The 60,834-nt window shown below is 35.5% G+C and overlaps 7 protein-coding genes across 7 annotated transcripts; 1 reads left to right on the top strand and 6 right to left on the bottom strand.

Moving 5' to 3' along the window:
• Positions 1-5,422: 5,422 nt before the first annotated feature.
• On the bottom strand, positions 5,423-6,391 carry LOC138834145 (olfactory receptor 5M11-like). The gene has a single exon (XM_070032903.1). The coding sequence runs from the start codon at positions 6,389-6,391 to the stop codon at positions 5,423-5,425; it is 969 nt and encodes a 322-aa protein (XP_069889004.1).
• Positions 6,392-12,654: 6,263 nt separating this feature from the next.
• LOC138833581 (olfactory receptor 5M5-like) lies at positions 12,655-13,578 on the bottom strand. Its single transcript, XM_070031861.1, has one exon. It carries the CDS (start codon positions 13,576-13,578, stop codon positions 12,655-12,657), a length of 924 nt encoding a protein of 307 aa, XP_069887962.1.
• An 11,879-nt stretch (positions 13,579-25,457) lies between these two features.
• Positions 25,458-26,396, bottom strand: LOC138833580 (olfactory receptor 5M5-like). Its single transcript, XM_070031860.1, has one exon. It carries the CDS (start codon positions 26,394-26,396, stop codon positions 25,458-25,460), a length of 939 nt encoding a protein of 312 aa, XP_069887961.1.
• A 6,701-nt stretch (positions 26,397-33,097) lies between these two features.
• Positions 33,098-34,045, bottom strand: LOC138833578 (olfactory receptor 5M10). Its single transcript, XM_070031859.1, has one exon. The coding sequence runs from the start codon at positions 34,043-34,045 to the stop codon at positions 33,098-33,100; it is 948 nt and encodes a 315-aa protein (XP_069887960.1).
• Positions 34,046-39,351: 5,306 nt separating this feature from the next.
• On the bottom strand, positions 39,352-40,308 carry LOC138834143 (olfactory receptor 5M10-like). Its single transcript, XM_070032902.1, has one exon. It carries the CDS (start codon positions 40,306-40,308, stop codon positions 39,352-39,354), a length of 957 nt encoding a protein of 318 aa, XP_069889003.1.
• An 8,319-nt stretch (positions 40,309-48,627) lies between these two features.
• LOC138833577 (olfactory receptor 5AP2) lies at positions 48,628-49,575 on the bottom strand. Its single transcript, XM_070031858.1, has one exon. The coding sequence runs from the start codon at positions 49,567-49,569 to the stop codon at positions 48,628-48,630; it is 942 nt and encodes a 313-aa protein (XP_069887959.1). The 5' UTR covers positions 49,570-49,575.
• Positions 49,576-58,556: 8,981 nt separating this feature from the next.
• On the top strand, positions 58,557-59,489 carry LOC138833576 (olfactory receptor 5AR1). The gene has a single exon (XM_070031857.1). It carries the CDS (start codon positions 58,557-58,559, stop codon positions 59,487-59,489), a length of 933 nt encoding a protein of 310 aa, XP_069887958.1.
• Positions 59,490-60,834: the final 1,345 nt, after the last annotated feature.

The raw sequence follows: 60,834 nt of genomic DNA, 5'->3' as shown, positions 1-60,834 counted from the left end.
AAATCAAAGTTATATAATTGGTGACACCACAGAGCTCATGCAAATACTGTTCTCCCAGGAAGGAGCTTTTTCCATGTGTGGAGTCCATGACAACAGAGTTCCACAGCTGCCTCTCTGTTTCCAATCCTATATGTCCCAGAGATAAAAGCGAGCAACAGATATTATTTGGTTCCAATGAATGAGCATTATGTTGAGGTCATGGAATAAATAATGATTTGATACTTTCCTGTGTTATCAGCAACAATTTCTTCGAGTCCTCATTTAGAAAAGACTCACTCCGGGATTTGCTGCTCTCATCTATTCAATATTAGATTACAACCAGTTTTTTGTTTGTTTGTTTGTTTGTTTAACATCTCTACCATTCTGGTTATTCACCTCTGTGTTTATCAATCCTATGCTGATTACTACTAATGAACCTCAAAGTTAATATTAAACTATGTTCCTAAGTTTATTTCTCCAATACTTTAAATAATTGTCTTGATATACTATAAGCATTTCAGTATTGTTAAAATGGGTACAATTCCAACTTAGTTCATCTCATTTATAAATTTTTCATAAATGAATTTTTGTCTATCAGGAGATTGTCATTTCAACAGAAACTATTCTAAAAATATTAGATGATCAGATGAAGTGTGTTTTCCTATTTGTCTGTTTAGTATTCATTTTCAATAAAGAAGAAATACTATTTATATAGTAAAATGATTATACTCAGGGCAATATTTCACTAACTTTTAAAATCTTACATTGATCTAAATAACACATATATAATACACACAGATTTATTTTTATTGTGTAAGGACTAGACTTGCTTTTATTGTCACCTGATTCTTACCAAGAAGATACATCAGAAAATGTGAGAATAGAAGTCAGAATTTTCACTCCTACCTGACACCAGAAAAAAATCTTCACAGAGACACTAGTGGTCCAAGGAAAGATCTATCAAGAATAATTTATACCCAATCTGTAATTTCAAGCTGATGTCCCTAAAGTATTTTTCAGTAAGCCCTAAAGAAATAATTACAATGTAACTACAAAGAATTACCCCAGGGAAAAGAAATAATTGGAATAGATTCATATTCACTAGAATCTTGGGATGTCAGCCACGTAACAGCATAATTTGTAATCACTTTGCATTTTTGTTTGAGATAATTGAGAGCTGATTCTCACAGGATTGTTTTTTTCATTAGAAACTATCAATTTTTCTCAGTTGGAGGACTAAAAACCACCTGGAAGTAAATCATTAAAAATCCATTATTTTATGTTTTCCAAATTACTTCAATCAGAGGAATTTGTAAATGGCTATTTTTTATAGCAGTTTTGTGAATGTGATGTGACACATAAAATTCAGACTGGAGAAGGAATCACAGAAATATCAACCTATATAAATTAGGTCATAATTTATATAAATATGGATTATTTTATTCCTTCAAATGGAAAGAATATGATATTGAAACCCTAAAAATATGTAATTTACCAAAGTATTATTTACTTGCCAACATATGCAATCGATTAAGATGATGGACAAGGAAAATATGGTCCACATACAAAATGAAATTGTACTCAACTATTTTTGTTGTCTTAAGGAGAATACATGGTGTTGAGTTCATCAAGAAAAATAAAATAAAACATTCTCTTCAAGAAAAGTGTCACATGGTTTTTCTAGATGTGGACTCTAGGATAGAATTAAAAGACACAAAAGCAAAAATGAGCCTTCAGGGATTTGGAGCAAAACTAGAGAATGACATAAAGGGGAATTAAAACCTCAATAATACAGTGACTGTGATCAAGTTATATTATATGCATAGTTAGAAGTGTCATAATGCTATTCCTTATATACATATAAGGAATATATATGTATATATATATATATATATATATATATTATGAACCAGATGCCCCTAAATGGTCCAACGGATCAAAAATATAGTATACATGGGGCTGGGAAGGTGGCTCAGTGGTAGAGCGCTTGCCCTGCATGCATGAGGCCCTGGGTTTGATTCCTCAGCACCACATAAGCAAAAAGAAATTTTTGCCAGAGTGGCGCTGTGGCTCAAGTGGTAGATCCATAGCCTTGAGCTGAAGAGCTGAGGGACAGCACCCAGGCCCAGAGTTCAGGACCCATGACTGGAGCCCCCCTCCCAAAAAAAATATATAGTATACATATACAATGTAATTTTGCTCATGCATTTGTAGAAACAATATTGTACCATTTATAAAGAAATGCATGTCCCTCCCACACAGTATAACCCCTGCTTTCACTATATTTGATGTCAGTATAACTTGTGGAGGAGATGGGGAAAAACAAGTCATTTAAGGATACAGGTAGACCTGTTGCAACAATGAAAAGTACAAGTTGTCATGTCGAAAACGAGTTTTACAATGTTGGTGCGGTGGGGGGGGGAGGATTGGGTGGTGGGGGGGGAGGAGGCTGCAATGCTTGGTAAGAAATGTACGCATTATCCTGCCCATGTAATTGTAACCCCTCTGTACAGTATGTTCACAAAAAAATAAAATTAAATTTAAAAAAAAGAAATGCAAAGACCTGGGAAAAAAGGTGGTAGTGAAGTAAGTTAGACAAAAGATGCATGCTTACCCTTCTATGTGGAAGCTAGATTTAGCTTACAAACTAATTAGACAATGCACTGAGTGGTATGAAAATGTATACTAATGTATTAACTGGAATAAAGTAGATTCAAGGGGAAACTCAAGTGTAATTTTTTGGGCAAAGTAACACCATAAAGCAGGTATCCAAAAGGGGCAGGGTGAGGAGAAGAGCCAGAGAATCCAATCAGAAAATTCAATGCATATATTTAAAAATTAACAAAATTGAGGGAAGTGTTTTATTGTTGGGAGGGAAAGATGTGACATTGCTCAAGATACATGGCATTCATAAACTGTTTTGTTAAATGAGAACCTCTTTGTACAATTACTTAAAGATAATTTTTAATTAAATGAAGAAGAATATGCAACTAGATACAAGATATAGTACATGTGGTTAAATAATTTTTAATTGTGAGGAGAATAGAGATACATACATTCTTCAGCAGAGAAGCATTCTCCAAAGGAAGTATCAGAAGCAAAGCCCTTACAGTGGTCTTTATCTTCATCCTTGTTCTTGGCCTTCCTCTCATTCACTTCCAATCTCATTCCAAGGTAAGTAGCTCCCTAAATACATAGCCACTGCTTTGAATTCTATTTCTCTTAAATTTCCTCCAATTATAGACTAGTTTTTAGACATCAGTATACATTTGAATACATCAAACTGACAGCTAAAATGTATATTCAGATGTGTTTATACATTACATCATACATAAACCACCTCAATTGTTTTTAATACTTCTGTTTTCTAATTTGCTCTGTATTGCCTTCCAAACTATTACCCAAGAAAGCATTCACTCCAGTCTGGAAAAGTGTAAATGTAAGTGATCCATAAAGACTTACTGAGTAAATTTATTGCAAACCAAAATGTGTTCATCCACAAATGTTGGAAATTTGTTCACAATATTTTTCAAAATTGACAATTAACACACTAATTATATCAGAAAAGCCTTACAAAATCAAAATGAATAAGTGCAATAAGCATGAAACGCAAATCTGATGTCTTTATATTTATGACAACTATTATATTGCTGCATCATTATTCATAATAGTATTATTATATACTTGACTCAGAATTATTCTAGTTACAAATGCTAAAAAAATGGTTTGAATCAGGACAATGTTACAGATCTCTGAAATAAAATGCTTGAACATTTTTAGGTAGTCTATGCTGACTACCTGAATTAAGTTCACATGAACTAATTTGTAATAAGATCTGAGTTTAAAAAGTGATGTCTATCCAAACATGGTGGTTCCAAGTCAGCCCAGGCAGAAAAGGCCCATGATATTTTGTCTCCAAGATAACCAACAGAGTAACAAAAATGGATGTATGGCTCAAGTGATAGAGTGACAGCTATCTCATCAAGCAAGTGCAAGGAATGTAAGGCCAGAAGTTCAAACAACACAAAAACAGCAAGTGATTCCTTATACACTACATATTAACTCATTCAAAGAAGTGATCTTGGATCATCTTTAAACCTAAGTGATTTATTCTTGACATGAAAGTCAACAAAGTGAACTAAGTCATATAGTTTACATAATGTGACTGATTACCCTTTCAAACCACCAAAATTAATATCCCAGATATTACACATTGGCTCTACAAAATCAACGCTAGATTTGAATGTGAAGATTCCTGTCCTAGAAAAGTTTTGATTATTGTACAATAAAATGAAATATTACGTTAAAATTCTCTTGAACTAGCTGAGTGCAGATGGTCCATGCCTGTAAAATAAGTCTTATATTCAATTAACTTACAAAAATTTGAAAGTAAAGGTTTGACTCAAGTAATAGAGCATCATATGTAAATGGAAATAGCTGACCAAGAGCGTGAAGCCCTTAGTTCAAGCCTTAGTATAAGCACACACACGTGCATGCACACACACACACACACACACACACACACACACATATTCGCATCTACAAAAAGTATGATCCATCTACTCCACTCTTCACCCACCACCTCCTTTACTACACAAGAACACTCACAAGAAACAGAAAATCCCTATCATTGCACATAGTTTGTGGTTTTACTTCATGAGTTAAGACTTATAATAAAGATCCTTCAACCAAAAGAAAATTGACAACAGGAATGGAATGTACTCATATTAAAATACATTTATCACGTTTGCTACTGTAAGCCATAAGAATGCACCAGTGTTCCATGCTTATCATTTGGGAGTTTTTACTTAAGTCATTACTTGTAAAAGTTAGATGTGCTATATAGATATGACTCAAACGGTAAAACACCTGCCTCATGACTCCAGTCCTACAAAAGTAAATGCTCAAGAAGTCAGGTATTCCTCTGAATCTCTTGCAAGTTGAATTATGTATGGATATAAACACAATGGATCTATTTGATGTACAAATTGTAAATATTCATTTCTAATAATCTCCAAGGCAATAATTATGTTGCTGATACATGGAATTGCCTAGGGGAAAGATTTAGAATAAAACACACAAAAAAGAAAGAGAGAGCCATGCATTGGTGGCTCAGCCTGTAATCCTAGCTATCAGGTGGCTGAGTTCTAAGGACTGTGGTTCAATGCCAGGCTGGACAGACAGACCACGAGACTCTGACCTCCAATTAATGAGCAAAAAAGCCAGAAGTGGAAGTGTGGTTCAAGTGATTGAGCACCAGCCATGAGCAAAAAAGCCAAATAAAAACTCTTGAGTCCCTGAGCTTAAGCCTAAAAACAGCACCAAAAAAATAACCAACCTCATCTCATTTGATAAGCATTTTAACTGGGTTACTCAAGATATATTCATGGGGAACACTGAAATTCATCATCCAAGACCACATGCATTTGGTATAAAATTATAGTTATTGTTTCATGAAAACTGGAGGCACTGACATTGTCCTGACAGTATTTCTTCTGAGCACATTCCTCAAGGCCCGCTTTACATCTTTGTTCCTCAGACTATAGATCAACGGATTAAGCACCGGACTCACAAAAGTGTAGAAGACAGCTATGATTTTTGATTCCTCAACATTCTTATCGGTTGGTGGCCTGACATACATGCAAAAGAGTGTCCCGTAAAATAAGGTCACAGCCATCATGTGAGAACCACAGGTGGAGAAAGCCTTGCGCCTTCCCTCTGCTGATTTGATGCGGAGGATGGCAGCGATAATGAAGGCGTAGGACACAAGGATGATGGTGAGGGAAGTAGAGAGGTTGAAGCTAGCTGATATGAGCATGGCGTGTTCTTTGACATAAGTGTCAGAGCAGGAGAGCTTAATGAGAGGAGGGTCAGCACAGTAGAAGTGGTTGATCACATTGGACCTACAGAAGGTCAGGCGGAAGGTCAGGATGGCCTGGAAGAGGCCATCTGAGAAGCCATAGACATAAGGAAAACTGGCCAGGCCCAGGCAAACTTGCCTTGACATTTTCACACTGTAGCGTAGAGGGTTGCATATGGCCACATAGCGGTCATAGGCCATGGCTGCCAGCATATATAATTCTGTGAGAAGAAGTGCGATGAAAATGTAACACTGGATAAAGCAGCCCACAAAGGAAATGGTCTTCTTGGCTGATAAGAAATTAGCCAACATCTGTGGGGTGGCATTGGATGTGTAGCACAAGTCCACAAAGGCCAAGTTCATGAGGAAGAAGTACATAGGTGTGTGAAGGCGAGAGTCTAGTTTGATTAATGTTATCATGCCCAGGTTGCCTAAGAGAGTGAAAAGGTAGACCACCAGAAACAGCACAAAGAGGACAGGCTGGAGTTCTGGGCGGTCTGTGAGCCCTAGCAAGATGAATTCTGTTACCATAGTGCCATTTGTGATGTCCATGTCCTGAGACTCAGGGTCTGCCCTAGAAGCTAGGAAAATCAAGCAGAGGTAAGGATACAAATAAGTTACCTTTGCAGTCAGCTTTGACTTGAGAATTTACTGGACTCTTGTTTTCTATTTTTATTAAACCATTGCATTATCTTTATATTAAATCACTATTCTGTGATTCCAATAGCTACAGTCACATATATAAGCCCACAAGTAAAACTGAGCTACATTTCTATTATGCTTATGTCCCTGATTTCTATTTTTGCCTTCCAAACTACTTATCCTTCAAGGCTCTGTGAATCATTCTGAAACACTACTCTCACTTTTTAGACTTATTTAATCTCCATGATCTTTGCTTTAAGTATATTCAATGTGACACATTTATTATTAAAACATTACATCTCAGAAATGCTTCTACCATTCACACCTGCTATAGTAGTTTTTTAAGGAAACTAGACCAAAGGTCAGTTGAAAATTAGTTTATGATTGGCAGCACATAATTATGGAATGAGTTTTCTAAAACAAAGAACATACATGGTAGCATAAAAGAATGAATAATCAGCAATAGTTAACTTGGATCTGGATGAGGCACTACATTTGAAAAAAAAGTGGCTGTAATATCTGTCCTCTCTGTGTCTTACCTGATTGTGGACATCATGTTAATTAAATAAACATAAAGCAAGTCTTGTGTGCTGCTCAACATAGTGTGTGACTAGGCAGTGAAAATACAGAGAATGAACATCCCTGCCCTTTTGCCTTCTTTCCAGTGGGTAATAACTGATAGAAAATGTAAGTAAACAAATATTTCCATTATCAAATATGAAGTTCAAGAAAGAGTTTACATGATGGCTGATTGTTTTCCTTTAGTGAGGAAGTGAAGGAAGAAGGCAAGAAGCATTAAGTGAAGATGCAAATTTACCAAATGAATCATCTTAGGAAGTGTTAGTGGTTTTCTGATCCCAAACATCATGAAGCCAACTGGAAAAAAATTCTAGCTGAGAATTTTACTCCCATGATAGACAGAATTTGTACTTGAGTATAATTTGTTTCATGCAACTTAAAGAATCTTCCCCCATGGTATTTTTAATCATCTTGACTTTGTGTCCTAAGTCTAATCCACACAAAAATTAAAGTAGTTCAGACAGGTAGAATGAAAAGGGCAAAATAAGATTATGATACCAGCACAAAGAAAGAAAACCACAATTCAGGCTGCAGAAGATGAGGGACCCTGAGCCCAGAGCCTCTGGGCTTGCTAGGTCTTACCAGGTGAACCTTCTCATAACAAAGGGAAAAATCACACATGGGGTAGTTAGTTGTAAAACAGAAGAAAGACTGAAAAAATTAGGTCCAACACTGGGACCAAATACATAATATACAGTCTAGTACAAAAGAGAAATAGAAGAGGACCTTGTTCAAATTTCAAGTGTGGGCAAGTAGAGTATGAAATCAAGTCTGTTTTTTTTTTTCTGAGTGGAGTCCTTTTCTACTGTATAGATTGTTTATCCATAAGGAACGCAAGCTGTCAGAGCTGACAGTGAGGATAAGGACAAAGGAGTGAGCATTTGAGTCGCTGGCTCACTTAGAAATTGGAGGAAATTAGTTGGGCACCCTTGGCTCATACCTACAATATTGGATACTCAGGAAGCTGAGATCTGAGGATGGGAGCTGGAAGCTAGCCCAAGTAGGAAAGTCCACAACAAGAAAAAGACTGAAAGTAAAGCTGTGGCTCAAGTGCTAGAGCCTTAGTCTTGAGCAAATCAAGGATAATGCCCAGGCACACTGTGTTCCAGCCCCTTCATATACACATATGTATGTGAATGTGTGTGTGTGTGTGTGTGTGTGTGTGTGTGTGTGTGTGTGTGTGTGTGTGTGTGTGTGTGTGTACATGAACACTTCCAAAAGAAGTGCTTCAGTATGTATAATGATGGCCTACAGGGTAAACAATTTCTAAGAGCTAGTTATAAAGATAAATTCTGTAGGCTGTTTCATTTTGAATGAATAAGAAAAGTCTCAGAAAAACAGAAGAGCAAAGAAAAGCAATTAATACGATTTTTTTTAGTGTTGAAATTTTTACTTTCTTCATTGATTAGTTTCTTTCTATGAATTCCTTTTGGGTACATTTCAAGTAATTCGCTATGTCAAAAAATATGAGTAAGACATGGAAATAAGAGTTGTTTTCTGTTTTCTTTTTATTTTGTGGCTGTTTGCATTTCCTTTTCTTTTTGTTCTGTTTGTTCATTTATCTGTCTTTGGGAGGGTCAGGGGAGGGGTACAGCCCTGAAGGGACAAATCACCAGCAGCACTGGTGATTACTGGACACTACGTGGAAAATGAACCACACAACATGTGGGTGGGGATAGGAGGGAAAAACTGGGAAAGATTGAAGAAAGGGAGGATATGATCCAAAAATATGTACTCCTTACCTGACTTATGTAACTGTCACCCCTTTGTGCATCACCTGTATCATAACAATTAAATTTTTTTAAAAAAGAGAAAAATATGAGTAAAAAGAAACAACAAACACTTAAGTTTAAGTATCTTGAAAAAAAGTCTATGAAATCAGAGAAAGTGAAGGATTACAAACAACTTACTCAATTTATCTAATGTTCAAATTGGGAAAATATTGTTTCATAGTCTTTGTACTTGAAATTGGTTGAAAAATAAAACAACAATGTGGTGGGAAAAAAGAGAAAATTCCAACAAAATTATATCCTTATATTAGAAGTGAAAACCTATGTTTCAAATCTTACCCTTAACATATAAGACGCTCATATATCCTGTGGATTGACTCTATGAATGTTTCTATTATAATAAGCCAATCCTGTATCTGAACATAGCCTCACATTTTCCTATTTATCTTGCCCAGTGAAATTTCTGAAAAGTATCAATTAAGAAGATCAAAGCAAATGTAAATAAGCCAAAAAAATCAAACTTCAAACTCTGGTACTAAAAGCAGCAAAGGATGCATATGTACATTTTTTTTAAGAAATTAGGTGCATCATATTAAATTTATTCTAAAGACTTATAATTGGAAATACATTTTTCCCAATGTGTGTTTTTGAAAGTAGAGAAAAGCAATGTGCTTGAAATGAACAGTAGAAGCACCATGAGTAGTTTTTTCCTACCAACAAATGTTCAAGGTAACTTAAAATCTGAATCAAATGAGAGAGTGAAGGTTGTTAATAGAAATACAAATGGTGTTCTCTGTGTCTGGCTACTTCATTATAAATAAGCCCTGACAAAAGGTTTGCCTTTTTTAGAGCTAAAAATCAACATCCATGTTCTCCATTAATTTAAATTGGTCACAAAAGCTTTTTTAAGTTAAAACTAAAATTAAACAATAAACTTTTGATTGATAAAGATGGTACATACATGCAATGATGCCAGAATGACTACTTGACTCAAGTAGGGACATAAAACAAAAGGACTTACTTCCAGCTCCAACATTCAACTGTTTTCTGAGCCTTAAATTATACAAGTTTCTTCTTACCTTTGAAAACTGTAAAATGTAGTCCCATTTATCCTAGCATGAGAGAGGTGGGGACCCTCTTAATGTAATTCTCAAAGGGACTGAGGAGTGGCAGCACTGAGTTTCATACTGGGAATCACCTTTCTACCTTCCTTGGTTTTAATTGGAATACCCTGGGACCAGGAAGTTAACAGGTTGCTTCAGTTATGTTTTCTGTCATTTCAAATATATCTGTGCCTGTCCCAAGAGCTCTGAGAAGACACACAGAGATTTATCCTTCTGTACTGTGGTTTTTAAAAAATTAATGTGAGATCTGCATCTTAACGTTAAAAGTATAATCTGTTCACTTGAGGAACATATTTTATAATAGATTTCTGAACACTAATTGTTTTGCACAATTGGAATTTACACACATTGGAGAGGCACCCATATCTCTCCTTTTCCAAGCTCCTGCTTTCTACTCTGATTCTGAGTTAAACTGTTAAAAATAACTCTTATAAACATAACCATGTAATATTTGTCCTTTCATGACTGACTGTTTCAAAATATACTCTGAGTTCAATCACAATCACATAGAATGGAATCATTTATTGTTTCATTTTTGAATTTTATTGTAAAGGTAATATACAGAGAGGTTACAGTTACTTAAGTTGGGTAGTCAGTACATTTCTTTTTTAACAGTGTCACCTTTTTCCTTGCTTTCTCCAGGATTTTTTCTTCCTCTCCTTCTTCCCCCCAAATTGTAAAGTTCCTTTTCAACATAATGCCTACTAAGTATTACTGCTGCATTAGTTCACCCTTGGTCCCACCATTTTTGTACTCACCCTTAGCCTCCTATAAACAGATAAATTTAGACACAAGACAAAATGTAAACCCTCTGTACACTGACTTTACAATATTTTTTAATGTACAGAAGTCAAAAACAGTGACAAGGCAGGGAAAACACAAAAAAACAAAATAATAAAAATCTCTTGTTTCCATTTCTTGGAGCTCATTTCAATAAATGTCACTTTATCATATGCACGTAGCTATTGAGCCCTTGTGATCCTCTCCTAAGTATAGTCTCCTTTGGTCTCACTGTGTGAATATTTAGAGTTCTGTTTAATTTATCATATCCATTTTTTTGGTCTTCTACATATGGATTTATAGGTGCATTCTAATTACTACAAATGAAGGAAAAGATGCAATCTGATGAACTACTGATATCTGGAATAGTAATTTAAGAATATAATGGAGAGCCAAAAATATTTTATGGAATACTGTAATGATGTGAGTTATCAAATATTCTGGAGTCCACCTTTCAACTTCATAATTCTTCCTGAAATATGATTTTATTCATTTACACTGATTATGGCTCTCACTCCAATTAATTGATTTGTTTACCTCAAACTGTTTCATCAGTATAATTTATGGAATGGAGACACTATGATTTGTGCTTGTAGAAGAGCCAACATTTCCTTCACATTTCTTGCAGTTTGGAGTAGGAGCCAGACAACTAATACATGGTGATACAAAACAGTAAATACCTATTTGATCTGTAACTCCTAACCAAATGTATTCATAATTGATGATGGTGTCTAAAATGAATGAGTCAATATGAATAAGGAAGTATGTAAAATCATAATCTAAAATCAGACAAAGGATAAGGTTTATTATAAGAGAGACACGATTAAACACAGTCAAGTAAAAGTGATACCTTGGGAAGAATTGTGCAATGCCCGTGCAGTTATACACATTTGTGCATTACTGGTCTATAACACCAAATTCCATCTGCTTACAAAGAACTGACAATGAAAATAAGGATGGAAGAAAGGTGTTATATGTATAGGGATATATGTTTTTTAACCAACCAAAAGCTAATCTGACCAAGAGAAAGTTGAAATTTCTATCAAACATCTGCTGTACAAAACTTTTGTCAGGCTAGAATTATCATTTACAAAAAAGATCTTAGAGAAATCACTTCAAATATATCCAAATATTTCTTTCCTATATAATTTTTATTGTGAAAATACTGTACAGAGGAGTTACAATTACATGGGCAAGGTAATGAGTACATTTCTTATCAAGCATTGTAGCCTCCTCCTTTGTTTCCCCTTCCCATCCCTTCCCATCTCCCCCCCCCACGCCCCTATGCCCTCACCCCCAGCCAAAGTTGTAAAGTTCATTTTTTGACATAATGTCTTGTCATCTCATTGTTGCAATGGGTCCACCTGTATCCCTAGTTAAACAATTTGTTTTTTCCCTTCCCCTCCACAAATTATACCAACATCAACTATAGTAAAAGCAAGAGTTATACTGTGGGGGAGGGACATACAAAGCAACAAAGAAATCATCTTATAAATATGTTAGAAACAATTGCAAGAAAGGAAAAACATTTGAATCCTTATCTTGGGGCTCATTTCGCCTAAAAGGTATTTTAAAAAGATAGAAAACCTTACTAAATATGGTCAAACATTTTTATCATAGTTTGGAAATTATTTAATCCTACAATAATCAAGTGAGTCAACATTGTTAGAGCATTTGGTAATTTTGTATTTCATCACTTGTGCTTAGCTGAATTCTATAAATGGAATCTTTATTAATAATATTTTAAACAACTTGGCTCTAGACAAAACATTGATTGTCTGTGCCCTTTAAAACTTCAGATCCGATACAATAAATTCTAGGTAGTAGAAACACAGTAGGAGGTCAGAATGACAGATAAAATAATAGAGAAGTGGGTTATAAATTGGTCATGTTTCATAGCTGGTCACATAAGAAGAGCACTGTATATACCTTTGACAAAGTCTACCTTACCTAACAAGAATTACTTTCTGATAAATTTCCTCATTGCATTTTTAACATCTTTGTTCCTCAAGCTGTAGATGAAAGGGTTTAACATTGGACTCACAAAGATATAAAACACAGCTACAATTTTCCCTTGTTCTACAGATGTTTCTGAAGGGGGTCTCAGGTGCATGCAAAACAGAGTGCCAAAAAAGATGGTGACCGCTGTCAGATGAGACCCACAGGTAGAGAAGGCCTTGCGCCTCCCCTCCGCGGAGCGCATACGCAGAATGGCGGTGAAGATGAAAATGTAGGAGATGAGGATGATGGTGAGTGAGCAGATAAGGTTGGAACCCGCCACCACAAACATGGCAGTCTTCTTGACATAGGTATCAGAGCAAGCAAGGATCATGAGGGGAGGGTCTGCACAATAGAAATGATTGATCTCATTGGGTCCACAGAAAGTCAGGCGAAGCATCAGGATGGTTTGTACTAGACCATTTGCAAAGCCATAAATATAAGGAGCAGCAACAAGAGAGAGGCAGACACAGCTGGACATTTTGCTAGCATATAGCAAGGGCTTGCAGATGGCCATGTAGCGATCATAAGCCATCACTGCAAGCATATAATAGTCTGTGATGATCAGAGCGATGAAAAAGTTGAACTGTATAATGCAGCCAATGAAGGAAATGGTTTTTCTCTTGGACAAGAAATTAACCAGCATCTGGGGTGTGACAGTGGTAGCATAGCAGAGATCGACAAAGGAGAGATGACTGAGGAAGAAGTACATTGGGGTGTGAAGCTTTGAGTCACTTCTGATTAAGCAAATCATGGTCACATTGCCAATTATTGTGATGAGGTAGATGAGCAAGAACACCACAAATAGGACTGGCTGCAATTCCACTCGATCTGTCAGTCCCAGAAAAATGAACTCAGTTACTACTGTGTGGTTTTTCTTTAACATTATGTTGGCTTGTCTTCCAATGACACCTAAAGAAAAAGAAATGAAATTCATATGGCTTTGTCCTTCATCCATTACCTTGGTCTGAGATTCTCTTCTCCTCTTTCAAACTTGTCAATATATCTGGCATACATAATTTGTACAGAAACATTAGGTTAAGATTTTAAACAGGTAAATTAATATGAAGTTTTCTATACATGTATATATATATGTATATGTATATAGAATATATCACCTATCTACCATCTATTTATCTTTCTATCATCTATGACTTTCTATCTCTCATCTATCATTTATCATCTTTTTCTCACTCTAAAGTAATTCATAATATGCAATTTTGATTAGATAAGCTTCACATCATTTGAAGCTTTTTTACAAATCTTTAGTTCATCTTTTGCCTTCTCTTTGAAAATGTTAATATAAGCATTAATTTTATTCATAATTTTAATCTTTTTTTAGTACAGTTTGGATGTGTTTAGCAAAGTATCATCATTGAAACTAACCTATTTTTTCCACTGTGGAATGGACTTGGGAAAGTCAGAACCAATACGGTGCCTCCCCTTGGGAAATTAGGATATCTTTCCCAGCCACTGTGAACCCAGGATAATTTTCAAGCTGTTCCTTCACTGTGAGTTTGTGTCCCCTACTCTTGTCCATGTCAGAGTGTCTTCAAAACCTATTTCAGATTTTCAAAACCAGGTCAGGACCTCATTTATTTGTATAATTTTGTCCAATTTTACAAATAATTGGTTTGGGGAAAATGAAAGTAAATTTTAGCTATTTCTGAATATAGTTTGTGTATACTAATATATCTGCTTATAACATGGGTATATTTATATGCAAATGATATAAATGATATAGATATGCGAATGTACATAGACATATATATATATACATACAGTAATACTGGTGTGATTAAATGTTCATGAGCTGCATTGCTTATGAAAAACAATACATCAAATGAAAGACATCTTAGAATCAAATCCTCTGCTCGATTTATTTTCAATGTTTCTATTTCTTTCTAAGGTTTTTAATATTAAAAATAATAATAAGATGAATTAAATTTAACTGAAGTTCCTTAAAAAATAAAATATACCTTCTTTGAGATTTGGGTGAAATAATACTGATAACAGTTTTATACTTTCTATAACTGAGACTATGCTAGGGGTGCTTGGATCAGAACACTGTAGTGTATTCCTGCAATCCCAGCTCCTCAGGAGTCAGAATCAGGAGGATTACAAACCTAATTCAAGCTTGGGCTAAATAAAGGAGACTAAGTATCACAAACAAAACACATAACAAAAGGGCTTAACACAAGGCTCAAGTTGTTACAGGCTTACCTATCCTGCAGGAGATTCTAAAGTCATTAGCCAACACCACAACCAGGGGGAAAAAAGATGCAAGGAAGCACATCACCCAACATTTGTTAAAAAAAAAAAAAAAAGATGATCATGGAAACTAGAATGGAAATTTGACATTATTTTTTGTTAACATATATACTGTTAAGGTTATGTCATACAAACCCTTCTTAATGACCATGAGATCAGTGACAGCACAGATCGCTTAGAAATCTACATTATAAAAATCATCAGCCAAGAGTTCTTGTCTATTGGGTTTGCCCATTTTGCCCATGAAGACTTTGGACATATTGCCTAAGATAAAAATACAAATAGTCTCAACTAAGTGCTGGTGGCTCACACCTGTGAGCCTTATTACTCAGGAGGCTGAGATCTGAGGATCACAGTTCAAACCAGCTCAATTAATCACAGAAAAAGCTGGAAGTGGTGCTTTAACTCAACTGGTAGAGTGCTGGACTTTAGCAAAAAGAAGCTCTGTGACACTGCCCAAGCCCAAAATGTATGCTCCAGAACCAACAAAGAAAGAAATAGAGAGTCTCCAAACTTAATGAAATTGGTATATATATTTCTTTTTCACACTCGCAAGATATATCTGAATTTCCTCTTAATACTACCAAACAAGAAACTAACTCTTGGTGCTCCAATGCCTGTGTACTAAGGATTTAGTGGAATACTCACCAAGATTTAAAACAACTAACATTTCCATTAACTTTTCACAGTATTTTCACAATAAAAAAAAACAAAATAAATAAAATAAATAAAATTAGGATCAATGAAAAATAAGCAAAAGGAATGAAGTGATACAACCACTGAGCACACAGATAGATATGTTTTACAGATGTATTATATCAGTGGTTTTTCTTTTACAAAAAATCCACCACATACCGAGCTGAGACCAGAAAGTGCCACAGAGAATCATCTTGGAGGTATGTAAGTGGTTGTCAGGGCATCACAATTTGTCTCATGCATTAAATTTGGCCGACAGTAGCAGTCCTTCCATGGAAGGGACTTAATTGAGGCATGCAGAACACACTTACAAGTCACAACCAGTGCTGTTATGGAGAGAGACACGGGTCTAGGAAAGAATAAGAGTCCACAGAAACAGGAGCTTCTGAGGAAAAAGGACTGTGCCCAATCTGTGGTTACAGATGCATAGATATTGGAAATGTGTTTGGAAGCAATCAATAACATTGATTGAAATAATAATGCTCTCTTCAGTCTAGTTCAGTCTAGTTCCCTTTCCTTTTATGTAAGCACTAGTCTATTGCACATTCTCTCATGAGAATTGTACTCTGAGGAGAGTAATAGCATTTCCATAGACAGTTTCTAATTAATCTAATTAGAATTCAGATCAATTACAATATCGATTACTAGATCTCAAAATGCAAGAAGATGATATTTTCATCCTACCTGAGACAGAAGAGCAATTTCAAAATGATAGCACTGACATGAAGAACCTGAAGAGTTTATAACAGAATTATCTCATAGGAAATAAAACCTCCCAGGCTCAATTATATCTACCAGGAAGTAATTTAGATTATGAGGAACAGCTATATTCTTACCCGGAAATCTCAAAGTTTATTGAGACTGTGAGTTTTGCTCACTCTCTGTTGTTGTCAGGGACTCAAATCTCCCAAGAATGATAAAGCAGTGGGAACTATTAGTTAATTTAGTTGGTGCTAAATGTCTTATTCATTTTGACTTTTGGTGGCATTTCAAACCTATTGATTGTAGAGGAAAAAAGGATTGGAATCTCTAAAATTGTGGCAGTCAGTTAACTTATTTGAGCTAGCCAGTTTGTGATGAAACTAAATTATAGCCACTGGAACACTGAAGGGGACCACTGTATAATTTTCCTTTGGCATCCTAACTCAACTGGGAGCTACGCACATCCGTTGTTATACTGACTAGCAGTATTGCATTTAATTCTGAATTTGACCCTGTTGCTCAGACATTCTTTTACAGTCCATTCCTCAGGACTGCTGTCACCTTGTTATAGTGGACCAATGGAGCTATTACTTTTCTTTCACACATGTTCTGTAACCAGTCCATTAGATACTTTCATTTACTTTACCTGGAGAATATCTGTAACTGCAAATCAGCTACCCGCTACCTACATAGTTTCTGTTTTACCTACTACCAGAGCAATATTATCACTCAATTAGAATACTGAAATTGTATTTCAAACTCATGTTTCTATCTCTAGAATCAGCTACATTTTTCCATTGTGTATAAAAGCATCACTTCACCATTTGTAATCATAACTTGGTCTTTTTGCTTTATGCACATGCACATATCCATACACATATGAAAAAGCAACATTACCTATATTATGGAAATATACTTTTCATAAATAGAATCATGTTTGATAGGTTATATGTGTATTTACACATGAATATGTGTGTATATGTGTGTGTTTGTGTGGAAGATGCTTTATTAAGGTTATGATCATTCTCTTCAGATTTCATCTCTGCAAACACTCAAGAAGTCTAAAATATAAAATGTTGGAATGTACAATTAAAATCAATGTTTTCTATTCAAGTAATTGAAATGAATCATGTAAGCCTAATCAAGCAACTTAGAAACTAAAGAAAGAAAAATCATTTCATCTTTCTGAGGTTGGATAGAGCACAGCTAGCACTCCTGTTAAAATACAATTCTACTTATTGCTGCTAGAAAGTGACTCTCATTTTCTCATTCACTTATGCATTCATCCAATAAATGTTGATTTATTCACTTCACTTTATAAAATTAACACTATCACTGGTGCAAGTGGAATAGTCAACAAAACCAATACCCTTAGTTCCTTCATGAAGTATTGAAATCAGAGTTGGAGAAAGACAATTACTTCTGGGCCATAAGCTTTGATGAAGATGAGCATGATCAGCCATCCAATCTCTATCCTAATTTCCTAAGTGAAACTCTTTCCTTGCTTAAAGTTTTCTTTCTACTCCATATGCATTCTTCTTCCTGTAACGCCTTTCTGATAAGAAAAAAGATCTTGCCTCTGGGCCTTCATATTTACTGTGTTTGTTTACAGACATTCATGGAATATTGGTCCTATACACACTTTGCTCATATGCACGTCCCAAAAGAGCTCCACTCTTGGATCACCACATCCTCTCTATTATATGCTTTACTTTTCTTCAAATGTTATGGAAAACTGTGGGTAGCACACACATCTTCTGTTTAGGAACTGGCTCTACTTGGGTAGGAATCAAAGGATGATCAGAGCAAAAATAGATGATGAGCGTTCATCACTTGAGTTTGCTAAATCACGGACAAGGAAGGAATCATGTAGTTGTGTTGCCAACCAAGAGGAGTAGCTACAGGACTAAATACACATTTTATTTATTTTTTATTTATTTTATTTTTATTTTTTGTGAACATAATGTACAGAGGGATTACAATTACATGGGCAAGATAATGAGTACATTTCTTATCAAGCATTGCAGCCTCCTCCTTTGTTTACCCTTCACATCCCTTCCCAGCCTCCCCCCGCGGCCCCACCCAATCTTCCCCCTCCTCCCAACCTCCCTCCCCCCACCAAAGTTGTAAAGTTCGTTTTCAACATGACAACTTGTATTTCTCATTGTTGCAACGGGTCCACCTGTATCCTTAAACGACTTGTTTTTCCCCATCTCCTCTACAAATTATAATGACATCAAATATAGTGAAAGCAGGGGTTATACTGTGGGGGAGGGACATACAAAGCGACAAAGAAATAATCTTATAAATGCATTAGAAACAAATGCATGAAAGAAAAATACGTTTAAATACATATCTAAGAGTTCATTTTCCTAACATCACATTATCTGACCTTTTCTGTTTGACTCATACATATGCTAGATATTGCAAATAAAGGAAACCATTTTAAAAATTCACTCATACACCACAAATGGATGAATGAAGTAAGTTTTAGTAGTCTTTGATAGAAATGATGGATGGAGACTTTAGCGAATGCAGGTATTTCTGTTCAGGATAAGGAAGTATTTTTTTCCCTCAGAGATACATCGAGTACAATTTAAATTTCTAAAAGAGGGTGACAAACTATTTTATTAATCCTAGGATGAAATTTTATCAACATACTGGCACAGACACGAGACATTGATACATGACAGATTTTAACCCTACAAATTCACTGAGGAAGGTATGCAGGATTCAAATAATGTAATGACAATGATTTTATTTTTATTTATGATTGCTATTATTATTTTGGCTTTCTGAGATTGAGTCTTACTATGTAAGACTCATCTCACTTTTTATCCTCTTACTGAGTTCTGGTATGATAGATGGGTCCTACAGTGATATTCTTTGCTCAAAAATAGAATTGTATTCTCTCCTGCTAGGTTTAGAGCAATAGGAAAATGTTCCTAATATGCAGGGGCAAAAATCTCCACTCATGGGAAGAAACTGGGTAGATACACTCATGAAAGAAAATGTTGTCTTTTTGACCACATATAAAAAATGCAATACAAGTGTATTAAGACAAGAGCTGGCCGCTCACGCCTGTAATCCTAACTACTCAGGATTGCCATTCTAAGCCATTTCTTATCTCCAATTAACCACACAAAAACCAGAAGTGGTACTGTGTGGCTCAACTGGTAGAGTGCTAACCTTGAGCACAGAGAATCAGGAATAGATGGCCAGGGTCTAAGTTCAAGCGCAGAACCAATAGAAAAAAGTTAATAAACTTGAACTTTTGGGTCTTGAAATGTAGCTCATTAGTATGTTCCAACAAGCACATGTACCTGCACTCCACATAAGCTCGTAAAACTATATATTACATATGCTAATTTCAAATAAAAATCTTTCATTTCATCAGATAAATCATGCACACATAGTAACAGAAACTTTAAAGATGTTAAAGACATTAACATTGTATATAACAAATCTGTACCTAGTACAGTGTTAACATTTACTATTTTTAAGGGACAAAGTAAAATCCAGATGTGGTGGTGCATTCTTATCATCTCAGCTGTTTGAGGAAAGGAGCCAGCCTATGGCAGAGAAAACTATCAGCAAGAGATGGCTGGCCTTCCTGGCTCATGTTTGCCATCTTAACTACTTGGAAAGCTGAGATCTGAGGATTTAGATTTGAAACCTGCTTGGGAAGACAAATTCAAGAGGCTTTAATCTCCAACTAATCAGAAAAAAAGCTGGAAGTAAAGTTGTAGCTCAAGTAGTAGAGCGGTAGCCTTGAGTAAAAAAGCTAAGCAGATTGGAAGGCCCTAACTTCAAAAGCATTACTGAAGTAAATTCCACATACATAAATGCCCATGCATCAATATGGGTAAAAACATTAAGATAATTCTGTTTTAAAACAACAGGAAATTATGAACAAAGAATACAATAAGAGGTAGCTTATTGATACGAATGCTACTTGTTAAGAAAATATATCAAAGCCCTTCTAACAAATTTGGTATATACATCTATGTCTAGTGTGTGAGGATCTGAATGGATCAATTTAAGAGACAAGGAAACAAGAGACATTTTTGGTGCTGTTTTTGTTTTCTTTTACATTTGTCTTATTTGTTTGTTTATATTTGGGAGGGGAAGGGGAAGAACACCAAAATGTGGAACAAAATACAAGTGGTAACTCACTAGACACTATTGGGTAGTGATAGGAGGGGAAAACTGAGAGAGAGCTACGGAAGAAGAAACATGGTTCAAAAAGAGTTGTACTCATTACTCACTAGCTCATTCATGTAACTGTGAACACTCTGTATATCAACTCTAGAATAATAATAAATAAATTTTTCAAAAAGAAACGTTGTCAAATATATATTCAAATAGTAAGTAAAATATTTAAATACTATATAATTTGCAAAAACTCACAAAAATCTCACCTTTTGTGGTTGGATTTTCTGGAAAATAATTTATACACTACTAAGCACTAATAAAATCCAATGGATAATCAGGAAAAAGAACGTCTGGGAATCCAACCAAAATGACATGGGAACAGGAGAAACATAAACAAGTCATCTGCTCCTTATTGAATTTGAAGAGCAATTATAAGGTCTCTGGTCAGGACTTCAGTAGTCTTTGCTTTTAAAAATAAGTTCACTGAAAAAGAACTATAACCACTGACTCATAACTTAACTACATATTGTTAGTTTCCTATTTGAACTAAGATAGACATAAATCACTTTTCTTAAAGTGTATTTCAAAATGCTTACTAATATGTCAGAGAATAAGGGTATATTCTATCACTATGACCATAACTAATCTTACTTAATAAGTGATTCCTTTGCATAATTTTCTTTATTGCACTTTTTACATCTTTGTTCCTCAGGCTATTGATACAAGGGTTTAACATAGGACTCACAAAGATATAAAACACAGCTACAATTTTCCCTGTTCTACAGATGTCTCAGAAAGGGGCCTCAGGTACATTCAGAATAGGGTCCCATAAAACACAGTGACCACTGTCAGAAGGGACCCACAGGTAGAGAAGGCCTTGTGCCTCCCCTCTGCAGAGCGCATATGCAGAATGATGGTGAAAATGAAAATATAGGAGATGAGGATGATGGTGAGTGAGCAGCTGAGGTTGGAACCAGCCACCACAAACATGGCAGTTTCTTTAACAAAGGTATCAGAGCAAGCAAGACCACGAGGGGAGGGTCTGCACAATAGAAGTGGTTGATCTCCTTTCTAGATCTAGCTATCTCTGAACTCATATTTTGCTGTTTGCTTCTGCTGTTTCAACTTCCTTGAATGATGTCCTCAATAGGGCCCCTCTGTTTTGTTGCCATTAGATTCCTTTGACATCAGCCCTCAAAACAGAACTATCTTTTATGTATCATCTCTGATCCAGGCCAGAATGACATTCAAGTATTCAAGTCATGTCACAATGGAAACAGAAATAGCTCTAATAATAACTGTTGAATTTCAATATTTCTGGGTTCACTGTTATTGAAAATTAGAAGGGATATTGACTCAACTTTTGTTCCAAATCTTGTCTCAACAGAGGTCTACATGGAGGAGGCAAAAGCCCAAATGACTGGCAGGACAGCAGGAAAATTTGGGTTTGACCTTGTAACTTAGGACTTTGTGGTCTTTTCCTCTGTATTTTTGTAACCTAGATACAGCAGAGGTATGGAGTAACTCTTCTCTTTCCTTCCATTTTCAAGCTGTGGCGGCCTCAATATCTATATCAGCACCTAGGAGAAGAGTATTGCTATGCATTAACAACCAGGTGTCTTTGATAAGTCTTTTCAAAAGCATCACCAGACAGAATGTCTGACTCTGAAAAGGAACAACTGGATACTTGGATGGACATGTTACATTGTAATCCCATTGTCCAACCTTTTGACATTCAGATATAAATAAAGATCCTATTAAAAAGGCAAGATACAAATAAAAAATAAGAAGGAACACCAATCTCCCTTTACCCCAGTGAAGTCGACACATGGCACATGCGGGAAGAGGATCCCACAGCATCCTTCAAAGACTTTCTCTCCAAAGTCATTCACTCCTCTACCCTAGTCTTTTATATCAAGCTCAGAATTCTTTTGCCATTATCTATCTGAGAGATCTGTCAGGAAACATAAATTCTTGTTGTTATCCCTAGCACATTCCAAATGTCAAATGCCATCTCTATGATTTTCAACAGCCCCACCTCAAAAGATCCAATCAAAAGCTAAAGGTAGAGATCACTGCAAATGTCAGGAACTTCAAAGAAACCTAGAATGATGATTCTGAAAATAATAAAAGATGCATTTTCTTCTTGAAATTAATACAAATTATTTAATTAATTGCCCTCAGAAAAATTGCAACTTTTGCTGTACTGTGAGTGCAAAATTAGATAAGGCTTTGGCCAAATTTTATATCATGAAACATATGCAATGTGATATATAGCCATATCATTTTGATCTGATTTTTAAAAATTTCTCCTAGTAGTAGTCTCCATATGAAATATACATCTATAACTTTACATATACTTTTCATATTCAGAAACACTTATAATTTCCTAGAATGTAATTATAATACAAATATAACTACCACAATACCTCTTAAAAGTTCTTATAATAAGTTATGTATTAAGTGCCAGTCTTAAGCTAAGAAGATAATAAGCCTAGTTTTTTATCTTTGAAAATGAAATTATCTTTGAAAATAAAAAGCTTGGTCAAAATATTTTATTACAATATTTAAAGGCTGGATAGGTGCATACTATGAGTGCCAAACTGATTAAGTATGTATGTCAGGCACTAGTGACTCATGTCTGTAATCATATCTATTTGGGAGACAGATCTAAGGATTGTGGTTCAAAGCCAGACCAGGCAGGAAAGTCCTGAGATAGTTGTGTCCAATTATATATGAAAAAAGCTGGAAGTAGAGCTGTGGCTCAAGTGGCAGGGTGCTAGTCTTGAGAAAAAAAAGAAAAAAAATTAGGGACAGTTACCATGCCCTGAATTCAAGATTCAGGATAGGCACACACACACACACACACACACACACACACACACACACACACACACACACACACACACACACACACACACTCACACACACACACACACACACACACACACACTCAAGTAAAAATTTAAAAAGTGACAAACTAAAAAAAATAGAACATAAACCTGTTCTGAAGCATTTATTATACCAGAAAGAATAAAGGGTTCACAATGTAAATCAAAATTCAAAACACATGTAGAAAATTCAGAACTATTTTTATTTAAGAAAATAATTCCTTAGACATCATGTATAAAGTACAACTGAAAGTAAACTAATACATTTAGTTCAACTCAACAGTACAAAATTTACCTCACATGCACGAAGCCCTAAATTATATCCTAGAATCAAATCACAGGCATGTCTTTACAATTCCACAAGGAATTGCTTCCATTTCTAGGAAATGGAAAATGCAGTTTAAGAATGTTAGTGGAAAATAGCTAAAAAATTTAGATCAATTTCATTTATATCAAATCAAATTCATTAAAACATTGCTATATAATTCTCTTAACACATAATGATAATTGCCCACCAAATGATAATACAATACTATTCAGGGATACAAAATATTAAATTAACATTTGTATTTATCATAGGAAATGGGAAAAATCATTTACAAAAGAGCCTAGTCCAGGAGAATTCAACTTCATAGTATCTGAACATCAGAAATATCTAAAGCAAGAGTAACGTGATATGAAGTGCTGATATTTTGTTTATGAAGTGAATATATTCCTTTATTTTGGGAGGCCATATCATGAAAATATTTTATCAAAAAATTTAAGAAGTGAATTCCAAATTTTGATTATCTAGATAAGTACCAACATAATCACTTGTGGAAATATATTAATTTCTAAAATCAAACAGCAAATGAAAGTGAGTATAAATCATTTCAAAAGATGTAAATATAATAATTAGCATTTTGAAAGACATGATAATAAAGAGATTTAAAATGGAAGATCTTCACAAGTATATATGTGCATATATATGTTTATACATATGTATAAACAGAAAGGCTTTACACCTTTAAGACAGAAGTCAAAGCCAGGCACCAGTGGCTCATGCCTGTAATCCTAGCTATTCATCAGACTGAAATATGAGGATCATGGTTCAAAGCCAGCCAGGGCAATAAAGTCCATGAGACATATCAACAATTAACCACCAGAAAATAGAAGTGATGTTGTGGTTCAAAGTGGTAGAGTGCTAGCTGTAATTAAAAAAAAAAATCAGGAACAGAGCCCAGGTCCTGAGTTCAAGCCCCACAACCAAAATAAATAAGTAAAAGTCAAAGCCATATAGAAAAAATGAACATGATAGTTATAAAATAGAAAAAGAAAAAGGTGTGGATGGGTCCTAGAAGAATTTGGATAAATAATCTTAAAAATGGTTTATTGAAGAGATTTTTATCAACATGAATGCCCATGTATTATATTATTATTATTATCATAACTGCATTCTATTTTAAAAGAACAAGGAATGAGAAAGAACAGGTAAAAGAGACATTGCAAACAAATTCAATCAGAAATCTGACATTTCCATCTACACCAACTTGAATCAGTATATCATATATAAGATATAACTCAGAGTAATGATCTGAGCCAGTCCTAAATTTGTATTAACTATATGATGAGAATGAAACTTCAAGAAAACTTACCTACTATGACAGAACAGTTTATGGAAAATAATTTGAAGGATATGAAGTACAATAAATGTCTAAAGAACTGTCGACAATAGCACTTGGTACTTTAGGTGCAATTATCTATTCTATATTAATTTTGGAGCAATGAAATTTCACATAGTCCATGTATCTATATACTTATATACCTATGTAATCTTAGTTAACATATTTATATAATTTCTTATTTTACAATAGTTCTATATCAGTGCAGACAACACTATAAACTCTGATGATGATGTCGCACATATTTTAATTCCCATATGTGAATTCAAAAGGACAACACGTATTTTTATTCCTGTCCAAAAGGACAATACATAATGAGACAGTAATTTGTTAATTAATTCATTATCTTGCTAAAGAATAAGGATGCCTTTCATACAATCACATCAATCTTATTTAATAAATAATTCCTTTTTGATGATTTTTCTTATTGCATGTTTTACATCTTTGTTCCTCAGGCTATAGATCAGAGGGTTTAGCATAGGACTCACAAAGATATAAAACACAGCTACAATTTTCCCCTGTTCTACAGATGTCTCAGAAGGGGGTCTCAGGTACATACAGAATAGGGTCCCATAAAACACAGTGACCGCTGTCAGATGGGACCCACAGGTAGAGAAGGCCTTGCGCCTCCCCTCCGCAGAGCGCATACGCAGAATGGTGGTGAAAATGAAAATATAGGAGATGAGGATGATGGTGAGTGAGCAGCTGAGGTTGGAACCCGCCACCACAAACATGGCAGTTTCCTTAACATAGGTATCAGAGCAAGCAAGGACCATGAGGGGAGGGTCTGCACAATAGAAATGATTGATCTCATTGGGTCCACAGAAAGTCAGGCGAAGCATCAGGATGGTCTGTGCTAAACCATTTGCAAAGCCATAAATATAAGGAGCAGCAACAAGAGAGAGGCAGACACACCTGGACATTTTGCTAGCATATAGCAAGGGCTTGCAGATGGCCATGTAGCGATCATAAGCCATCACTGTGAGCATATAATAGTCGGTGATGACCAGAGCGATGAAAAAGTTGAATTGGATGAAGCATCCGACAAAGGAAATGGTTTTTCTCTTGGACAAGAAATTAACCAGCATCTGGGGTGTGACAGTGGTAGCATAGCAGAGATCGACAAAGGAGAGATGACTGAGGAAGAAGTACATTGGGGTGTGAAGCTTTGAGTCACTTCTGATTAAGCAAATCATGGTCACATTGCCAATTACCGTGATGAGGTAGACCAGTAAGAACACCACAAATAGGACTGGCTGCAATTCCTCTCGATCTGTCAATCCCAGAAGAATAAACTCAGTTACTACTGTGTGGTTTTTCTTTAACATTATTGGTTGGTCTTCCAATGAGACCTAAAGAAGAGGAAATAAATGCATACGGCTTTGTCATTCATTCGTTATCTCCATCATATGCTCTGGGATATCCTCCTCTTCCTTCCATCTTGTAAAGACACACAACACAAACACTTAAGAAGCACTAATTTAATCTTTTCAACGTCAAGATTCATGTGAAGTTGTAGGGGATAGCTAGATATGCAAATAGAAAGAGAGATGACAGACAGATCGATCAATAGATTGATAGATGACTGTTTATACAATTTCGTGTGTGTACACATTTCTGTTATTGAATATTTATGACATGGCATATGGCAAGGGAAAAGTGTTCCAGAAAGCTCTGTGGTACTGCAATCAAGGCAATAATGAAAAATATTGAAACATAATTCTCCAGTGGTGTTGCTATTAGTCTCTGTTCATGCTTTAAAAAAAAAATTTATTGTAAAGGTGATACACAGAGGGGCCACCTCTTCCCTTGTTTTCCCCAGTTTTTTCCTTCCCAGTGCCCCTCCCCCACAAGTTGTATGGTTCATTTTCAACAAAGTAACTACTGAGTATAGCTGCTGCATTAGTTCACCCTTTGTTCCACCATTTCTATGCATCCCCACCCCTCCCCAGAACCAATAAACTTGGATATAAGACAAAAAATACAGAAATCAAAAACAGTGACAAAAGGGGAAAAACAGGACAAAAATGTTCATTGCAGCCTTGTTTGCCATAGCTAAGGTATAGAATCAATCCAGATGTCCGGTAGTGGAAAAAGAAAATGTGGTTTATTTACACAATGGAATTCTGTGCTTCCATCAGAAAGAATGAAAAGAATGGAAAGACTCCGAAATAATTATATTAAGCAAAGGAATCCAGACTCAAAGAAACATAGATTGCAAGGTTTCCCTCATTTGTAATAATTAGAATGTGCTTATAAACCTACAAGTAAAACCACTGGATAATAAAAGACAAAAATTATTCTTATACATGACAAATTGAACAGGACTTAAACATTCACACAGTGAGACCAAAGGAGGATATTCTTAGGAGAGGATCAATCACAAGGGCCCAATAGCTATATGCATATGCTCATATGCTTAATACCATGCCTTATTTTATTTCTCTTCTTATGAACTCATGGGGACTCATTTCAAGTCAGTAGTATTAACAATTCCTGAATATCTGCCCTCCCTCAGTAGAAATCCTAGGTACTCCCTAGGTAGAAATCCAATCCTTCCATTTCTACTTGTATGGCCTGGGTAAGTTACCATAGTTTCTGCTTTATATTTTTAGTTTCTCAGAATTTGAGTGGTAATGGCAGTTTCTTCTATGTGAGGAAATGAATTCAGGAAAAATCTTTTAAAATATATTGCCATATAATAAGCACATGAAAGATGTTAGCCACTGTAATAAAAGAGCAAGTTGTAAGTCTAGTAGAGACTAAGTATCAAATCAAAGAATACATTCTTAGGAATTATATAGCTAATCCATGGTTTAGATCCAGCAGTAGTTAAGGAAGACCTTTCCTAATTGTAAGTAAACATTGTCAAATTGGAGTTCTCTGTGGTTCATTTTCCTTTCCATTATGTAAAAACCACTCTAACTGGTTGTTCATTTCCATTCATTACAGGTAATAAATGAGAAATAAATTCTATTTTAACAGACACTAATTCATCATATCAGGATTAGCTCCACTGTTTTGTCAGTTGCAATGTTTGTTTTTGTATTTCACAACTTAGAGGGACAATAGTTTATCCTACCTGAGACAGGAAAGTAAATTCACCATGACAGCACTGAGAAGAAAAGCTGGAATCGTTTATAGCAGAATTTCTCTGAGGAAGCAAATCCCTGTGGTCTAATTATTTCTTCCAGAAAGCAATTTTCATTATGAACATGCACTGTCTTCCCATTCTGAAGATGATAAGTTCACTGAGGAAAAGAAGTTTCCCCTACTCTCTACTACCACCAGGGAATTAAATCTCCCAAGAACAATGATGCAATGGGAGTCAGTATATATTTTAGTTCATGTTGAACACCAGTAATATTTTCTCTTAGTTATAACCTCTAATATAGAACCACATACAGCAGAGGTACAAAGTTTTGTGAGTCTGATAAATCAATTCAATTTTCACAAACTCAGGCTAGCAATTGATTTTGAGGTTTCTGTCTTGATCTTTTTGACATGAGCAATTGTTCAAACCTGCAGGGGCATGGTTGCTTTAAAGATAATATAGTTATGCTGAGTTTCGTTTCTTTTCCTCCACACAGATTGAGAGGCATTGCCCTTTGTCCTGTCTTATTTTGTCTACCTAAAGTTATGGACTCAAAAGGAACACTGTGGCAATTGACCACCATGAGGAATCAGCCAGAGGCCAGAGGAAGGGGGCAGGAACTCCATTTCTGTCTCATTCTCTTCAGGATTCAATATGCACATGCTACAGTGGTCACATTCTCATTTGAGGGTCCTTCCCACAGCATTCATTGGGAAAGAAGGTGGCTGGATCCAGTTCTTACTGGGTCTGGTAACCACAGAAGCTTCCCCTACTTGTTCTAGCCTCAGGGTGGAATTTGATTTCTGCCATTAGTCTCTACTTCTTCCACTTTCTTGGATGATGTCTTTGTTCTTGTCTGGATTATCTTTGTCTTTTAACCAAGTTGGATTCCATGAAGTGAGGCAATCTGAGTAGAACTTTCTTTTGTTTTTCTTATTATTATAAGTAGTTGTATACCAGAGATGTCAATTAACAAAGCAGTATGTGAAGATAATACATCTCGATCTTTGTCAGGCCCTTCAATAATCTCATCATCCTTTAACCCACCCTGCCCCTTAAATTTCTTAATTTCATGGATTATACAATGAATTCTTGACAATTCTTCCCCTGTCCAAAGAAGAATTGTCTTTTATATATCATCTCTGACCCAAGATAGAGTAGATACTTGACATTTATCCACCTAATGGTCTGGTTGATAAAATAGCAGCCATAATAAGTTTTAAGGATTTGGGATTTAGCTGGAACCTGGTGGCTCACACCTGTAAACCTGGTTATTCAGAAAGCTGACATCTGGGGATACAGGTTCAAAGCCAGCCTACCCAAGAATATCTGAGAGAATCATCCAATCAACTACAAAAAACCTGAAAGTAGAGGTCTAGCCTTAAGCAAAAAGTTACTGATACCAATAAAGAGAGAGAGAAAGAGACAGAGACAGAGACAGAGAGACAGAGAGAGACAGAGAGAGAGCGAATTTATGGTATGTGTGGTTTTATCATTGTTGAAACATTGGAAGGCCATGATTACTCTCCTTATTGATCCTGCCTCAATTGTGGAATACAAGTAGGAGTCACATGTCACACTTACAAGAAATATTCAAAGGAAGATAGAAAACATGGATTTCAAATCTTTCATATCTAGCAGCATTGTGGAGGAGGTTACTTTGAAGAATTCTACCCCTGCATTTTGTATATACATTTTTCTAATTGGCGGGAGGAAGGAAAATAACAAAATAAAACAAGGATACAGGATCACCCATTGTAATAATAAGACATACAAAATGAACTTTACAACTTGAAAAAGAACTTTACAACTTCTGAGGGGGAAGGAGTTAGGGAAGTGGGGAGGGAAGGGATAATGGGAGAAAAACAAAGGGGAGTAACAATGCTCAACAAGAAATGTAGTCATTACCTTATTCATGTAACTGTAGCTCCTCTGTACAGTATCTTTACAATGAAAAAAATGTTTTTTTCTCTTTTTTTAAAATTTAATTTATTTATTTATATTTTGTGAACATACTGTACAGAGAGGTTACAATTACATGGGCAAGATAATGAGTACATTTCTTATCAAGCATTGCGATGTGAAGGGTTAAAAAAATGTTTTTAAGAGTTCTAGTCCTCAGGAGTTTAGCACTAGGCTGATAGTACATCATGAGAAAAAAAGAAGCCAAAACCATTATTGGCTTTTGTTGTCATAAATTTAAATTTACAATGCTCCCCCCATCTGTAATTCTATTCAGGAAATGATTTAGTAAATTCTGTACAATTTTATGAGAAAGTCTCCCCTAATATTTTAAAAGAAAATAGGGATATCTTCTTCAAAGTTTACAGCAGTGCTGGGGATGTGGCTTAATGGTGGAGTGCTTGCCAAGCATGCATGAAGCCCTGGGTTCGATTCCTCAGTACCTCAAACACAGATAAAGCTGTAAGTGGTGCTGTGGCTCAAGTGATAGAGTGCTAGTCTTGAGCAAAAGAAGCTCAGGACAGTGCTCAGGCCCTGAATTCAAGCCCCAAGCCCCGAAAAAAAAAAGTTCTATAGCGTTGTGACAATTTTTCTCTTTCTTCCATAATTGCAGGAAACTTTACTCTTAAGATATTTACAAAGTTCCTGCGATGATAGGTAGGAATAGGTAAGAATAGGAATAGGTAGGAATAGGAGAAGGAACACAAAATGACTTGGCAATCTCTGAAATGTATTATGTTTATATTATTTATTATTAATGTCAAATTTAATGATACTGAACTTAGTAATAATATTCAATAAAATCTTTAAGATGATTAAAAACTTACACACTTTAATATCAAGTGAATTTCCTTATTCAAATTCATATTTGGTATATGATTTAAACTCTTATAAATTATTAAAGCACATACACAAGGAAATAAATTGACACAAGATAAATTCACTGGCTTAAGCATTTCATTATTATTAAGGTTTAAATTTTCAAATATATTATATTTAATACACACATATAATATATATTTAGATACATGTATATATTAATGTGTATATTAATAAAGCATTAGTATATATGAATATATGTGTATGTTTATTCAAGTTATGGAGAATGGATGTGCTTGCTTTACAATTTGTAAAATATGTAAATAAGTGAAATACAATGAAAGAAATGCCCAATTTTACCTGGAACACAGACTGAATTAAAATGCATTGTATTCATGTCTGAGACAAGCAGAAACGGTCAGATGTTAGGCAAAATGAGCCCCGAGATAAGGACTCAAATGTTTTTTTTTTCTTTCTTGCTATTGTTTCTAACATATTTATAAGATATTTCTTTGTTGCTTTGTATGTCCCTCCCCCACGGTATAACCCCTGTTTTCACTGTATTTGATGTTGGTATAATTTGGGGGTGGGGAAGGGAAAAAACAAATTGTTTAAAATAGGAATACAGGTGGACCCATTGCAACAATGAGATGTACAAGACGTTATGTTGAACTTTACAACTTTGGCGCAGGGTGTGGGGGAGGGGAGGCTGGGAAGGGATGGGAAGGGGAAACAAAGGAGGAGGCAACACTGCTTGATAAGAAATGTACTCATTACCTTGCCCATGTAATTGTAATCTCGATTTACAGGTATTTTCACAATTAAAAAAAAAACTTTGTTAGACTGCAACACCTTTGTACAACTAATTAAAGATAATAAAATATAAAGTCAGAAATACAAAGGCAAATAAATATCTTTTAAATTTAAATAGTGTAGTCCAGTAACACAGAGATTGTTATTTTTTCTTATTGAGTACACTTTCTGAAATATTATTTTGGTATAATTCACTTGCTAAATCAATCAAAATTTCCAGATGGAGGACAGTTTTATAAAAACTACAGGACTGGGATAATTTTGCAAAATATTTCAAAACTGTTGCAATAAAGACAGAAATTCACATGAGCATTTAGGGTTAGTTACAGTGGAGGCACAAAATATCAAAGTACCAAACATTTATGAAAATATCAGGAAAATTATGTGTAAGCAGATAACTCAACAAAATGAGTATTAAAAGACTGAAACACATCCTGACTGATGAGGTACAGAGGCTCAAGAGAGGAGCCGGAGGAATAAACAGAATGATGAATAAAACATATATGCAAATAGACTGAGGAAACTTAAAGGGGAGGGAAAAAGGAGAGTTGGAAAGAAAGTATGATGGAGGGGGCAACTTTATTAAGAATGACGTATCCATTAAGTTCACATGATGAATTAGAAACCCCTGGTAGAAATTTTTGAAGGTGACAATAAATAACAATAACATTTAACAAGTTTCTAAAATTAATTAATAAAATATTTAGTTAATATCAACTCAAATGTGAAATTGCATTTTCTGCTCTTACATTTCAGAACATTTTACTGCTTATAACCTGTACTTACAGGAAAGTAGCTAAAAGTGAGTAAAATATGGTTCAGTATACAGCCATTTAAGTGACTATCAAAATATGAATGAAGTATTCATATCTGAACAGACCCTTCCTTAATATTGATAGTCTCACTTGTAAATTTGATAATAAGTACATGGAAATTATGTTTTATAACATTTTTCATACTGAAAGTGATCAGTGGATCTTTTCCCCAAGAAGGAAATGTGTATACCCATTTCTTTGTTATACGATATCATTCTACACCTGAGCATACAAAACCCAATGAATAGTACCAAATTTCCCTTATTACTTATGTCTTAGTTCAAAGTAATGCATGACATACATAGAGAAAGATTATATTGATGATTGAGTTAAACATACACATTTAAAAAATCTTAGGAGATTATAGACAGTTTATTTCAAATATATATACAAAGTATTATTAAATAGACATAATGTGTTTGAAGATCACTCCTTTGTAGTTTGGAAAAATTTGGAGAAATTCCCCAGCCCAGAAAAGAATGTACTACGTCATCATAGTCACCTGGTGATTTCCAAGAACACAGAGTTAAACTGCAATGTTCTGAAAGAACTTTCCTTTGATCAGTTGTTGCATAGCATGGATGACATCTTTATTTCTCAGGCTATAGATCAACGGGTTCAGCATGGGGCTCAAAAACGTGTAGAAAACTGCAATTACTTTGGATTCCTCCACAGATTTCTCTGAGGGAGGTCTTAAGTACATGCAAAACAGGGTCCCATAAAATAAGGTGACTGTGGTCAGGTGCGAACCACAAGTAGAAAAGGCTTTGTGCCTGCCTTCAGCAGAGCGCATCCTCAAGATGGCTGTGAAGATGAAAACATAGGACAGGAGGATGACAAAGAGAGAGCTTGAGAGAGTGAAGCCAGCAACGATGAACATTGCCATCTTTTTGACATAGGTGTTAGAAGACGCCAACATTATGAGAGGTGGGTCTGCACAGTAGAAATGATTGATCTCCAGGGAGCCACAGAAAGACAAGCGAAAAGTCAGCAGAGCCTGAGAGAGACCATTAAGGAAGCCAAACACATAAGGGAAGGTGACTAGAGACACACACACGTTCCTGGACATCCTGGTGCTGTAATGCAAAGGGCTGCAAATGGCTACATAGCGATCCAGAGCCATGGAAGCCAGGAGGTAGAACTCAGTGATCACCAGGGCAATGAAGAGAAGACACTGGGTGAAGCACCCAGCATAGGAAATGGTCTTGTGGTGGGACAGGAAGCTGTACAGCATATTTGGGGTGACGTTGGAGGAGTAGCAGATGTCCACAAAGGACAGGTGGCCCAGGAAGAAGTACATGGGTGTTTGTAGGTGGGGATTGGTCCTGATCAGCACAATCATGCACAGGTTCCCTGCCAGTGTGATCAGGTAGATGGCCAGGAACACCCCAAACAGGATCTTCTCCAGCACTGGGTTGTCTGTGAGTCCCAGCAGAATGAACTCTGTCATTGTTGTGTGGTTTTGAGAGGACATCCTCTTATCCTTTAAAAACTGAAAGTTAGCAACAATGCAAAGGAAAGCATTCTGATCTGGTTTCTGCATTGATTTCATGCTTTGAGTTCTATGTATATATTCATTCATGCGTGGACAATTAATTTCCTAATCTTAGTAAATGCACTGGATTTGTATGTTAAAATGTTATCCAATATTTACCTCACTTTCTTTTTGTATCTCAAACATACAGACACACACATGCATACACGACACACATACATACATTGCTTTTTCCATAGTTTAATGTTTATATATGAATATGCACTTTTTTTATGTCTATGCACACATTTGTATACATCTTTTAGTGATTTCTGTGTTTGATGTTTCTTTTCAAATATCCTGAAAAAAGCCTACAATGAAGATAATTTTTTAAATGCAATAAGCAGGTTATTTCCATCATGAAAATGAAGAAGGATGTATTTTTGTGTATTTTAATGCAGAATAAAATATTTACATTCAGCATGACATTTCACTTAAAATAATTACTTATATAGCTTAGCTTCATTCAGAGAACAATGAAATTATCCACATTAATTTACATATATGACTCAGCTTCTCAATCAAAAATTGTTCTATCTGACTTTGTCATTGATCCACCCATTTATTCAATGGTATTGTAAAGCTGGATTTTTTTCTTTGTCACATAATACATTGTTAAGTCAGTGACCAAGTATACAGCCAGTCAGAGCACATTTTTAACAGTAGAAAAAGGAAGATCTTTAACACATAAACAAAACATCAATTAATGTGTTTTAGATCAAATCAATGTCTAATGAAGAAAAATGTCTAATGAAGAAAAATGTTTAATGAAGAAAAATATTACTTATATGATCACAAATGTAGAAAGTAACCTACCTATAGATGTCAACCCATCCACATAGCAGGCAAAGAAGGTGAGATTTATAATGCTTTTATTTGTTCCAGTTCCTTCAAGTTTCTAAAAATAATACTCAAGGCCTAATTTTTTTTAATTCTCTGAAGCATACCTTTAATTTGATGCCTTAAGGAGCTACGTCTCCCTGGAGACCAAAGTCTTCTCCTGATATTTATGTGCACAATATTTTATATGTATATGTCAGATTTTAGTAACAATAGAGACACTGAAGCATAGAAAGAGATCGATAAATAGATATTGATATAGATACTTAGGTACATATATATATATATATATGTGTGTGTGTGTGTGTCTGTGTGTATATAGTCAGATGGACTAAAGTATGAGATAACCCTCCAAATAATTAATAGCCTAAGAAAATGAAAATCAGGACCTAAGATATGCCTTGACTAAGGGTGGTGACAGTAGGGCCTAATAGGAGGGGAACACACAAATAGGAACATCAGCAGGCAAAACAGTAATAATAGTCAGTATACACATGTGAAAATGGAACTAAGTAATGCTTTGAAAATAATAATCATTATTATTATTATAAAGTTCCTTTTTACTATTTGGTTTGATTTGGTGAATTTGAAAACTGGATGAAATTCCAAAACACAGGCAGAATTTTAATCAAAATCTTCTGAATGAGCTCATTTCTTATGGTCCATACATGGCACTGTATTACAAGACACAGGAAGCAGTAAGTCGCTAATTCAGTGAAGCCAAGTGTAAACACACAGACATCCACAAACTCAGCTTACTATAGAGAAACTTTGCATCTATGTTGATTACTGTGTTACTATTCTCAATAGTGAATATATTGCATATATATTACATTATATATATTGCATGTGTATGCACAATAGTCAATATGTATTACTTCTAGTAATGTATACATGTGATGTATAATTTCTGAGTAAATGACATTGAATTGCCAGAAGCATCTAGTTTTCATTTCCCTAGGGAAAGTATGAAGGAGAAAAATAATGATGATGGAATTTATTTAACACAAATTAAGGCATATTAAAATACATTTGCATTCCATTGAACTAACCATGAAGGAAGCAAATATTCTATTCTATTCTCTCAAAATACAGAATAGTTGCCAGGCACCATTAACTCACACCTGAAACGAAGCTACTCAAAAGGCTGAGATCAGAGAATCGCACTTCTAAACCACTCTGGGCAGAAGTCTGTGGGACTGTTATATCCAATAAACTACTTAAAAGCTTTGAAGTGGAGCTGAGGTTCAAGTGGTAGAGCAACTAGCCTTGAGTAAAAGAAGCTTGGTGGCAGAGTTCAGAAACTAAGTTCAAGCCCCAGTACCAACACAAAAAATAATAATACAAAACAATTAATAACTAAACCACGGAATGTTTACAGTACCTATATCTATATATGTTTCCTCAATAAAATTGTTCAAGAAACAGAAAAATCCATGTATAATGTGGCCAGAGGAAGAGAATTGGCCAGAAATAGTTATTTATTGAACAACAAAGTTAATATCACTCACTTTTAAGAAACAATACCACGTTCAATGAACAGTTATTAGGAATAATGTAAATAATAAAAAACTGGCATATATGCATACACATATTATCTTTTATTTCTTAAATATATATTCCAATTTCTCTGTTCACACTGAAATAGGACCCTTTCCCATAAGAATTTCAGTTGAAAGGAAAAAATAGAAATAATGTTAAATATTTCCTAGTATTAACAAATGCACACTAGAATGCTTAGATTCAAATATGGGTAATATTTTTATTTTAGAAAAAAAATATCCATAGTAAAATTCAAAAAGTGTGTAAATAACTTTAATATTTAAATCAATATATCTGCTTCCTGAAATGTATCCTAAATGAAAAGAAAAATCTGATAATGGAACAAAAACATACTAGTCAGCCATCCAAATATTGGTTATATTTGGCTTATGGTTATATTGGTTATATATTGGCTTATTGGTTATATTGGTTTAATGAATTTCAGGACAGAACAGAAATGCAATAAAATAATCACAATCTGATGTAACTCTCCAAGTGACAGAATGAAAGTAATGTTTGATTCTTTTCCATACATATTTCAATTTTTTTCAATTAGTTTTTCTACAACTAGTGGATATTATTTTTGCAAGTAAGAACAATATGTTTTATTTTTAAGTATGGAATCACCACATGAAATGATGTCCACTGAATTATTTAACCCACATAGAAGAAGAAGAATCATACTTAGATATAAATTTTGGCTTTGCTATAGATCAAGGGTTTTGATTTTTTTATTTCTATAGCATTTTTCATAGAAATCTGCTAAGAATAAATATAAAAATATAACAAAATATCCATGCTTATGGCATAGGACTGATCAGTTTTATGCCTTTGAAACCATTCTTCATGTATAGTTATAACTAATGTGTGTACAGTTATATGTTATATGTTATATATAACTACTTAACATATATATATGTTATATATAACTACTTAAAGTTATACAAAGGAGTAGCCATTAAACAATCAGTTTATGAATACAGTGCATCTTGATCAATGTCCCCTTTTTAATGGGTCCAGTCCCTCCCAACCCAGCCTCTGCTCTCAATTTTCTTAATTACACTTGGACATGATAAATTAAAAATTACCCTACACAGTCCAATGGTGAGACCAGAGGAGGATGTCCTAGGAGAGGATCACATGGACCCAAGTACAGCTATGGGCATATGATCATATAAAATGTGCTTATTAAAATGAACTCCAAGAAATGGAAACAACAGGTTTTTATTGCACTGTTTTCAGTTCCTTTTTCTGTTTTTTCCCCCCATTTTTTCAGTTTTTGATTTCTGTCTTTGTCTTGTATACAAGCTTATCTGATTTGGTGGAGGAAAGGGGAAACATAGAGAGGGTAAAAAGAAAGGGTGAGCTAATTTAGCAGTTATACTCACTAGACACTATGCTGTAAATTAACTATACAACTTGGAGCAAAGGAGTGTTAGAAAGGAAAAAAACTGGGAGAAAATGAGGGACTGGGTGGCACTGTTCAAAAAGAAATATATTCATTACTTGACTTATGTAATTGTAACATCCCTGCACATCACCTTTATAGTCATTTAAAATAAGTTAAAACACATGAAAATATAAGTAAAGAGAGACCAAATTCAAATGGGATATATTTGGCATAAAGAAAAATCCCAAAGTCAATGTTGGGACTGTTTCAGTAAGCCACCAAGCTTAAAAACTTTAAAGAAGCGTATATAATAAATCAGAGAAATCGTGCAATAAAACAGATTTTTTTAACTAGGATGATATGTCTCAGATATTACATCATTTTGGCTTAGAGAATTAGAAATATCTTTCCAAACCCAAGACAAGATTGTAATCTGATCTATAGAAATCTACAACTTTACAGGTGGAGGAGTTGGGGAGGTGGGGCAGGAAGAGATGGTAGGGGAAAAACAAAGGAGGAGGTAACTATGCTTGGTAGGAAATGTACTCATTACCTTACTTGTATACCTGTAACCACTCTGTACAGTATTTTTACAATAAACATATTTTAAAAAAAACTCAAAGGATAAATGATACTTCTCCTCAAATTGAAGGAGAAACAGAAAACTTGCTACTTTGAAGGATTCTAACACTTACCTCTGAGTTTTCCTTCCTAACTGGTGTCATATAAATCTTTCCCTTTTCTCAGCTGTGTGTCAAAATTAAATGTACGATATGTTCCATATGCATATTAATTAAGCTTTTTTGAAGCAATTTTAACTTGGTGATGTCTTTCCCACAATGATAAGAACACTATTCTTAGAACCCCTTTTTTCAGGATATTCATGGATTTACAATTGTCAACAGTGAAAACATGTTGATTATCATGTTAGCTGGAATTCACCACTGAAAAGTAGCTAAGTATATTTATAATAAACTTGCACCCATACTCTTGTTCAAAAATAAATGATATATTCAAAATCCATGAATGGTCAATTCATTTTCACAAACCTATCATTTAGTTGTGGGAACAAGAAACCAAAAAATTAAAGTCATGAAAGACCTGTAAATTGAGATATTCTGCAAGGTATGTCCCATTATAATCAACAGACAGAGCCAGTATTCAGGGCCAGACAGTAAGGTAGAAATAATTTTAATTATTACAAAATAACTACAAGAATACTATACTACATTATGCCTTTGAAAGTAGACTAGTCACAGTATAAACTTCCATGTAAATCAAGGCACTGAGTGCTTATAGAAAATATATACTAATGGCTTCCTATTCAAGATGACCCTACATAATAGTGAGCTTTCTACTTCTAGTGCTGTAGTTTTATAAAAGCAGTCTGTCTTGAAGGTGATGATTTCACTACAAAATGAATAACATGGCAGGGAGATTTCCCAGTAAGAAAAAAAGTCATTAGTCCAGGCTGTCACAGACATTCAACTACAGTTCTTTGAAAGAAAATGCTCTTGATCAAGTGTTGCATAGCCCGGATGACATCTTTATTCCTCAGGCTATAGATCAATGGGTTCAGCATGGGGCTCAAAAATGTATAGAAAACTGCAATTACTTTGGAACTTCCAACAGATGTTTCTGAGGGAGGTCTTAAGTACATGCAAAACAGGGTCCCATAAAATAGGGTGACTGTGGTCAGGTGCGAACCACAAGTAGAAAAGGCTTTGTGCCTGCCTTCAGCAGAGCGCATCCTCAAGATGGCTGTGAAGATGAAAACATAGGACAGGAGGATGACAAAGAGAGAGCTTGAGAGAGTAAAGCCAGCAACGATGAACATTGCCATCTTTTTGACATAGGTGTTAGAAGACGCCAACATTATGAGAGGTGGGTCTGCACAGTAGAAATGATTGATCTCCAGGGAGCCACAGAAAGACAAGCGAAAAGTCAGCAGAGCCTGAGAGAGACCATTAAGGAAGCCAAACACATAAGGGAAGGTGACCAGAGACACACACACGTTCCTGGACATCCTGGTGCTGTAATGCAAAGGGCTGCAAATGGCTACATAGCGATCCAGAGCCATGGAAGCCAGGAGGTAGAACTCAGTGATCACCAGGGCAATGAAGAGAAGACACTGGGTGAAGCACCCAGCATAGGAAATGGTCTTGTGGTGGGACAGGAAGCTGTACAGCATATTTGGGGTGACGTTGGAGGAGTAGCAGATGTCCACAAAGGACAGGTGGCCCAGGAAGAAGTACATGGGTGTTTGTAGGTGGGGATTGGTCTTGATCAGCACAATCATGCACAGGTTCCCTGCCAGTGTGATCAGGTAGATGGCCAGGAACACCCCAAACAGGATCTTCTCCAGCACTGGGTTGTCTGTGAGTCCCAGCAGAATGAACTCCATCACTACTGTTTGGTTTTGCGACGACATTTTCTTATCCTTGGAAAAAATGAAAAGTAGAATGTGGGGAATATTAATTGATTCTGCTTTTATTCCATTCATATTATCGCTCACACCTCACCTCTTTCTCTTGTTCATCTATGGAGTGATTCCTATCTTTTTTCTAAAAATTGCATCTGGATTTAAACAAACCATCTTCATGCTACCTCTCTGCTCATCTTTCCTTTTCTTCACAGTATCCCAAACACCCCCCCCAACCCACACACACACATATACTCACACACACTTTTTTTTATTTTTTCTCTCACATCTGTACATAAACACATACTTACGTTTTACATATTTTCACAAACGGATTTCTGCTTTCATATGTACTTTTTGCATATTTTCCAAATTCATGACAAGGAGAACCAACTTTAAGAAAATTTTTGAATTGCACATCAGTAGGATATCTTAATCATGTACATGGACAAATGAAGTTGGATTTGCAGGATATGTTCTGATATTATAGCCTACTGTTTTGTACCAGAAGAAAAGATGTGCATGCAATATCACATTTTCACTTAAAAGTCATTGTTTTTCTGATTTTCTCTTCTTAATACAACAATGCATTTCTTAAATTTATATTTAAGTTTATATGTTATATTATAATATAGTTTCAGAATAAAGTCTTGTATTCTCTTAGACATGAGGGCACAGGCTTTTGATTCCAATACTTGGGAAGTAGAATTAGAATAACTGGGAGATATAGCCAGCCTTGGGTATTTAGTAAATTCTAGGCTATGTAGACCAAAATCCTGCAAAGAATTGAAAAACAAAAGAAAAAGATACCAAGCCAAAAAAGAACAACAAACAGAAAACAGGAATTGTTTTCTCTTCTCTGGAAAATTAACGCATATTTATTGCACAGCTTTATTTTTTTTCTTGTTCTACAATATTGTTTCCAAAAATAAACAAATTCCACACTCTTTCAGAACCTCCCTTGCAGACTGAGTTTCCGGTAGCAAAATACCACTACTTCATTCAATTTCAGATGAAAACAAGAGCCACTGAAGAAAAATGAAGTCAGGGTACTCTCAGGTGACAGAGAAGAACTTTCTGATAGTTGGACTGCTCAACAAGCAATGCACATATGTGGGGTGGAAATAAGAACATTTACCCTATATTTGGAAGCTAGATTTACAAAGTCATAAGTAAATATGTTGAATGGTACACAAGTTTATACTAACATAGTAACGGAAATATGGTAGGTTCAAGGGAGATCTCAAAGAGTGCAATTCCTCAGAAATCAAAGGTCAGCAAAATAAAACACCTGGAAATGAGGAAGCAAAAGGGATGGGGTGGAGTCAAGGGGAAAAGGGTTGTTGAATGATGAGGAGAACAGGGAGAAAATGCAGACAAGAATCTAATGTATATCCTACAAAATTAAGAAGCATGAGGGAAGAGGTGGGTCAGGGCAGGATAGGTGAGAACATAGAAAAGTGTGAAACTGATCAAGGTATATTGAATTCATAAAATGCTTTGTTAAATGGCCATTCAATTTAGAAGGAAACTCCAAAATAGGAAGAAAGAGAGAAAGGAAGAAAGGAAGAAAGAAAGAAAGAAAGAAAGAAAGAAAGAAAGAAAGAAAGAAAGAAAGAAAGAAAGAAAGAAAGAAAGAAAGAAAGAAAGAAAGAGAGAAAGAAAGAAAGAGAGAGAGAGAGAGAGAGAGGGAGGAGGGGGAAGGATATGAAGGAAGGAAGGAAGGAAGGAAGGAAGGAAGGAAGGAAGGAAGGAAAGGAGGGAGGGAAGTAAGGGAAGGAAGGGAGGAAGAGAGAAAGGGAAGAAAGTATAGAGGCAGGAGGGGAGGGAAGAATATTTTTACTTACTTTAGTTGATATCAAATATCAATTCTTTTTAGTATTTGCATTAAGGCTGCATATAGTTCAAAATGTGAATACATTCCTAGCTAGATGTATCCTCTATTTCTGTTAAAATATGAAAGTAAATGTCAAACATTTAATTCTAAAACTATTCTTTATTTGGCCCTCAAATATAACACGAACTACACAATAAAAAATTAGAATAACCAAAATAACAATATAAATCAAATATTCAAAGTCACTGACTGAACATATTTTTTCATAGTCCTGATACTTATCACAATATAAAATGTAGAATGTGTTTTTCCAGTTAATCAGTGCAGAAAGTAACCTACCTTAAATCAAGGTGGAAAGGTTTGGTGTATTTATTTTGCATAATCCCCTGAGTTTTCAATATAATTGTAAAGATACAATTAAAATTTTTGCTAATCCTCAAAAGACTAAACTTAATTTGATGCTTTTCGGAACTGCAATCTCCTTTGAGGCCAAAACCTCTACCTAACATGTGCCTGTAGAGATAGAGTTTGGTGTAGGTATGTGGCGGGGCTGGGGGGGGGGGGTGGGTAGATGGGAGATTTGCATAAACAGTAAAGGAAGCTAACACTTTCAATAATACACAGGCTAAAGTTATGGTTTTAGTTATTAGGCTATAAGGTTATATTTTTAATTTTAATTGTAAACATGATGTACATGGGGTTGCAGTTCCGTAAGTCAGGATTGACTCCATTTCTTTTGAAATACTGTCACCTCTTCCCTCCATTTCTCCTAGTTTTTTCCTTCTCATGCCCTCTGCCCTCATGAGTTGTATAGTTCATTCCGTATCACTGTTGCATTGCTTTACCCTTTGTTCCACCATTTCTATGCTTCCCCTTCCCCTCCCCAATCAGATAAATTTACATACAGACAAAGGGTACAGAAAAAAAAAAAAACCAGCGATAAAGGCGGGCGGGGGGAGGGGGGGACACAAAAAGTGTCCTTTGTGTTCCTTGGAGTTTATTTTGATAAACAGTGTTTTATATGATCATATGCACATAAATATTGAGCCTTTGGGATACCCTCCTAAGAATATCTTCCTTTGGTCTCACTATGTGAATGTTTAGATTGCTGCTTAATAAATCATGTCCAGGTGTAATTATTTGCCTTTTATTGTTCATTGGGTTTAACTGTAGGCATATAAGCACATTCTAATTATTACAAATGAAGGAAACAATGTAAAACTCTGTTTCTTAGGTCTGGCTTACTTTGCTCAACATAATTTTTTCCAAGTCTTTTCCATTTCCTTACAAAATGGGGCAGTGTCATTCTTTCTGATGGAAAAACAGAATGTTGCATATGCTTGATCCACTCATCTCGTGAGGTGCATCTGGGTTTTTTTCAACAAACTTGTTTTTTTGTTGTTTTTGTTTTTGTTTTTGTTTTGTAGTCCTGGGGCTTGAACTCTGGGCTTGGGCTCTGTTCCTGAGCTCTTCAGCTCAAAGCAAGCATTCTATCACTTGAGCCACAGTGCCACTTTTTCTGGTAGCTAATTAGAGATAAAAGTCTCACAGACTCTCCTGCCCAGGCTGGCTTTGAACCATGATCCTCAGATCTCAGCCTCTTGAATAGCTAAGATTACATGCATGAGCCACTGGCACTCAGCCTCAACAAACATTTTTATACCTTATGTATTTAAATACATTCATAATTTTTTGTGAGGTACACTTTGTTTTCCTCAGGAAAATCAAATTGTTCACTCAATAATTAATACCAAGACTCTGAAAATAAAGGGAAAGAAGAAAAATAGAGAGAGATAGAGACAGAGATACGGGGAAAGGGACAGAGATGAAAGAAATACTTCATAAACAAGTCTCTGTTTGCATCATGAGTCACAGAGTACAGAGAGAAGAAAGACTAGTGCCCCAGAATAACTTTCCAGGGCAAGTGCTCACTACTCTAAAAGCCTCCACCTACTCCTCCTGAGACTCTATAGCTTTCAATAGTGCCTTAGAACCAAGTTCAACAGAACCAAGCCTTTAACACACAGACTATGGATACACATTTACAACTCTAACCACAAACTGTGGGGAAGATATTAGACAAGGTAAAAGAGAAAATTACAGGTAGCTTTAATATGGCCTTGTTTGTGATCGTTTGGGTAAATGCCCAAAAGTGGGATTGTTGGGTCATAGGGAAGCTCTATGTGGAGACTTTTTTTTTTATATATTTTATTTTATTTTATTTGAGAACATACTGTACAGAGGGGTTACAATTACATGGGCGGTATAATGCATACATTTCTTACCAAGCATTGCAGCCTCCTCCTTTGTTGACCCTTCACCTCCCTTCCCAGCCTCCCCCCTCCCCCCCCCCACCCAATCATACCCCCCTCCCCCCCCCCACACCGACATTGTAAAGCTGGTTTTGACATGACATTTTGTACTTCTCATTGTTGCAACAGGTCCACCTGAATCCTTAAACGACTTGTTTGTCCCCATCTCCTCCACATGTTATACTGATATCAAATATAGTGAAAGCGGGGGTTACACTGTGGGGGAGGGACATACAAAGCAACAAAGAAATAATCTTATAAATGCGTTAGAAACACATGCATTAAAGAAACAAAAACATTAAAATACACATCTAAGGGTTCGTTTTCCTCCATCAGAAAGAATGACATTTCCCCATTTGTTAGGAAATGGAAAGGCTTGGAAAAAATTATATTAAGCGAAGTAAGCCAATGTGGAGACTTTTGAGGAACCTCCATACTGCTTTCCAAAGTGGTTGAACAAGTTTACACTCCCACCAACAATGTAGTAAGGTTCCATTCTGTCCACATCCCTTCCAGTATCTGTTGTTATTAGAGTTCTTGGTTATAGCTATTCTAACTGGGGTGGTATGGAATCTCAATGTTGTTTTGATTTGCATTTCCTTTATGGCTAGAGAGGTTAAGCATCTCTTCATGTGTCTATTGGCCATCCTTCTTTCCTCTTCTGAGAAGTCTCTCTTATGTCTTTAGCCCACTTACCAATGGGGCGGTTGCTTTCTTTGAGGATTTGTTGTCATGGCACAATCCCTGTTGTCACTGTATTTGATGCCAGTGTCCTGCATCTGGTATATACATTTTTCTAATTTTGGAGGGGAAGGGAAATAACAAAATGCTGAAATAAGGATACAGGATGACCCATTGTAACAATGAGATGTACAAGACACTATTTTGAAAATGAACTTTACAACTCTGCAAGGGGGCAGAGGGGGGCTGGAAGGAAAGAGTTGGGGAGGTGGAAGAAAGAGATGGTAGGGGAAAAACAAAGGAGGGGGTAACAATGCTCAATAGGAAATGTACTCATTACCTTGCTCATGTAACTGTAACTCCTCTGCAGAGTAACTTTACATTAAAATATATATTTAGAAAAAGAAGATTGCAAATGTCCACATAATAGTCAAAAAATCACCACAAATGACATTGAGTCATACAGACCAATGAAGATATGCATCATCTACTTTGCTATAATTAAAAATACACTGACAAAGTGATACCTGCTATATGAGAATCTCTTAAACTCTTCTCCTTTCACATACTTCACATCATTGATCATAAGACTGTTCTGTTGACTTCACCTCCAAATATATAAAATCTTAATGCAGCTGCCTCACACAGCACCTGTTCTTACCACCTCAGCTTCTGCCATCCAGTTCCAAACCATCACCATCGCTTCACTTCGCTTGATCTAAGAACCATTTAAAATGGTGTTCCTATTTCTAAAACCAAATTAAGGAAGTGGCCTCTGTGGCTCAAGAGCACTAGCCTTGAGCTCAGGGACAGCACATAGGCCCTGAGTTCAAGGCCCAGCCCAGGCCTTGCAATTTACAAAAATAAATTAGTTAAATAAAATTAAATAACTATTTTAGAAAATTTTCACCCATTCTTTAAGCTTCTTATTTATGCACACACATGTAGAATACTGATATTATATATGATTGTAAGTCATATTGTGTAAGATATAAATGGTTCTATATGAATATGTATATGACTTTGTGTGAGTATATACATAAGAAGTCAACTATTAACTTTTAGAATTCTTTTTGCTCTACCATGTGTACATATATTAAACTCAAATTCTTTGTATAGGGATTGCACTATAGGCTAGGCAAAGGGGTTTATATATCTGTCACTCCTTTTGAACATAAGTGGAGATGATTATGGTACATCACCTCCATGCTTGTGCCCAACGAAGTATCAATCAGTACACAGTAGAGGTACTCACACACACTATTTACCATAGTCAAGCAATGGAATCAGCCTAGGTACATGTCAGCTGATAAATGGTGCATGGGAATGTCATATATGTATGCAATAGAATATTACTTGGTCATAACAAAGAAAGAAATTTCTGTAGTTTCAGGTAAATGGAAAAATTGGAGGCCATTATGTTTTAAGAACATAACCCTGATATGTATTCAAATGTTTTTTTTCTTTCATGCGATTGTTTCTAACACATTTATAAGATTATTTCTTTGTTGCTTTGTATGTCCCTCCCACACAGTATTTCACTGTATTTGATGTCGGTATAATTTGTGGAGGGGAAGGGGAAAAACAAATCATTTAAATAGGGATACAGGTGGACCCATTGCAACAATGAAATGTACAAGTTGTTATGTCGAAAACGAACTTTACAACTTTGGTGGGGGGGAAGAGGTTTGGGTGGGGGGTGGGGGGGGGAGGATGAGAAGAGATAGGAAGAGGAAACAAAGGAGGAGGCTACAATGCTTGATAAAAAATGTACTCATTATTTTGCCCATGTAACTGTAACCCCTCTGTACAGTATTTTCACAATAAAAAATTTTAAAAAATGTTTTTCTTTATGTTTTCAGCATGTGTATTTTTCTTATATGCGGAATCTATATTGTGTATGTTTGACTATGAATACAAAAATAGATGGCTCAGGTGAGAGAACTAACAGAGCAGTCGGGGAAAAGGAAGTAATAGAGCTTGAATGTAACTGTCTGCGTAATATATGTGGAGAAAAACAGAATCATTAATTGCATTAGAATTATTTTCAAAAAAGAAAACTAATGAATAAGGTTAGGAAAATAACAGGGCAACAGAAATGAATATGATCAAGATATGCATATACAATTGTATGCTAATATATGCATAATGAAAATAAAAGAGAAGAACAATACAACTAGAAACCAAAAAAGGAAATTATTATAACATTATTAAATTGATGGGTCACTGATCACAGATAATTGTAAAGCTGAAATAAAACTGGGCTTTCTACAATGTGTGTTTATAATAACATTCCAATTATCTTGCAGTTATTTTAAGAACAAAAGTCATAATACAGAGATTATTCAAGTAATTACCAAATAATAACAAAAACTCAAATATATGTTAAACTCTGTTTAACATTATTATTTTCTGATCAAACAGTCAACTTATTGCAATGCCAGAATTTCATACCTTTCTATTACCTTGTTGGTAAACACAACAGGGAAATAATGAAAATATATTATAATGAAATTGACATTCTTGAAAAGGGTACAGATTTCAACAGTATTGGGGAATGTTACCTTAGATACATATTGAAATTGCAAAAGCATTGACTAAGATCTGAGTACATGATGTGTGGTGAGTTGGCAAATTAATAGATGTAAACCTATAGGTATATAATATAATAGTTGCTTTGAAAGAAAGTTGATGTCGACATGTTAAGAGAAAAACAATGGAAACTGATGTTTCTCCAGTTTATTTTGTGGAAAAACTCCACTCTGACAAGAAGATATGGATATTAGTGATTAGCTGAAAATACTTATTATTTGATTCCACAAACAGGTACATAGTTAAAATTACATATACAATTTCATTATCTTTGTTTATATTCCAAGGTATGTTCCAATCAAGCATTTTTAACATGTACCAGAAATGCATTGAGTTTCTCACCCAGTGAGTGAGTATTTTCTTGGAATGGGCATTTTCGAAATTATTTCATCAGATGATGAAAATCTTCTATTCGTGAGTAGTTAATTCTTCCTACAGCTTTTAACTGAAATACATTCTTTCTCAGGGCAAGCACTTGGAAAGAGAATGTGAATAGTTATAAAACTCAAACCTGTTCTTTTTTTAAAACCTGTACTTTCTTGTCCTGTCCTCATTATTATGAACCATGTGTGTATGTCCCAAAGCCACAGTTTTAGATGTCTAGATTCTAGTACTTAGTCCTTTCAATGAGCTGTATGAATATTTTGTTTTTATTCATATGTAACTATGTGAAATAATTAATAATTTTTCCCAACTTAAGTGCTGTTATGACACACACACATAGATATAGATATAGATATGGATATAGATATATTTCAGGACGAATAAGAATAAATAGAAAAAAGACACTGTAAAATCAAGAAGTATACATTACCTTATATAATCATTTAACATAGAAAAAGAAACCAAGTAATCAGACAATCCAACTAATTGGATGTATAGTTTTCTCCCATACAGCACAACCTCTTATAGAAGAGGTCTCTGTAAGATCTTCCTCAGGGCCTCTTTCACATCTTTATTTTTCAAACTATAGATGAGAGGATTCAGCATGGGGATCACTATGGTATAAAACACAGAGACAACTTTGTCCTGCTCCATTGAATAGCTGGATGTGGGTCGCAGGTACATGAAGAGAATGGTCCCAAAGAAGATGGTGACAGCCAGAAGGTGCGAGGCACACGTGGAGAAGGCTTTGCGTCTTCCTTCTACGGAAGGCATCTTCAAGATGGCAACAAGGATGCATAGGTAGGAAATGAGAACAATCGCAACACAGCTGATGACATTAAAGCTGGAGGAAACCATGATCACAATGCCATTGATGCGCGTGTCAGAGCAAGAGAGTTTGAGCAAGGGCGGGGTGTCACAGTAGAAGTGGTTGATCTTGTTAGAAGCACAGAATGACAACCTGAATGTCATCCCTGTGTGGATGGCGGCATTTCCAAAGCCTGCTAGAAAGGAAGTGGCGACTAACAAGAAACAGATTCTCCCAGACATGAGAACCGGATACAGTAGGGGATTCCAAATTGCTGCATAGCGATCATATGCCATCATGGCCAACAGGAAGCACTCGGTTCCTAGAAAGGACCCAAAGAAGAAGAACTGGGCAGCACACCCATTGAATGAAATGGATTTCCTCTCAGTTATGAGGTTCACCAGCATCTTAGGAGTGACAGAAGAGGAGTAAGAGGCATCAACAAAGGAAAGACTGCTGAGAAAGAAGTACATGGGGGTGTGGAGACAGCGATCAGCCTTAATCAGAGCAATCATTCCCAAATTACCCACCATGGTGGCCAGATAGATGGACAGAAACAAGGCAAACAGGGCACCTTGAAGATCTGGATTGTCTGAGAGTCCTAATAGGATAAATTCCACCACTTCTGTTTGATTTCTGCCCTGAACCTCTTGCATGTATCTGATCAGCCTGAGCTGCAGCAAAAGAAAACATAGATCAATGTATTTCATGAGTTCCATACAGGGTAGATCTATAGAAGTAGTTTACTAACACATATAAATGACATGGTAAGTATTTTAATTGACAAATTAACCTACTCACTGTGTACTTTTGAAAAAAATGACACAATTAAAGCATTTAATATACCTTTTCTAGATTAATTGAATAATTAAAAATACTGAGAGAGGGGCTGGGAAGGTGGCTCAGTGGTAGAGCACTTGCCTTGCATGCCTGAGGCCCTGGGTTCAATTCCTCAGCACCACATAAGCAAAAAGAAAAAAGCCGGAAGTGGCGCTGTGGCTCAAGTGGTAGAGTGCTAGCCTTGAGCTGAAGAGCTGAGGGACAGCACCCAGGCCCAGAGTTCAGGCCCCATGACCGGACCCAAAAAAAAAAAAAAAATACTGAGAGCTAGCAGAAAAAAATCTCTAGAAACAAACAATAGAAATATTTAAATTTCAAATATGAGGCACTTTAAAAGTTTTATAGTCAAGGAACAAAATAAAATTGACCACGATACAGCCTAAAGGGTCCAAACTTTATGCTAAATTTCCCTAACACCATCTTCAATGAAAAATTGCATCAGTAAAGTATTGAAGATTTTTCACAATTAACTTCAACAATTAGAGAATCCTGACTTAAAGATGAATGAATATACCTGATTTTAAAAAATGGAAGAATTGGTCATGGTATTAAAAAGGCCATTAACAATCAGGTTCACAGGATCATAACAGAAATTCTTACACAGTAGTTTGATCATAATAACCGCAATGTAAGCCGGACACTGGTGGCTCACGCCTATAATCCTAGCTACTCAGATGGCTGAGATCTGAGGATCGTGGTTCAAAGCCAGCCCAGGCAGAAAAGCCTATGAGACTCTCATCTCCAATAAACCACCAGAAAACCGGAAGTGTCGCTGTAGCTCAAATGGTAGAGTGCTAACCTTGAGCTTAAGAGCTGAGGAAAGCACCCAGGCCCAGAGTTCAAGCCCCATAACTGACAAAAAAAAACACAAAAAAACAAAAAAACACCAACTATGTATGTATGTGTCACTCCAAAGCCTTCTAGAAAGGATCATGCATATATATCTTTACCATAAAAGATCAATGTGTGCAGATAAATATCTTTATCTAATTTGAGTGTACTATACTATAAATATGTGCCCAGAACACTGGATATCCAGTTAAAACATGGGCAAATTAGTTGAACGGATAACTTTCAAAGGAATAAGTACAAACACCTTTATTAGGTGTTTATTAGATAACAAAAAATGTTAAATAAAGGAAGTAAAAGTCAATTAGCATTGAGATTCCATCTCATACCAGTCAGAGTGATTATCATTAAGAGAACAAACAGCAAGGATGTGAGTAAAAGGGTCCCTTATGCACTGTTGGTTGGAATTTACCTGAATATAGCCACTATGGAAATTAATATGGAGATTCCTCATATGGTCCAGTAGATGCATGTACACAGAGGAATCCAAGTCAACATCTAATAGAGATACCTATAGAATCCTGTTTATAGTAGCACTGATTAAACTAGCCAATACATAGAATCAGCCTTAATGACTATCAGTTGATGAATGAATGAGTAAACTATGGTACACACAAACACAACAGATACATACACAAACGTGCACATACACACACACACACACATACACACACACACATAGAGGGCTACCTTGCCAAAAAGATTAATTATATTATGCTCTTTTTAGGAAAATGTATGAAACTGAAGATTATCATGTTCAGCAAAGTAAGCCAGGCTAAGAAAGACAAACATCAAAGGTTTTCTCTTATTTGAGAAATTTTGTCTTAAAAATGACAAGACTGTAAAATGGGCTCTGTTTGGCTGTGTAGATATCAGCAGGAGAGAGAGTCTATGGGAACAAGGGCATTTAGGCTGTTCACATAAATGCAAGAAAAACTGTGCAACCTATTGAAATTGTTTGAAGAAGGGGAAGTAATGAAAGATAATGACAGAGTATATGAAATTAGTAAATCATTCCTTCGATCTTCATTTCATTGACCTAGATGAACGCACAAGCTCCCTTTCTGTGGAGTGATTTTAATGTGTGAACTTTAAGAACAGTAGCTCTGTGTGCCCCTTACCCTCCCAAAACAGATTAACTTATATACAAGACAAAAGGTACAGATACCAAGCATAGTGATAAAGGGGAAACAACAACAACAAAAACCAAAAGGGGGAACAGATGCAACAGTGATCAATAGACAGATACTATGTTGAAAGTGAACTATGCAATTTGTGGGAAGAGGGGTCATGAGAGAAAACCTGGGAACAGGTGACACTGTTCAAAAAGAAATAGTCTCACTATCTGACTTATGTAACCAGAACCACTCTGTATATCACCTTTACAATAAAAAGAAAAAGAAAATCATCTCCAGAAGTTTTACTGTGAGTATAATTCTAGCAAAAATAGTGAAAAGAAGAAAATGCCTTAGATGTGCTAAACACAGAAAGCAATGATGAATTTAAAAAGCAAGTAATCCAATATGCTAAAGCTTTGTTTTTGATGATTTTCTTTCATCCATAAGCACAGCATTATTATGTCTATACTTATTTTCATCAAATCCTATAGGAACAGATATTGTTTCTATGTTCTTTGAGTTCTTTACAAATAATTAACTGACCAAGGATCAAAGCACTAGCCTAGTATAGTTTACATTTATATCAAGTCAATGAAGTAACATTTGCCATCACTTAGACTGTTCCTAACAATAATAATGGATTAGAACACTGGTACATACTGCACAAAGAGTGTATTTCTCAGAACATTAACATTACTTCTGGTGAGAAATTATGATTACAGTTGCTGAAATTTGTCTTTCTTACAATGATCATTTATTAATCAGCATTATGAGCAAACTATTATCTTCTCTACACCACATGACATCAATTATATACTCTTTCTCCTCTGTTTTATACTGTGTCTTGCTCTGTAATCTAGGCTATTCTCCAATTTTATCTATTGTGCACACTTTATCCCCTATTTTTCCAAATTTCCCTCGCATTGTTAAGATTTTGCAGTCAAGCTTCAATCCAGTAGAATAACGATCTGGACTATAAATTTCTAAGTATTTCTGAAAATAATAATAATGATATTTCCTGAGAAATTGCTGGTGATAAAAACGGCCTTTCAGGCAGTCTTATTTTCAGTTGCTTGTAATTCTCTTAATGGCTTACAAATTATAGTAATAAAAATAAATGTATTATGTATTTACTATATTTTCTTAAGCCCTCAGGGGCTTATGTAAATCAGGCACATGGGTAAGTAAAGAAATTAACAGAATTGCACATTTTTCTTCAGTTTAGTAAGTATGAGAAAATAATTCTTTATACCTTTCTCTTACCTTCTATAACTTCAAGACTCTTGTTTGATGCTTTTGATTGCTCCTGTTCTATGTCTAAATTTACTAAAACACAGCAAAAAATTATCAGAAACGAAAACCACACAGATCCTTCCTGTTAAAGAAGACACACTCTCTAATTTTCTTTTAGGTGAAACAGGAATTAGGGAGTCAGGAAAACTTCACTCTGCACTCAACAGAAATGAGTCTGACTTTGTTTCCTATTTCCATAAAGATAAATATACCCATCAAGATAAAATACTTTTCAAGATAAAGGCTCTGTTTCTCTGTCTCTATGGTGCAGCTGTATTTTCTATTACAGTCTTCAGAACAGACAAGAGTCAGCATCCTGACTTACTTTAAGTAGGACAAACTTCTTGTTCTTTGGTCTCTGGGGACTAACCCTCCTGTCACTTTATTATAATCCAATTGCTTTCTGTTCTCACATTAAGAAAATCACAAGTCTCATACGTGTATGTTTGGTGTTTGTTTGTTTGTTTTAAAATGTGCTTTGCTTTACCTTTGGGATATCTGAGCCAGTACAGAATGAAGTTTGAGTCCCAAATTACCATGAATTACCTTTCTCCTGTCTCCCCTGAGAACTGGGATTACTTCCATTTGGGAAAAAATGTTAAGAGATTCCACAAAATAATAAGATATCTCTGCCTTTGGCCATACTTTCTACACACAATTTCTGTGTGTGTATAAGAGATTAGGCTACTTGGATAATTGGGAGGTGACAGTGAAATAGAGGAAGTTGGAACAACAGAAGCTTTGAGGCTTGAAACCAGCCTCTTTGCATGAGTGATTATGTGGCTTGTATATTTCACAGCCTCTCCCTAAGGCCTACTTCAAAGGGTGACTCTTGAGGTAGCATAATGAAAGAATACTGCTGCATCCAATACATACAAATAATCAATAAGTAAGAGATAACTTCACCATATGGCACTTTACCCACCATTAAGACTAAGAAATTTTTATCAGCTTAGACAGTCCAGCTTAAAACTGATATAATGCTCGACTGTTTAATTGTATCTTCCATTTCGAGGATACCAGGTCTGAAACACATTGATCAAAGATAATCAGTGTTTTATGATGGTTTATGCTCTTTGTGCTACTTACATAAGACTATAATTAATTTATCTCAGCATCATTTAAATAGTGCAATTTGTATTAAATGCTAGAACACAGACTTTAAAAGATGTATTACCATCAGCAATTACAATTCAGATAATAAATCTTAAGCTACAACTACTTTTTTAGTCTTCTGATCATTTCTTCACCTTGTTTTATTTTTATTGTTATAGTGTTATATATAGAATTTTTCTAGATTTTATATTCTAGTATCCATATTGTAATATCAACCACTTCAAGCCTTTGTCAAAAGGCCTATACATATAATCTATAGGACCACTCAATTATTCCCAAAATCATAGCATGTAGGCATCTTTAAACAATAATAAACAGGGCAGGTGTTGTCTATGACAGACTGAATCATTATGAGTATCTTCAAATAAATCCCTGCTCTGCTTTTCTTAATCATTAAGACTGAAGGAAGAACAAGGGAAATCCCCTGGGGAATGACAGCTCAGCAAGAATTTGTCTCTCTAGTGAATGCTGAAAATAATTTCATCATATTTCTTCTGGGAAATTATCTGTGACTCTGACATTTAAATGGCTCCTGCATACAGGAGAGGGGTGTCATAAACAGTAGCTCTGAAACAACCACCTGGACCATTTAAGAATATTTCCACAGTGCTACTCATATAGGAAGAACCATTGAACATTTCACCAGCAGGTAAAAAAAAAAAAGAGTTCAGATCACTTTTGGGGACAGAAGGGGAAAGAGATGAAACCTTTTTTGGTTCTTAGTTATCATAAATCTGAATTCAGAAAATGTTACAAGTAAAGGGGTTTGTGAAGTTTTGTATTCTCCATTCCATCCAACTCATAAATAAGGAAAATGCATCAAAACAATTCACAGAGGAGAAATAGCTAGGCTCTCCAGTATGTTGAAACAAATGTGTTACTCCAGTACTCTTTTCCTATGAATATCATTTTCAGGTGATGAGCAGGAACCTAAAACATATTTGTACTTTCTTCTACAAGATAATGTCTTTGATGTGCTTTTGCTAATACTTTAGTTTGTGGAATAAACATATTTTCTCAATATTCTACCACTTTCTTGAGTCAAACAGGTTGTACCTAAACTACTGGAGATTGAAAAGAAAAGCAGTGTTATTTTTTCTAGTATTTTGGCTTAATCAAGCCCTGGTTTGGGATAAGATAGCTTTGAATCTACTTGTAATATCATGTCAGAGAAGTGCCTTGAATAAAATTATTCCTCACTATATTTATGAGCTTGTATACATCACTCCTATGTAATAAGCATACAATAGTTTTATGGGGGGAGGTTGTTTGTTTGTTTGTTTGTTTGTTTTTGGTCGGCCGTGGGGCTTGAACTCTGGGCCTGGGCGCTGTCCCTCAGCTCTTCAGTTCAAGGCGAGCACTCTACCACTTGAGCTACAGCGCCACTTCCGGTTTTCTGGTGGTTTATTGGAGATAGGAGTCTCATGGTCTCTCCTGCCCAGGCTGGCTTTGAACCGCGATCCTCAGATCTCAGCCTCCTGAATAGCTAGGATTACAGGCGTGAGCCACCAGCGCCCGGCTAGTTTTTTGTTTTGATTCATAATTCATCTGCTGAATTAAAACATTAACATTTATACACAATGACCAAATGTACTAAGTACTTATCACATAGCAATCAGTGAATTCAGGATTTTACATGTAATCCAACTAAATCTTGCAGAACTTCCTTAAGAAAGTTCTTCTTAACTCCAATTCATGAATAAAAGCCCACACTTCAAGTAGATAACTAGGGTGTGGGAAATCAGTAGTACCAATTGGTCAACCTGCGTTTCTCTGCTATGAACAAAAAACAAAAAGAACGTGCCAGATGCTTTAGGACTGATGTAGCAAGCACCTTCTCATAGCAACACCTTCAATCTGCAAGAAAGAGAAAATGGTTTTCTAGTCCTCTTTTTTCATTGAGTAACATAAACTGAGTAGCACACACACAGTTGTAGATCTGAGTTCTGACTCTTGCTGCTATGTTCTTACAAGGTTATCTCTTTCTCTTCTAACTACTAAGCGATCCCATGTAGCAAGGATGAACTGAGCTCAAAAAGAAGCAAAGGGTGTTCATTTTAGGGAATTACATAGAAGTATAAATTATGTAGAACAAATAGAATACATTTAATATTAATATATTTAAGGGATTTTTTCATGTTTTAGTATGTTATGTATGTGCATGAGTCAATCATAAGTAAATATAACTCTAAAATAACTCCTCACACCAAAAACTTTTCTTGAACCTCTTGGCATTCACTCTTTCCTATGTTCCCACAGTTTCTTATCTAAACCTCTACAAAAGATTTCCATTGGTGTGTTTTCTGTCATTATAGATTTTCTTACATTTTCTAGATTTTTATAAATGGAATCACAAGGCCTTACCATTTTGCACGTCTTCTTTTTCTTCATTATTTGAGATTTTTCTGTCATAACATATTTATCTATGATAATCATTGAGTAGTATTCCATTTTCACAGATATACTGCAATATATTTGTCCTGTCACCTATAGATGGGGATTTATATTTTCTAGCTTTCTAATGGCTAACTGATTAAATTTGTGTACCTAGGTTTGATTGGACAAGAAGGTGTCAGTGTTTTCCAGGTGTTTTATGTTGCTGCAAACAATGATAAAAGTGTGAACTGCTTCATTTCCTTCTCAGAACTTGTCAGTCTTTAAAATATCAGCCATTCTAATATGTGTGCATTTCACTATGAATTTACTTTCTCCCATTTTGAATACTTGAGCATTTCTTTTCAATTATTTAATTGATATTTGCATATCATCTTTGGCAAATACAGAAATCTCTACACCATACTTACTAGATTGTTTCTTATTGAGCTTGTAATTTTCTATAGATAAATGAGAGCGATTTTTCAGCAGAAATTTTTCAAATAAATTTTCACAGGTTGACATTTTTTCTTTGTTTTTTTATTGATCTAATATGCGAGAGAGAGAAATGATGTACGCATTATTCCCAGAGTACTGGAAAATAGAGAAAGACATGTACTTTGCAAACTGCAAATCATCCACAAAATATTTGGTTTTATTAGATCCCTGTTCATATTGTGATTAATTATACTCTATGGCATAATTAAAGCTAAGGGCACAATTTTCATTCTTTCTGAACTTAAGATTTGTAATAACCTACTAGATTTGTAATATCTCCATAAATGAAACATTGTAGTACTTTATTTTCTCTTCAGTCTTTTTATCCAATTAAGGGATATACAGCCTGTCTTCTCCCTTCAGCTTTATGTATGAGATGCTACTTATTTTTAAGTTACCTTGTGTTCCATTTGCCATGGTTTGGTCTAATTGCCCTTAATTCTGCAACTGAATAGATTTGCATCTCATCAGCAAGAAACACATGCTTAACAGATTCATGACTACTGACCTATATTGGACAATGCCTTTTCAATTTCCTATGAGTAAGAAATCTTAGCTCACTAGCCTGTTGGCTACAGAATAGAAATTGCCAGTGATACGTGTGACTTCACCCAGACAATGCACCATTCTTTAATCCCAAAGATTTCCCCACACCAGAGAAATAACTACTTTGTGTACATACATGATAGACATAACAGGTAATAGAAAGACAGACACAATCTCAGATTTACTTCCCATCAAGTCATACATATCAGGCAGCGATAAAGTGAAACAGACCATGCATAGACATTTACTGCCCTTTGGCTCTGTTATAGTTATTTAATGGCTATTCTTGCTCTTTTTTGAAATAAAATGAAAATAATGCTGAAACATTCCTCATAGAGTTTGCAAAACCAAAATTATATATACATATATAACACTCAAATAACCCCTAATATATAAACAAAATTATGTAATATATAATATATAAAACACTCAAATAAGCTCTAGCATATAGTAACTCCTTACTCTTAAAATATAATCTTCACTACCTTTTTTTCTATTTCTGACCCTCGATACTAAATACTTCATTTTCTTCATACTTCTCACACACTTCACATTCATCTTACCATGAGAAATAATGTATTGCATTATTCTTATTCATATTTACTTTGCTTTAGAAAGACAGAACAAACATCAAAATGGACATCAAAACTAATGAATCAGGTGAGAGTAATTGCCAGGCCTGATCAATCACCTGTTGTCGCGTGATAAAGCCATCGTTTTTGGAGAAGCATAACTTGCAATTCTGAACAATCCAACATTGCATATGAGAACCTGAGAAAGACACCAAACCATCATCTTCAATAGAGTCATCTGAGTCACCTGATGAATCATCAGATCTAATTAATTAAAGATTTCTGAAATTCCCCCAGTCTTCTTCTATTATTGAAATACATATAACGTGCCAGGCATATGATTGATTCTCTTTAGCTTCATTGTTACCAGTGGTTTAGCTTCATTGTTATACTCATCAACAAAAGCAAATCCAGATAGACAGATATATAGTTGGAGCCATGAATCATCAAGAAAACCACTCAACAGTGACTGAGTTTGTCTTTACGGGCATCACTCAAGACCCTCAACTGCAAATCATCTTTTTTGTGGTCTTCCTCATTGTCTACCTGGTCAATGTGGTAGGGAATGTTGGCATGATCATCCTGATTGTAACAGACAATCAGCTTCACACTCCTATGTATGTTTTCCTCTGCAACCTCTCCTTTGTTGACCTGGGTTACTCCTCTGCCATTGCTCCCAGGATGCTGGCTGATTTCCTAACAAAACACAAAGTCATCTCCTTCTCCAGCTGTGCCACTCAGTTTGCTTTCTTTGTAGGGTTTGTGGATGCCGAATGCTATGTCCTGGCTGCCATGGCCTATGACCGCTTTGTGGCCATCTGTCGACCCCTTCACTACACCACTCTCATGTCCAACCGGGTCTGCTTTGCTCTCATGCTGGGCTCTTACATGGCCGGCCTGGTGAGTTTAGTAGCCCACACTTCCCTCACGTTCAGCCTCAATTACTGCGCTTCCAATATCATCAACCATTTCTTCTGTGAAATCCCACCACTCTTGGCCCTCTCTTGCTCAGATACCTACATCAGTGAGATATTACTCTTCAGTCTGTGTGGCTTCATCGAATTCAGCACCATCCTCATCATCCTCATCTCTTACACCTTCATCCTCATCGCGATCATCAGAATGCGCTCTGCTGAAGGTCGCCTTAAGGCTTTCTCCACCTGTGGGTCCCACCTGACTGGCGTCACTCTCTTCTATGGCACTGTCATGTTTATGTATCTGAGACCAACATCGAGCTACTCCCTCGACCAAGACAAGTGGGCCTCTGTGTTCTACACTATTATCATTCCCATGTTGAACCCCTTGATCTACAGTTTGCGGAACAAGGATGTGAAAGCTGCTTTCAAAAAGCTCATTAGAAAGCCTCAATAAATACAGAACATGACAATCTGTTGTTGTTGTGGATGATGATAGAGGTAAATTATAATGGTAGAGAGACAGAAAACACAAAGAGCTTTCCAATAAATACTTCCTAAGTTATCTTCTCCTGGTTGAGTCAATGTGAAATTCTGAAGATTTTCTTTGCAACTTTTTTTCATGTGTTTTTATTGTTATTATAAAGGTGATGCCCAGAGGGATAACAGTCACATAACTCAGATAAATAAAGTACATTACTTTTGACCCATGTCATCACCCCTTCCCTCATTCCCTCCCACTTTTTCCTTCCCATCCTCACCCATAAATTGTATAATTCATTTTCAACATGGTGTCTAGTGAGTACCAATGCTGCATTTGTTCACCTTTCATCCCTCAATTTTTTGCCCACTTACCCTCACAAAGACAGATAAATGAACAAAGACAAGAGGAAAAGAAAATAAAAACAGCCACAAAGAAAAAGTATATTGTTTCCATTTCCTGGAATTCATTTTGATAATTATTATTTTATATGATCAGATGCACATAGGTATTAGGGCTTTGTGTTCCTATCTTAAGAATATCCTCCTTTGGAAGTGGCACTGTGGCTCAAGTGGTAGAATGTTCGCCTTCAGCTGAAGAGCTGAGGGAAAGAGCCCAAGTCCAGAGTTCAAACCCACGACCGACCAAAAACAAAAAGAATATCCTCCTTTAAACTCACTGTGTGTGAATACCTAGAGACCCATATAATTTATCCTATCTACAAGCTGAAAGAAATATAACTAATTTAATATTTTAACAGACATGTTGCTCAAGAGGTATTAGTTTTTAAATTCAACTTTGATTCACACGGTCATTTAAGATTTAAGTAGAATATTATGAAGAGAGGAAAGTTAGGGCTAATCACCTTAAATCACTTGGTGTGTTTTTTTTTTCTCAGAGTCATGAGAAATGTGTGGTACAAATATGGAAATGTTTCTATTCTGAAAGGAAGTCAGAGAGACTCTAGTTGCAATTATGGGAAATGAGGTTGCTTTGAAGATCACTTAATCTTGTATCTAGCCATTCATGTTGTTGAAAACTTACAAATAAAGTGTTGGTTTGTGCCAGGTTCTAGAAGAAACATACAAATGATATATCTTGAATCTACTGCTCCTAATAAAATTAAAAAGTGTTCGAAGTCTGAGAATAAAAGCTAGATTCCTAAACTATGCTGGCAACTAGCTACATGAGTGAGAGGATTTTTTATTTTCTTTCCTTCCTTCAATTTTCCTTTAATTAAGTGTTTGGTTTTATGAGATCCCTTTAACCTTTTTTATCTTCCATTATAAAGAAGTGGCCAATTTTGAACACTGGCATCCTC

The sequence above is a fragment of the Dipodomys merriami genome, unplaced genomic scaffold (assembly GCF_024711535.1).
Source record: "Dipodomys merriami isolate MVZ:Mamm:240054 unplaced genomic scaffold, mDipMer1.0.p SCAF_21, whole genome shotgun sequence".
In the NCBI taxonomy this organism is placed as follows: Eukaryota; Metazoa; Chordata; class Mammalia; order Rodentia; family Heteromyidae; genus Dipodomys; species Dipodomys merriami.
The sequence above is the reverse complement of the archived record's forward strand: the minus strand, read 5'-3'. Positions and strand labels throughout refer to the sequence as shown.

Excerpts from the sequence above, each read along its gene's own strand:
- LOC138834145 (XM_070032903.1), bottom strand. The coding sequence starts at position 6,391 with ATGGACATCACAAATGGCACTATGGTAACAGAATTCATCTTGCTAGGG.
- LOC138833581 (XM_070031861.1), bottom strand. The coding sequence starts at position 13,578 with ATGTTAAAGAAAAACCACACAGTAGTAACTGAGTTCATTTTTCTGGGA.
- LOC138833580 (XM_070031860.1), bottom strand. The coding sequence starts at position 26,396 with ATGTTAAAGAAAAACCACACAGTAGTAACTGAGTTTATTCTTCTGGGA.
- LOC138833578 (XM_070031859.1), bottom strand. The coding sequence starts at position 34,045 with ATGTCCTCTCAAAACCACACAACAATGACAGAGTTCATTCTGCTGGGA.
- LOC138834143 (XM_070032902.1), bottom strand. The coding sequence starts at position 40,308 with ATGTCGTCGCAAAACCAAACAGTAGTGATGGAGTTCATTCTGCTGGGA.
- LOC138833577 (XM_070031858.1), bottom strand. The coding sequence starts at position 49,569 with ATGCAAGAGGTTCAGGGCAGAAATCAAACAGAAGTGGTGGAATTTATC.
- LOC138833576 (XM_070031857.1), top strand. The coding sequence starts at position 58,557 with ATGAATCATCAAGAAAACCACTCAACAGTGACTGAGTTTGTCTTTACG.